This window comes from Suncus etruscus, chromosome 18 (genome assembly GCF_024139225.1).
Source record: "Suncus etruscus isolate mSunEtr1 chromosome 18, mSunEtr1.pri.cur, whole genome shotgun sequence".
Classification (NCBI taxonomy): Eukaryota; Metazoa; Chordata; class Mammalia; order Eulipotyphla; family Soricidae; genus Suncus; species Suncus etruscus.
In genome coordinates this window covers 55,416,449-55,470,614 of record NC_064865.1, presented here as the reverse complement: position 1 = coordinate 55,470,614, position 54,166 = coordinate 55,416,449, and the positions used below count along the sequence as shown (strand labels likewise).

Sequence of the window (54,166 nt, the reverse complement as noted above, 5' to 3'; positions counted from 1 at the left end):
CTAAGAGAAAAAAAAAGCATGTCAAGCATCTAGGGCAAAATCAAAAAGGAAAGAGAAAGGAAAAGAGAGGAGAGTGAAAGAGAGTGCACAGAGCCAAACTCTTTTCCATTCTAATGAGAAGCAATAATATTTTTAAAATATTATCTTATTTAAACACCTTGATTACAAACATGATTGTGGTTGGGTTTCAGTCATGCAAAGAACACCTCCCATTACCAGTGCAACATTCCTATCACCAATGACCCAAATCTCCCTCCTCCCCACCCCACCCCAGCCTGTACTCTAGACAGGCTTTCTATTTCCCTCATACATTCTCATTGTTAGGATAATTCACAATGTAGTTATTTCTCTAACTAAACTTATCACTCTTTGTGGTAAGGAGAAGCAATAATATTTAATTCTAGATTACTTCCTTGTAACTTATAATAATTTAGGTTGCCCTGGGAGAATTTCTCTTAGACTGTCATATTATTTGATCATTCTAGAAACCCTAATTCCAATTCATTCTACCACTAACTCTGCCTCCAAAGACCAATGGAGTACAGGTTAATCAAATCTCAGAGTGTATTTCTCCTGGATGGCAATAAATGTCAACAACACAGCCAGAAGAAGCAGTCTGTCCTTTCTAGCATGGCCATAAGAAGAGACTCAGGAAGAACTAGAAAGAGAAAGTTTTCCTGAGAGCAGAGCTTCTGGAAAATGAGGGGATGTCTCTTCTCCAGACTAGACTGGTCTTCCAAAAGTTCAAATGACAGAGACACTGAGAATTTACAGAACCCCAGATATTCAAGAGACAGAAAGGAGTGAGAAAGACAGTACTCTATGAGTTCTGAACTTCTATAGTGCCCACAGACAAGGCCTTGGAGCTCAGAGACAGGACTGGCACAGCACTGATTCTCCCCTTCAGTATGCTATAGCCACTTCTGGAGCCTGGCTCTCAGTCCCATTTTCCACTGTAGGTGGAAAATGCTTAGTAAAATTTTCTTTGAGTTGAAAATAGTAAGATTTGAATGAAGTAAGTAGAAAGATATTTTCCCTCTAATAACAAAGATGAGTTTCTAAAGTGTGGCACAAATTTCTTCCAGAGACTTCTATTCCTTGGCAGATTATATCTCCTAGGGGATATATTAGGTTCTCTTCTGTCAAGGAAAAGGATGAACCTACCCTCTCCACACCCATCGAGCCCTCAGGGGTCCTGCCCTGAGTTTTCACTCACCTCAGATCCCAGTTCTTCTGAGATGAGGCATTTCCAGAGTTTGGTAAAAGAAAAAGCAGGTAGGGAAGAACGAGGAAGCAAAGTCCTCAACACTTGCAGAGTTGATGGCACTCTCTCCCTCCCAATCTTCACCTCCACTCCTCTGAACCTTCAACAAGTCTTATAGGCCTCCACCTAGCAACCTTTGACCTGGATCTTATTCCACCTTCACCATGGAGCCAGCAGTCACACCTCAATGTCAGTCCTCTATGGAGGTGTTATTTACTGAAGCCTTGACAAGGAAGTTCACTCTGACTGGATTGAACTTAGAAGTGAAACTACTTTTAAGAGGATCAGAAACTACTATCATTGAGGGAACTTGTAAAATTTTTTTTATTTTTATTTTTGCAGAGTGTCCTGGAAGGAGAAAGATGCAGAGAGCACCATCATCTAATTTTTTTCCCCTCTGATTTTTTTTTTTCTAAACTGCCCCCAGATCTGAAAGTTGTGGACTCTTATCATTCCTAGTCAATGTTGTCCTGAAGGTTCCAGGAAGTGTGCTTACACAAGTCCAGAAGCATACACGTATTTGAAAGAAAGGACTACAACACTATTTTCTGCTATAAGTGGTAATGCAAAATCCAGTCACAGACTACATGCCAAGCAACTGAAGTGAAATGGATACTTTTCTCTTAGAAAAGTTCTATTTGTCCAGCAGAAATGAAGACATATTTGTATCTTACAACCTGCCCAGACTGAATTATTTTTTTCCTCAAGTTTCTCCTTCTTTAAGTTTCAACTGGTAGTTTCAACTTCTTTCAGTGTACTGGGGATTAATTTGCTTCACACTGTTTTACCTTTGTCAATAGTCAAATGGTTGGAATATAGAGGGAGAACAAAAGAAATGTCATTCACCCCACCACTCTGAGACCACATTTCTCTGGCAGGTGATGGAGTTCAGTATGGGGTTCTGAGAATGCTTAAATGAAGAAGAAAGGAAAAACAAATATTAAGGTTGCTCCATTTTTCTGAGAGTTGTAATAACTCACGTGTTTTCAACATATGCCAGGGCTTCTTGAGGAATGCCTGCATGTCCTTCTGCATGCCTTTGGACTGTGAGTTGCTCAGAGTCAGGTTAAGCTTAGCATATTAGAGAAAAACAGAGAATCAACATTCCTTTCATCTCAGTGGTCCCTCAAAATCTCTTCTTTCCCCTGCTATTTTGAAATTTCAGAATTTCCCAGAGTTTCTGTATGTAATCTTTACTAATGAAGTCAATGTATAGACTGCATGGAGCATGATTATTTAATTATTCTAGGGTTAGACTATCAGGGTTGTGGTCAGGCAGCGTTAATAAGTAGCATATTTATTGCATTTGTAAACCAGAACTATTATTATTATTATTATTATTATTATTGTTGTTGTTGTTATTTTGGTTTTTAGATCATACCTGGTGGTGCTCAGGGGTTACTTCTGGCTCTGCACTCAAAAATCAGTCATGGAAGGCACAGGGGACTATATGAGATGCTGGGATTGGAACCACCATCTATCCTGGATTGGCTGCATGCAAGGCATATACCCTACCATTGTGCTATCTCTCTAATCTCTGTAAACCAGAATTTTTTAAAAGGTGAATAAAACACATGTTATATTTTCAAAACTATTTTGGACAAGATGAAATTCCAAACTCTTCCACTCCAAAAACAAAGTTTTCTATTCCAAACATGAAAATATTTATATTCCAAATGTAAAATCTTGTTTTATGTTTCCATTTCAAACATAGAAAACAATATATAAGATATACAGAAGAAAAACAACGTAGAAGGAATATAAAATGATGTCAATATAGTATTAGATATAAGTGAGGATAGTGTCATGCAAGACTGTGGTTAAAGGTCTACTGTGTCCCAGAAGCAGAGTGGTATCTGTGAATCGGAGTCCTGCAAACATAAGGAAGGAGATAAGAGTGCTCTCTCTCCTTACACCCTGAACATTGACATAACGACCTGGCACAGGCCTCAGAAGAAAGGGCATTTTTCCATTCACCCCTGAACCAGGGAAGCCATCCACAAAACATCCAGGTTTGTCTATAATATCACCTGGAAGCAATCCTCTACCACGGAAGACCCTACCACTGCTCAGACATCGACCTGCTCAAAAGAGACTTCCCTTAACACTGAGAAGACTTAACAACAACAACGACCTGCTTACAGGACAGGGCTCTCTGCATTGCCCTTTAATGGTGAGGTGAAACGAGAAGACACCCCACATCCTGACTTCAATGTAGGATATGCAGATTCCAGGATATTTAATACAGAAACATGATACCAACAACAGAGACTGTGTGAAAAATAAAAGTGTGTTGGCACTACAGACAATGTCTTGGATTGGATGATCTAGCTTGCCTGGAGCCTAGAGTTGGCCTTATGCCAGGAAACTTCAGGGGTCTGGTCTCTATGTATTTAGGCAAAGGTTATTCCTTTCCATTCCCCTCATAATTTGGTGGGCCTATGCAAACAACAATTGCCACTCTAACACCGTTTTTACTGTGCTCCTTTGACTCTAATCCTTAAAAATAAAAAACACTTAAAATTTGAGGTTAACTTAAGCTAATATGCATGTTCATGAAAATGTAAAAAATACTATGCCTCTAATGTTTAAGGAGTTACATAAGTTTTATGGCTTTAGATTGCCTTGTGTGCTGTTAAGAAATATTATAATGTGTTACAATCTGGGGACTTGAGGGACAAAGTAATAGTACAAGGATTCTGTTTTATTTACCTTAATGTTCTTTGGCTGAAAGTTCAAAGTTAAGGGGACTTCTTCTGAGAATTATGTTACGGGTGATTGTCCTTCCACTGTAACTTTACCTTGTCCTCTTTCTTTGCATCTTTGTTCTCATAATTAAAAATAAAAATAAATTAAAAAAAAAAAAAGAGTGCTCTCTCTAAGACAGCGGTCTCAAACTCAATTTACCTGTGGGCCACAGGAGGCAAAATCGGGGTGAGGCAGGGCCGCATAAGAGATTTTGCTTACCAAATATAAAAAATTGCATTGGTAAGAAAAAAAATCGCAAAAAATCGCATTAAACATTTGCATACCCCAAATGGAACTGCTGGGGGTATGCAAATGTTTAATGTGATTTTTTTCTTACTAATGCGATTTTTATTGCAATTATTCGGTAAGCAAATAATCGCGAATACTGCGATATTTGAAGGCCGGATGCAGGCCACAAAATGTTGTACGGAGGGCCGCAAAGGGCCCGCGGGTTGTGAGTTTGAGACCCCTGCTCTAAGACATGGAGCCAGAGATAGGTTCACTGTTGGGAATGGCGAATGTTCGACCTTCCAGCTCATATGTACTATCTATTGCTGTTGCTAAATGAATTCTTAACAAGGTAGATCTTTGAATTAAACTCTTTCATTGCTGGGTCTGTAGATTAGAAATTCACAAGTGGCTTAGCAGGATCTCTATCTCAACTGGCTGCAGCCAAGTGTTTGAGTTTGAAGTTGCCTCTTTATGGGCCGTCAGAATTATCCACTTCAAACATTTCTGTGGATTCTCAGTAAAATCCAGTTCCCTGCAGCTACAAAGCTAGGCTGTGTCTGGGAGGCAAGAATTGGAAACTCTCTGGCCATGAACTTCTCTGAACTTTCTCCTAGAGAGGGAATAAGAAACACCAATATTTATTTATGTGCTTTTCTTTGGCCAAATAGAAGGTTGAGTGCTTCCATTGTTTCCTTTCGTTACACTCATGTCAATATATTTGTATGCCAAATGATATATCTGCTGGTGACAGGTTCTACTTGTCCAGCTTCTATGCATCTGACTGAAAATTTATGATGGCAAGTATGAGTGATAGTTTGACCTCCGCTATGATTTTCTTTAGGTGAAGCGCTGTCTCATCAAGATTCCAGCGTCCAAAGTAATTCTTGCTTTATGTCCCTTATCACTGGAAACAAAGTTATATGGGAGAAAAAAAACAGGCCACCCAAATTATGTCATTAGTGACAGGTTAATTTTAAGGGAGGGACTTTAAAGTTGAGTACTTAGACTTCTATAGAAGAAAACTTCTCTCTCTCTTTTATTTGTTTTTGTTTTCGGGTCACACCTGGCAGCGCTCAGGGGTTAAACCTGGCTCCACGCTCAGAAATCACCCCTGGCAGGCATGGGGGACCATATCGGATGCCAGGATTCGAACCACTGTTCTTCTGGAAGCAAGGTAAACGCCTTACCTCCAGGCTATCTCTCCGGCCCCAGAACTTCTATGAAATTTTCATACGTTAATTTTTCCCTTAACAGAGAATTTCTGTAAGACTCAATTACCTTGTCTTTTCACTGGAGAAAGCAGAACTTACATCTTTCTGCCCATCTTTTATGTGCCTCCCTGAAAACTTTCCTTTTGATCTCCCCTTTCTTCTATTTTTGTCTACTTTAAGCAGGCTATATAAATATGGCATCAGAAGCCATATAGAGGAAGGCACCTAGGCCCATTCTTCTGGGTGCCTCAAGGAGGGCTTATGGATAAAGTTGCAGGTGACGTGGATGAAGTGGGGAGGAAGGAAGGCAACTTTGAGAAGACTACTTCCACCTCACTGCTTGACCAGTCTGTCATAGGGCAAGTCTTGTGTGAATTAGGACTGATCAAGTCAGCACAGCACCTATGAGGCATGGATGTCAACATGTCACCAGTCCCCACAGAGCAGCTGTGCCTGAAGTCCACTTGAGCTACATGGCATGGGAAATGCCTCCCCATCTGGTTCTTGAGGCACTACAACCTCTGTCCAGAGGTCTAAATTGGTCTTTACAGTTCTAACCTCTGCTCATATTTTCCAGAAATATCTTCCCTCACAGAAAAAAATTTCAAGAAAAAGTGAGATCGGGAAGTAAAATATTTTTATTTAGAGAAAATTATGAAATAGATAGACAGAGGAAGAAAGAAATAGATGTTCAAGAGAGAATACAGGCTTCTTCAATAGGGGAAAAAGATCAAATGTATGTGTCAGGTTGAGATATGGGTGAATTGCCTTGGTGGATAATGCATATCACATGCCTGTATAAAGTTGATTTTACACTAGACCTTTTCTTAAACTGCTTCCCTGAGTAAGACTTTGTTACTAGTGAGCTGTCCAAAGAGACTTAGATTCTTGATCTTTGACATATACATACCATGACCTTTCAATTGTCTTTTTTTTTTCTGAGGAAGGTCAGATACCATCTGAGTGGTATCTTATTTTTTCCATATTTACATCCCAGAGGGATGTAGTCTTCATGTCTTTGGCTACTTGGGAATAGTAACTAGGTAAATTCTTCTTAGTTTGATTATTTCCTTAAAAACTTCATTATCAGGGGCCAGTGAGGTGGCGCTAGAGGTAAGGTGTCTGCCTTGCAAGCGCTAGCTAAGGATCAGGACCGCAGTTCGATCCCCCGGTGTCCCATATGGTCCCCCCAAGCCAGGGGCAATTTCTGAGCTCTTAGCCAGGAGTAACCCCTGAGCATCAAACAGGTGTGGCTGAAAAACAAAACAAAAAACAAAAAAAAAACAAAACAAAAAACTTCATTATCAGGGGCTAGAGCGATATAGCACAGTGAGTAGAGCATTTGCCTTGCAAGTGGCCGAAATGGGTTTGTTACCCAGCACCCCATCTGATACCCCCCAGTTTACCAGGAGCAATTTCTGAGTACAGAGCCAGGGGTAACCCCCCTGAACACTGCTGGTATTTTGGCACAAAAACCAAAATAAATCATTACCAGGGCCTGCCGCATCAATATGCCTGCAAATTTCATGAACATCTTAATACTTCCTTTGTTAATGTCTGACAGTACATTTATCAGCTTCATTAGTTATCCAGGCTCTGAAGAATCCAGAAGCTATAGAAGTATTTCTTTTAGGGGCCGGAGAGATAGCATGGAGGTAAGGCATTTGCCTTTCATGCAGGAGGTCATCGGTTCGAATCCCGGCGCCCCATATGGTCTCCTGTGCCTGCCAGGAGCAATTTCTGAGCCTGGAGCCAGGAATAACCCCTGAGCACTGCCGGGTGTGACCCAAAAACCAAAAAAAAAAAAAAAAAAAAAAAAGAAGTATTTCTTTTAAACGCTAACAATCTCAACCTGCAATTATATTAATACTTAGCAGTTGGGTGATCACCAACTTTTCTCTCATTAATGTTACTTGGGTTTTGACTAACTTCAGTATTGTGCTGTCTTTAGTCAACTCATGAATACTAATTTATGTTGGTATGGAAAGGACATTTCAAATGTATTTAATCTTAGCTGAATTGTATCTAAATCCTATTACAGACTGCCAACAATCTGCAAGATGCAGTGATTTATCTGATATTCAAGATAAATATTGGCAGTTTGGGGAGCTGCAGTACAGTGATAGTACAGTGAGCTGGGTGCTGGCCTTGCATGTGGCCAATTGGATTCAATCTCCAGCACCCATATGGTCCCTCAACCCTGCCAGGAGTAATCCCTGAGCACAGCTAGGCATGCCCAACCCCAAATGATCTGAAAATAGCGTTTAAATATATATTTAAATTTATTTTTACTCTGCATCTTCTTCTTATTTGACCTCTTACTGTGAATCAATTATAAATATTTCTTCTACTTTATCTGGTCATTGACCAACAAATTCTCTTGATCCGAAAACTCTCTACACTTATTACACCAGCCAGGTTTTTTTTTTTTTTTTTTTTTTTGGTTTTTGGGCCACACCCGGCAATGCTCAGGCGTTACTCCTGGCTGTCTGCTCAGAAGTAGCTCCTGGCAGGCACGGGGGACCATATGGGACACCGGGATTCGAACCAACCACCTTTGGTCCTAGATCGGCTGCTTGCAAGGCAAACGCTGCTGTGCTATCTCTCCGGGCCCACCAGCCAGGTTTTTAATCCAAGGATCACTGCCACTTGGATTTCCCTGGCATTTATGCAGCCAGGAGGAACAATTACTTTTTTTCCTATGCCACACAGAAATGAAAATGGTTTAAAGTGAACAGAGAACTCAGACTTCCTTCTCTCAGGGTCACTGTGCCCAGCAAAAAATTCATGGGAATTAAATATCTGAATGCACTGAGATCAGATGATGAGGAAATGACATCCTCAGTGCTAATTCCTTCCTTGTCCCCAATTCAGGTTCATCATAAGAATTATTTAGGGCTTTTTCATACTGAAGAGGGAGGCTGCAGCCGGACCCAGACGATCCCACATGCCAAGATTCCTGCTTCTCTCCTACTGGTATGGCTGGGAATCTGGACAGACAGCTGGCCAATGGTCTCCTGGGCTGACCACCTAGTCCAGGAGACTAGGGGAGTTCTCGGTCTCCTGGACTAGGTAAGGTATTCAGCCCAGGAGACCGAGAACTCCCCATGCCAAACTGGTCTTCAGGGCCAGGTTTGGCAACTGGGCTCTGGGGGGACAGGGGAGGAGGGAAACTCCAATCCCATGCTTTTTCAAACTGGAGAGGAAGGCTGCAGCTGGACCCAGAAGATCCCATATGCCCGATTACTGCTCCTCTTCTACTGGCATGGCTGGGAATCTGGACAGACAGCTGGCCAAAGGCCCCCAGGACTGACCAGTTAGTACTGGAGACTGAGAGCCCCCACGCCAAGCTGGCTTTCAAGGCCAGGTCTGGCATCTGAGCTCTGGGGGGATGGGGAGGAGTTTGCCTCCTTTTTCATACTGGAGAGAAAGGCTGCAGCTGGACCCAGACGATCCCACATGCCAGGATTCCTGCTCCTCTCCTACTGGTATGGCTGGAAATCTGGGCAGACAGCTGGCCAATGGTCTCCTGGGCTGACCATCTAGTCCAGGAGACTGAGACCCCCCCATGCCAAACTGGTCTTCAGGGCCAGGTTTGGCAACTGGGCTCTGGGGGGAGGGGAGAGGAGGGAAACTTCTCTTGTATTCATACTGGACCCCCTGCAGCGGTGTCTTTTCTTATTAATACTCATTTTTATAACCGCGCGGGAAGCATTATCTAAAAATGTTCATCATTCTAGATGGTTCCTAGGAAAGGAAACGGAATACTAAAGGTTTGGATGATAACACTCAAATAGATCTTTAAAGTCAGTCTTTACGGACATGACTTTCCATACTGACTCCAAATTGAAATCAGAAATAATTCATATATGTGTATTGTATACAGCCCCTGTCATGTATTGCCTCTCCCCTACCCCTGTGTCTCCTCTATCCCCTCATCTCCCAATCTGATTAGTTATCTTTCCCTAATTTAACCCTCTTTACCTTCAGTTCCTAACTCGGTAGGCACCAAGATTGACCTCCTGCCCCAACAGACCACCTTCCAGCTCTTCAGTGAAAGATACCCTCTGGGTCCCCGTTCTCATGCCTCGGCAGAGAACTACAACCAGCAGGCTTGCTGACTCATGCTTGATGGCCCCTCTCACCCCCACCAAATTGTGGACTGTTGCACGATACAGGAATCAGCCTCAGCAAAACTCCCAGGTCAAAGACACTATATGGTCTCGTAATGCAGCAAAGCGTCTCTCAAACTCAATTCCAAGGCCTATGAATCAAAAAGTACCTTGGCTTTTACTCCCCACAAGAATATATCAAAAGACTTAATTGGGAGTCTTATATTGCCTATGGAAGCTCAATAGCTGTATAACAATACATCTTAAGTGTTGGAGGCCCTTTAACTAAAGAGCAAAATGGAGTCTCTGATGCCTGGGCTAAAACTGTCTACATGACAAGCTGCATGTTGCAGCTGCTGGCATTTCCCCCCTGTACCTAAAGAAAAGAGGGTGTAAACTGCAAGCCACAAGCTGTTCCAATAAAGATAGGTACAAGATTAGATTTCCTGTGGCCATGATCCTTGAGAAAGGATGCTGTATGCCTGTAACTGTAAAATAAGTCTCCTGTAAAATATAACTTTGAAAAACAGAATGTTACTGAGAAAAATTACCACCCCCTACTCCTTTGTTTTGCCCATGCTATATAAAGCCTACTTCTCCCCCAATAAATTTGACTCTTGATCGGAATCTCGTCTTGAGTCCATCGTTTTCCCAGCCCTCTTTTATCTTTCAGGTCAAATCCTCTACGTGACTCACGAATAACTTTGCGACCCTCGACCACCCTGCTGGCCGGGGCTCCGGGGGTCGTACTTAAGATGTGTATTCCTAAATATAGAAGTAGCCTCCTCCACCACTTGTTTTATTCAAATATCTTTTCTTTTTAACTCAGTTTTATTTATTTGTTCTATTTTAATATATATATTTTTTCTCTATCCTTACCATTTTTGGTGCTGCTTGGTACAAAAAGCCTTGATTGGGATAATAGCTCAAAACAAAACCAGACGACAGAGACTGTGTGTGCAGCCTGTCATCCTTACCCAGAATAGCACCAGCAACACAGTATTACACCATATGTTTCTGTATGGGCACAGTAAAAAAAGGGGAAACCACAGACACAGAAACAAGATCTTATCTTCTAGGGATAAGAACTCACTTTTTATAGCAGTAGGGTGCCTCCCATCCTGAACATGTGTCATGTGGATACAACCAGTCCCCAGGAGATTGGACAGTGTTAGTCCAATCCGAAACCCCAGATCCCCGATGTAGAAATGATACAACTCTGGGCAACACCACCAGGAACTAACTCCATGGGGAGATTTATAACACTATTCTGGCACCAACTTGTGCTAGTTTTGATATGACAATGAGGAAAGGAAAACTTGACCTAAGACCAGGCTGTCCTATCACCTCACCTAACACTAAATGGGAATCAGAAGAGATATCATCCTTTGAACTGTGAAAAATAAGAACACCAACAACAGAAAACTGACTTGGACAACTGTGACTGAACAGAGCCTACCTTGAGACTAATAAGGAAAACCCTACCCTAGGCTGTAGTCCAGGACACATAAAAAACAACAAAAACAACAAGATGTCTTACTGAAGAGGTCCAACTTGGACAACAGAGACTGAGCAGAACCTTTGGATCCATAATATCCTAGGCTTCGGCTTAGGGACTGAACGAAAAGAGGGAGCAAGTGTACAGAAAACTGAACACCACACCAACGGTGGATAGGAATCTCTAGAACCTAGAGACTCTATCCTAGACCCTGACCTATAACCTGCGCAAATACCAAGATCGCTAGCTACAGTGGCTTGATTTTCTCACAAACAACTGAGAGGAAACTTTCCTGGCATCACAAAAAAGCCTTTGGGATGGGGGTAATGAGTGTATATGGAGCCAGGGATTGATCCCATGATGGTATGCTTCAAGGATGGAGAAACCCTGAATCTCTTAGGCCACGGGAATTCCCTTTCTTCCCCAATGCTTACTGTGCCTATGCAAAAAAAAAAAAAAGTGGGGGGAACGCCAAACCCTACCACTCCAGCACCCATACTTTTTCTTGTTTTGATTTGTTAGTTTTTGACTTTATTTTCCTTCTCTTTTTTTCTTCCACCTTTCTCTTTCTTTTTCATGCTTGTGGTTATTATTTAGAGATTTATTATTATTTTTATTTGCCGGGTCCATTTTTTTCTTTTTTCTTTCATCTTTCTTCTTTTTTCTCTCTCTTCTTTCTTTCTTTTTTTTTTTTGGTAGTTGTCACCAAATTTTTTTCTCCCCTTTTTCTTATCCTTTTTATCTCCAATGATGGTGGAATGGATGCTCAATCTACAACAAGCTGTAAAGTGGAGACCAGTTGCACTAGCATACTGAGGGGTAGAGGAGGGAGATATGGGATGCATACTGGGAACAAGGGCATAGGGAGGACAGCACTGGTGGTGGGAATGCCCCTCATTCATTGTCACTATGTACATAAATGATGCAGTGAAAGATTTGTAATGCACTTTGGTCACAATAAAAATTTAAAAAAAAGAATTATTTAGTCTTTTAATCTACTCTTTCAATGCTGGTTTATTTAAAAAAATCCACTGAAAAAAGCTCAGCATTTTATTAAGTAAGGCAAAAAAGCATTGAAGGAAACAAGATTCACAAGAGTTCTATTATCTTTCTGTTCAGGTTAAAACACGAAAATAAACTTCATTCCACTCCTTACTTATCTTTGAGGAGACACCACCAAAGGGGAATCTTGGACCACACTGAAAAAGGGCCTGAGTTTTTCAGAGAAGGAAGCCTTGGGAAAGGTGAAGATTTGAGAGCCAGTCTCTGAGTTGTAAAAAGAAACAAAGCCTGCCTCAAAGTCTAAAAACACCCCCACAACCTGGAGCTTCTTATCCAGCAGGAGACGTGTGGGTGGACAGGTAAGAGCCAAACAATCCGTTTGATTACGGAGTTTGATGGCCCAGAATCCAGACTGAGGCTGCATTTTTACATAAAAGTGATGCCCCGCATTTTCCAAACAAACTCCTATGCTGCACCCGGTTCCCTTTCCTACATCTACTTCAAAGTACTTTCTCCCTGAGGTGAAGAACAAACAGCCCAGCACAAACGGAAAGGGCCATAATCTCTCAGAAGAATTATTTATCTTCCGGGGACAGTAATGTTTGACTTGTCTCTTGTCCGTGGACAGATGCAGGTCTTTATGAGCTGTGTCAGGATCTAGAGTCAGTTTGACTGAAAAAGAAAAAAGAAAAAGAAAAAGATGAGGCTGATTTTTTTTTCATTCTGAACATGGTTTAGACTCTAAACAAAATGACCTATGTTCAAATTAGTTTTGTTTCTTACTAGCCATGTGAATCATTCTCTGAGCCTCATTTTGCTAACAAATTAAAAATCCAATGTGCCATCAAGAGTTGTGTGAATATTTAGGGCTTGGAGAAGTTGCTGGCATGTGGTCAGTGCCCCCCCCCCCCAATTGCAGCAATCATGATATGGTCATCAGCATCTTTGCCTCCATCTTATTCACTGAGAGAAAATAAAACATTGGCAATAACCGCAGTTGGCATTATTACTCCTCTCTCCAGTGCCCTTCTCCCGTGCAAGACTTCCAGAAATCATGAACTGTCTATTCAAATTCTTCCTATCTTTACTGATAATAACCATAACTGAGAATCAGAAAAGACAAAACAGTAGACTTGGTTAAACACTGACCAACCAGAGTAGCAATAGGGGAAACTGAGTCTGCAAAAATCCCTCCAGTGTTGGATGCACGTATTTGGGACTAGTTCACTCTCTACTTTGCTCCATCCACTCTGTTTCCAGAAAGACTGATTCTGTGGACACAGTAACCAAGTTCCCTTCCCGCTAACATCTATGTAGTTCAGCCAACAAGACACACTAGAGAACATGAGGCAGAAAGAACCCAAGTGAGAAGCACAGTAAAATTAGGTCTGAGTTGAATAAACTAAGAACCATAAAAATTAGGTCGCAGGCAATGGTCTAAACATTTTAAACAGGTTGGTGCACTTAATTTTCATGAAAATCCACCAGAGTGGTGAATAGTTAATATTTTGTTTTCAGCATGATATTGAAATAAAGACAGACCCTCAAATCAACGGAACAGACTTGAATATTTTGAAACTAAACCCCAGACATACAATCAATTAGTCTTTGATAAATGGTCAAGAAATACAAAGTAGAGTAAGGAAAGTCTCTTCAACAAATGGTGCTGGGACAACTACATGAAAAAAAGTAAACTCAGACCTCTCTTTAATACATGCACAAAGGTCAAATATCAGATCTGAAACCATAAGGTACATAGAGGAAAACAGACAAAACAGTCCATGACATTGAGACCAAAGTCATTTTTAAGAGAAAATTCTACTATCCAAGCAAGCAAATGGAAGTAAAGATAAACAAATGGAATTACATTAAACTGAGAATCTTTTGCACGTCAAAGGACATGGTGATTAGAATATAAATGCTACTCAAAGAATGGGAGAAACAATTCATCCATAACCCATTTGATAAGATACACAAGGTACTAACAGAAGTTAACAAGGAAAAAACCATCTAATCCCATCCAAAAAGGGGAAGAATAAATAGACAGATATTTTCTTTCCTCAAAGAAGAAATACAAATGGCCAAAAGGCACATGAAAAATGCTTCACAACACTAGGAGATGCAACTCAAAACAACAATGTGATACCATCTCACAACACAGAGTCTGGCACACATCACAAAGAACAAGAGCAATCAGTGCTGGTGGGGATGTGAGGAGAAAGGAACTCTCATTCACTGCTGTTGGGAATACCATCTAGTACAGCCTTTTGGGAAAACAATATGGATATTCCTCAAAAATAGGAAATTGAGCTTCCATATGATCCAGCATTATCACTCCTAAGGAACACAAAAACACAATACGAAAAGGCCCTCTGCACTCCTATATTCATTGTAGCACTATTTCCAAAATCTGGAAAGAACCCAGGTGCCAGACAACAGATGAAACTGTAGTACATCTACACAATGGAATACTAAGCATTCGCTAGAAAAAAAAATGAAGTCATTAAATTTTCTTATACATGGATGGGTATGTAGATTATTATGTTGAGTGAAATGAATCAGAGGGAAAGGGACAGACATAGAATAATCTCACTCATTTGTGGGTTATAAGAAAAATCAAAGACAGTATGGTAATATAATATCCAGAGACAATAAAGATAAGGGTCAAGGAGATCTATCCCAGTTTAGGAAGTTTGCCACAAAGAGCAGTGAGTGCAGTTAGAGTAGAGAAGGGGCTAATATGACAATGATAGTTGGAACTAATCACTCTGGACAAGGTTTGGGTGCTGAAAGAAGATAAAGTGATGAGTATGGCACCCTTTTATTAACAATAGTGTAAAATACAGGGTCAAAAAGAAAAGACTAAGTGTGTGTGTGTGTGTGTGTGTGTGTGTGTGTGTGTGTGTGTGTGTGTGTGTGTGAAAGAGAAGCAAAATTGCCTGCTCCAGAGACAGATGGGGGTGGCAGGGTGGGAGGGAAACAGGGGATACTGGTGGTGGGATAGGTGCACTGATGAAAGGTGGTGGACATTCTGTGACTGAAATCCAACTATGAACAATTTTGTAACCAAGGTGCTTAAATAAAATGATTCTATTTTTTTTTACAAAAAGGGAGTTGATAGTTGATTATGAGTCAATTTGTTTTTGTTTTTGTTTTTATTTTTGTTTTTTGGGTCACACTCGGCAGTGCTCAGGGTTTACTCCTGGCTCTAAGCTCAGAAATCGCTCCTGGCAGGCGCAGGGGACTATATGGGATGCTGGGATTCGAATCACCATCCTTCTGCATGCAAGGTAAACTCCTTACCTCCATGCTATCTCTCGGCCCTGAGTCAAGTATGTTATTGCTAATCTGAATGAGGTATTTATGAGTTATGTAAAAAACATTTAAATAAATAGCCTCCCAATGCTTACCACAGGCTGTGTTTTTGACACTGACTGTATAGAAAGAAGAGGTACAGTAAATGCAACCCCATATACACCCTTTGCCTGGTCTGTATTATGAACGTGGGGGACAAAAAACATTTAAATAAATAATATTTTACAAAAGTAAAAAAAATATATTTCCATTTTCAGGTGATCTGTCTAGGATGACAGCTAAAAACTGGAATAAAAGGAATGTGCAGAGCATGTCCAAATGGTCCAAAGACACTAAACCTCACCTCAAGTGAATAAAACACAATTGATGCAATAATAATAACAAAACAGGGACTGTGAGCCCTTACGGGGAACTAAGTTAGGAAGAGCTAAACATTCCTTTCTTTCACAACATCTAGCGAAGTCTTCAATCACATACCTTCATAGTACTTTAACGCTTTCTTCACACTGAGTTCAGAAACATTGCACTCTGTGTGAACCTCCAAGTCAACCTTCTCTGGTAACTGCAGCTTCACATCTGAAGTCCTACAAGAATCCAGAGATTTCCTCCATGAGACTTTCCACTCAGCTCCACATACCCACCCCCCTTTGTGTCCTGCATTCCTCTGTACTGACCTAATCAAGATGTCACTCACATCCTAAGGAGAAAGAAACAGAACAAGTAAGTATGCGATGACCAGTAGATCATGGTATTACATAACTCTCAACACTCTTTCCATTGGGAAAGAGAATGAGCCCATTCTCATTGCTACATAAAAACAACTTCCTGGAGGGGGCAGAGCGGTGATGCAAGCAGTAAGGTGTTTGCCTTGTGACCTAGGATGACAGAGGTTCGATCCCCAGGCGCCCCATATGGTCCCCCAAACCAGGAGCGATTTCTGAGCGCAGAGCCAGGGGTAACCCCTAAGCCTCACTGGGTGTGCCTCCCCCCCACCAAAAAAAAACTGTTTGAAAAATTCATCGAGCAATGCATAGGTTAACTTCAAAGTCTGTGGTCTTCCTTGCTGAGTTGGATTGTGACCACACCAGCCTGTGATCAGAAGCTTTCGGAAGGAAACCAGGAGTGTGTCCCTCCTGAAAGATTTGATTTTAGAGACTTAAGTTGTTCAGAGGAACCTGGAGTGGAGACTGAGTATCCCAGAGGTCTCAGAGGTGAATCTGTGTAGAGCCCCCTGGACAGGGCCAACAAAAGGGTGACAGCTATAGATTGTAGATCTATAGTGGTCTTCTTCAGATGGCTTATATGGGCTCAAACAGCATCGGGCATGTAAGCAAAAAGGCTGAATCTTTACTTCCAGTGAAAAAAGGTCCCCTAAAAATTAATTCTGAGAGGGAAAAATCCACAGGAAAAATCAAGGAAAAAGCTGTCATTCATTTTGAAAGCTTCATCACCCACCAGTCTTGCTGTGGGGTCTCCAAGGAAACAGATTGACAGCCAGAGATCTGTGCACAATAGGTAACACACAAGTGTCCAACAAATGGTGGCCAAAGTTAGGCTCTGGCTTCAATAGGCCAAGCACCCCCTCATTCCATAACCATCAGAGAGAATGTCTCTTTCAGATGCCTATAATGACACTCTATGGTTAGCAGTCACTGGTGTATCCAAAACACTGACTTCTTATTTCCCAGAGAATTGTTGAGCCTTCTTTCTTCCCTCCAAGTGCATACTCTTACCTCTAGCAAATCCTGGGCTGAGCCCTGGCATCTCTTTTGTAGCTCCAGGATGAGTCTCCAAATATCCTGGTTCTGCTTCAGCAGCCCAGCTTCATCTTTCTCCAGAGTCTGCAGGATCTGCTTTTCTTCTACCTCCAGCCTTAATAAATAAAATTTTTCTTCTTCTTTCAGAAATGTATAGAACATATTAAAGTCAAGCTGGATTTTTTCTTTTTGAGACTGTATCTTCTCCTAGAATTAAAAAGGCATTATCTAGAGGCTTAAAACCAAACCAAATGGGGGCTGGAGAGATAGCATGGAGGTAAGGCATTTGACTTGCATGCACAAGGAATTGGTTTGAATCCCTGCATCCCATATGGTCACCTGAGTCTGAAAGGAGTGATTTCTGAGTGTAGAGCCAGGAGTAACCCCTGAGCACTGCCAGGTATGACCAAAAAAACAAAACAAAACAAAACCAAAAAACAAATGTTCATCTATGAAGAAATGCACAAGTAAATGAGGTATATAAAACAATAGGATACTATTTAGCCTTTGTGGGGAGGGAACTAAAGTGAGGCCCTAAATTGAATTCTGAGCACCTCTAAAAATATGTATGGAAATAAGATGAGGAAGAAAAATGTTCATTGAAGATATTGCACTAGATGAAGCAATTCGGAAACAAGAGTATTTTATTATTCTCCTATAACATACATTTTATGAGTTTACTCATGTAAAGCTCCCATATATGAAGTTTATATAGAAACAAACACAAATTAAAGCTTGGTGTCACAACCTCTGTATAAGGAACCCTAGATTAGAGGCCATGACTAAGGGAGGGCACTAGGCTCAAAAAGCCTTTGGTCCCCTGTATCCACAATTGCCATGATATATTTAAGGTAAAAGGGGATATTGATAGAGGTCATGGCATAAATTCACCCCTCTCAATTGAAACAGTGTTACTAGCATCCTAAGGACATCTGAGTCCCTCTAAAGACTACCAAGATTTTTGTAAATCAAAACTGTATTTTAGTTACCAATTAAATGTGCTGAGGTCTGATTATTCCAGGCCTTCCTAATCATTATAGGAATGCTATAGGAGATAAGAACGTGAAAATTACTGAAGAATCAGAGCATTGGCCCTAAGCCATGGTCACTTGGTTTTAAAGATAATCTCTACATCAAAACAATACTCAATTTAGGCATGCAGTAAATTAACACAAAAGACCCCTCTGGAAGAGATGACCTGGGCATTCAAGCCACAAAGCTGGTTCAGCAGACTTAGGAAACTTTGGGAAGTTATTGTATTGTTAAATTGTAGGCCAAAAATAAGTGAGATCTCTGGTAAAGATCAATAAGTATTGTAATCATTGTCTTATGGATGTCTATTATGGATAGACATAATGGACATTATGGATGTCTTATGGATGTCAATGATTTCTATAGAATGTTTTGATGATTATCTATACCTCCCAGAAGCCATATGTTCTCCTTCTATGTTCACAACAAAATAAGACTAGAACTCCCATATGACCCAGCAAATTCTACTTCTTGACACAGATGTCAAAACATAGAACATTACTCTGAAAAGATACCTATGATCACTCTAGTGTTTAGTACATAAAGATACGGAAATGCCACAACCTGAGTGCAGAGACCCCGAGAGAGGGAATGAGAGCTGGACAACAGGCTAGAGAGGACTGTATAGAATATACAGCAAGTTTATTGAAGCAAGCTCTGCTAATTATCTCATAACATGGCAAGCAAATATTTGTTCATAAAGCAAAAATCTTGGCACAAGCCATCCTCAGCAATCCTAGTTCCTCATATGGTTCACTAGAACACAGAACTAAGAAGAGGATGTAGTCTTCTAGCTAAACCATGGCAGAACATGTGTAGTCTTCTTCTTGGCTTCCCAAAGGGTCAAGCCACCATGTCAGGCCTGGGTCACACCGAGACTCCCTGCAGAATCCTGTAGAGGTCTCAAAACAGGGGGCTGCCTTATCCGGTCCCCAACAATGGAAAGAACTAATATTCTAGGATATGTGAGAAAATAAGATGTAGCTTGAACACACATACACTCACACATACACACGAATTCTATGCAGCTATAAGAAAAGATGAAATCAAGTAGTCTGCTGCAAAGTGAATGGATTATGTTAAGCAAGATAAGTCAGAAGGAGAACTATTGTGAGATATCTCACTCATCTGCAGAATGAAGACTTAACAGGAGAATAGACAGCATCAAACAATAGCATATTAAAAATAACACAATAATATATCATTGGCCCTGGATCACAAAACTAATTAAAAATCAGTGGAGTGAAGTGTAAAGGGCTAATGATAATCTGATCAGATTCAGTATAAAGACAGTGATGGAGAGTCAAAGCCACTTAGGTGGTGGGTACAATAACTTTGTACAATAGAAAACTTGAACACACACACACAAAAAAAAGAAAAGAAAACTTGAACACTATTATAACCATGTTACCTAATCTATAAAAAAAGATTTTAATTAAAAAAATAAAAAAATTAAAGTGAGTATGAGAAAAATCTACCTCTATGAGGTTTTAGCTTTCATTCTGGGAGTACAGAATTGGAATTTCCAACTAAAGTTTTTCAAAAGTCCTTACAATGTGTCAGTAGCTGAGAAGCTGTGATAGAAGAATCCTAATTCACGATGAAATGGAACTTTTATGAAAGGAACATAGACAATTTTAACTCTGAGACTGATAGTTTTCTTTCTGTTAGTTAGAATCAAAGTCCTCTGACTCTCTAAGATACCAGATATAAAGGAGGTAAAAGGGGCTAGAGAGGACAGCAGATAGTGTGTTTGTATTGCCCACTAAATCATACCTGGATTTGATCCTCACCATCCCATATGATCCCCAGAAAACCACAAAAAGTGATTCCTGAGTGTAAAGCCAGGAGTAAGTCCTGAGCATTGCCAAAAAAAGTGACAACCCCCCAAAAGTATATTTTGAGAGCTCAAGTTTAATATCCATTTGTGAATAAAAGGAGCAGAGGTCAGAAGAAAACTTTTATAAGGGGAAAAATGGCTCACTAACCAGCAAAATCTAACTGCCAATGAAAGGAATACATCAATAATTCCATAAATAATTGAATATCCAGGGGTTGAAGAGACAGTACAGCAGGAGGTGTTTGTTTTGCAATGCAGTTGACAAAGATGCAATCTCTGGCACCTGAGTATAGAGCCAGGAATAAGTCCTAAGTTCCTCCAAATATGGTCCAAAAAATAACAATGTAAACTATTGCCATAATTACACATAATTTAAAAAGATATATAAACAAAAAATTCCAATTCCTACCTTCCATTCAGTTATATTGTTGTTTGTAATTGTCTTCCAACTCAGACATTGTTTTTCCAGCTGCTTTAGTTCTCTTATAACTTTCTGAAACTTTTCCTAAAGAAAAAAGTGACTAAGTTAGGTGCAGCCAATCTGATGAATCATCATTAGTCACTGATGAGGAATGCCAGTCCTCCAAGAGTAACACTGAATTACATTCTTGAACAATATAGAGTAATATCAAATATCTGTAGATTCCTTACAATTTAAGAGAAAACATGCTGAAGTTTGTGCAGAAATATAGTTGATAACACTGGGAAGGCAGCCTAATTGGTGGGATTTTTAATATTATTTTTGAACAACCAGAATTGAGATTTTGTTGTTGTTTTTTTTTAATTAGTAACTTTATTTAAACACCTTGACTACAAATACGATTGTAGTTGCGTTTCAGTCATGTAAAGAACACACCCCTTCACCAGTGCAACATTCCCACCACCAATGTTCCAAATTTCCCTCCTCCCCACACAACTCCCACCTGTACTCTAGACAGGCTTTCCACTTCCCTCATTCATTCAAATTGTTATGATAGTTTTCAGTGTAGTTGTTTCTCTAACTGTACTCACCACTTTCTGTGGTGAGCTAGCTTCATGTCGTGAGCTGGACCTTCCAGCCCTCCTCTCTTTGTCTCAGAGAATTATTGCAAAAATGTTTTTTATTTTTCTTACAAACCATAGATGAGTGAGACCATTCTCCGTCTTTCTCTCTCTCTGACTTATTTCACTCAGCATATTAGATTACAAGTACATTCATGTGTAGGAAAATTTCATGACTTTATCTCTCCTGACGACTGCATAATTTTCCATTGTGTATATGTACCCGTTTCTTTAGCCATTCATCTGTTGAAGGGCATCTTGGTTGTTTGCAGAGTCTGGCTATTGTACATAGCTCGGCAATAAATATAGGTGTGAGGAAGGGATTTTTGTATTGTATTTTTGTGTTCTTATAGTATATCCCTAGGAGTGGTATAGCTGGATCATTTGGGGGCTCAATTTCCAGATTTTGGAGGAATCTCCTTATCGCTATCCAGAAAGGTTGGACTAGAATGTATTCTCACCAGTAGTGAATAAGAGTTCCTTTTTCTTCACATCCCTGCCAGCACTGCTTGTTCTCATTCTTTGTGATGTGTGCCAATCTCTGTGGCTTGTGATGGTACCACATAGTTGTTTTGATTTGCATCTCCCTGATGATTAGTGATGTGGAGCATTTTTTCATGTGCCTTTTAGCCATTTGTATTTCTTCTTTATCAAAGTTTCTGTCCATTTTTTCTCCCCATTTTTGATGGGTGTAGATGTTTTTTTCTTGTAAAGTTCTGTCAGTGCCTTGTATATTTTGGATATTAGACCCTCTCCCACTCAGTGCTCTTGTATCCAGGGCACTATTTCCTTTGAGGTGCAGAAGCTTTTCAGCTTAATATAGTTCCATCTGTTTATCTCTGCTTCCACTTTTTTGGAGAGTGCTGTTTCCTCCTTAAAGATGCCTTTAGTCTCAATGTCATGGAGTGTTTTACCTACATGTTATCCTATATACCTTATGGTTTCAAGTCAGATATCAAGATATTTAATCCATTTGGATTATACCTTCTTACATGGTGTAAACTGAGAGTCTGAGTTCACTTTTTTGCAAATGGCTAACCAGTTGTGCAAACACCACCTATTGAAGAGGCTTTTCTTGGTCCATTTAGGATTATTTTGCTCCTTTATCAAAAATTACATGATTGTATGTCTGGGAAACATTATCTGAGTACTCAAGCCTATTCCACTGGTTTGAGGGTCTGTCTTTATTCCAATACCATGCTGTTTTGATAACTATTGCTTTGTAACAAAGTTTAAAGTTGGGGAAAGTAATGCCTCCCATATTTATTTTTTCAAGGAGTGCTTTCGCTATTTGATGGTGTTTATTGTTCCAAATAAATTTCAGAAGTGTTTGATCCACTTCTTTGAAGAATGTTATGGGTATCTTTAGAGGAATTGCATTATATCTGTATAATGCTTTGGAGAGTATTGCCATTTTAATGATGTTAATCCTGCCAATCCTTGAGCAGGGTATGTGATTCCATTTCTTAATGTCCTCTCTTATTTCTTGAAACAGTGTTTTATAGTTCTCTTTGTATAGGTCCTTCACATCTTTAGTCAAGTTGACTCCAAGATATTTGAGTTTGTGTGGCACTAATGTGAATGGGTTATTTTCTTCTTTTGGGGGGGGTCACACCTGCCTGGCAGTGCTCAGGGGTTACTCCTGGCTGTACACTCAGAAATCGCCCAGGCAGGCTCAGGGGACCATATGGGATGCCGGGATTTGAACCATAGTCCTTCTGCATGCAAGGCAAACACCTTACCTACAAGCTATCTCTCCAACCCCTGGGATTGTTTTCTTCATATCTATTTATTTCCTATCATTATTGGTGTATAAAAAGGCCATTGATTTTTGTGTGGTAATTTTGTAGCCTGCCACATTGCTATATGAATCTATTGTTTCTAGAAGCTTTTTGGTAGAGTCTTTAGGGTTTTCTAAGTAAAGTATCATGTCGTCTGCAAACAATGAGAGCTTGACTTCTTCCTTTCCTATCTGGATTCCCTTGATATCTTTTTCTTGCCTAATCACTATAGCAAGTACATCCAGTACTATGTTGAAGAGAAGTGGTGAGATCAGACAGCCTTGTCTTGTACCAGAATTTAGAGGGATGGGTTTTAGTTTTTCTCCACTGAGGATAATATTTGCCATTGGCTTGTGGTAGATGGCCTTAACTAGATTGAGAAAGGTTCCTTTCATTACCATCTTGCTGAGAGTTTGTATCAAGAATGGGTGTTGGACCTTATAAAATGCTTTCTCTGCATCTATTGATATGATCATGTGATTTTATTTTTATTGTTGTTGATGTTGTGTATTATGTTGATAGATTTACGGATGTTAAACCATCCTTGCATTCCTGGATGAAACCTATTTGATCGTAGTGAATGATCTTGATGAGGCATTGGATCCTAATTGCCAGGATTTTTTTGAGGACCTTTGCATCTGTGTTCATCAGGGATATTGGTCTGTAATTTTCATTTTTGGTAGCATCTCTGTCTGGTTTTGGTATCAAGATGATGTTGGCTTCATAAATGCTGTTTGGAAGTGTACCTGGTTCTTCAATTTCATGAAATAGCCTGGCTAGGATTGGTAGTAGTTCCTCTTGAAATGTTTGAAAGAATTTATAGGTGAATCCATGCGGGCCTGAGCTTTTGTTTTTGGGCAGATATTTGATTATCATTTAAATTTCCTCAATAGTGATGGGGTGTTTATATATGCTACATCTTCCTTTTTCAACATTGGAATGTTATAGGAGTCCAAAAATTTATCCATTTCTTCCAGATTCTCATATTGGTGGCATAGATTTCTCATATTAGTCTCTGATTACCCTTTGGATCTCTGCAATATCTGTAGTGATCTCCCCTTTTCAATTCTAATACGAGTTATCAAGTTTCTCTTTCTTTGTGAGTTTTACCAATGGTCTATCAATCTTATTTTTTCAAAGAACCAACTTCTGCTTTTGTTGATCTTTCAGATTGTTTTTGGGTTTCCATTTCATTGATTTCTTCTCTAAGCTTTGTTATTTCCTTCCTCCCTATTTTTGGTTCCTTTTGTTTATCGTTTTCTAATTTTATGAGTTGTGTCATTAGACTATTGAGGTATGCCCCTTCTTCCTTTTGCATGTGTGCTTGCAAAGCTATAAATTTTCCTCTCAGTACTGCTTTTGCTGTGTTCCATAGATTATGATAGTTTGTGTCTTCATTGTCATATGTTTCCAGGAAAGTTTTGACTTCTTCTTTGATTTCATCTTGGACCCACTGGTTGTTCAGTAGCAGGCTGTTTAATTTCCAGTTGTTAACATTCTTCTTCTGTGTCCCTTTGTAGTTCACATCTAATTTCAGAGCCTTGTGGTCAGCGGAGGTAGCCTGCAATATCTCAATCCTCTTGATTTTATGAAGGTATGTTTTATGTGCCAGGATGTAGTCTGTCCTGGAGAATGACTCATATACATTGGAGAAGAAAGTGTATCCAGGTTTCTGGGGATGGAGTGTTATATATATATATATATATATATATATATATATATATATATATATATATATATATATATATATATATATATATATAGCCTCTTTCTTCTATTTCTCTTTTCAGGGCTAGTATATTTTTATTGGGTTTCAGTCTGGTTAACCTATCAAACATTGATAGGGCCGTGTTGAGGTCTCCCACTATTATTGTGTTATTATTAATATCCTCTTTCAAATTTGTCAGTAATTGTATTAGATGATTTCCTGCTCTTTCATTGGGTGCGTATATGTTTAGTAGTGTGATTTCTTCCTGTTGCACATATCCCTTGATTTGTACGACGTGTCAATCTTTGTTCCTTACAACTTTTCTGAGTGTAAAGTTTGTATCGTCTGATATTAATATGGTCACCCCAGCTTTTTCAGGGTGTTGTTTGCTTGAGTAACTTTCCTCCAGCTTTTGATTTTGTGTCTATGTTTGTTCTGACTATTCAGGTGTGTTTCTTGTAGGCAGCAGAAGGTTGGATTTATTTTTTTGATCTATGTAGCCACTCTGTGTCTCTTAACTGGTGCATTTAGTCCATTGACATTGAGGGAGATGATTGTCATGGGATTTAATGTCATCTTTGTGTATAAGTTTGGCGTGTCTGTTGGTCTGTCTTGTCTTAAAGTAGATTATTCAATTTTTCCTTTAAGGCTGGTTTTGCATCTGTAAAGTTTCTAAGCTGTTGCTTATTTATGAAGCTATGTATTCTTCTTTCAAACCTGAATGTGAGTCGGGCTGAGTGCAGTATTCTAGTTGCAGCCTCCATTTCATTTATTCTTGTCACAATATCCCACCACTGTCTTCTGGCTTTGAGAGTTTCTTGTGGCATGTCTGCTGTAAATCTTATGGATCCTCCTTTGAATGTAATTTTCCTTTTTGATCTTGCTGCTTTCAGTATACTATCTCTATATGTAGGATTCGTCATTGTGACTAGGATGTGTATTGGGGTGTTTTTCTTTGGGTCTCTTTTAGCTGCTACTCTTCGGGCATGCAGGATTTGATTGCAGGCAGTCTTTAGCTCTGGGAATTTCTCTGTGATGATGTCTTTGACTGTTGATTCTTCCTGTGGATCCCCTTCCTGGGCCTCTGGGACTCCAATAATTTTTTTTTATATTTTATTTAAACATCTTGATTACATACATGATTGTGTTTGGGTTTCAGTCATGTAAAGAACACCACCCATCACCAGTGCAACATTCCCATCACCAATGTCCCAAATCTCCCTCCTCCCCACCTGACCCCTGCCTGTACTCTAGACAGGCTTTCCGTTTCCCTCATATATTCGACTCCAATGATTTTTATGTTGTTTCTGTTGAGTTTATCAAAGACTTCTATTTTCATTTATTCACATTCTTTTAGTACTTTTTCCATTGTATGATTGTTTGCCTTAAGGTTCTTTTCCAATCTCTTCTACTGTATGAAGTTGCTTTGCATTTCATCTTTCAGTTATCTGATTCTGTCCTTGGCTGCTGTTACCCTGCTACAGAGGCTTTCCATTGAGTTTTTCAGTTGAGTTACAGTGTTTTTCAGATCTGTTAGTTTGGTTTGGAGTTTTCTGATTTCTGTCTTTGTGTTCTGTTCAGATAGAGCTTTAATTTATTTGATTTCCATGAGGATCCTCCATATTTCTATTCTAAACTTCTTATCTGAGAGGTTAGTCAGATGGTTAGTATTTTTGGGGTCATCAGAGATATCTTCATTCTCTGTGCATGGTGTTTGCCTGCAAGGTTTCACCATTGTCACACTTGTAGTGTTATTTTTTTCCTGCGTGCTGTCTTGGGGTTCATTCTTTAGAAAGAGTGCATGGCCATGAAGCAAAGAGGAGCTAGTGCTCTTCTGGAGCCTCTAGGTGAGCAATTTTGCTGGGCCCTTCTCAGCCCACTCAGGAGAGGTTCAGGACACAGAACAGTAGAGAAACACGCACAGAATTGAGATGTTTAACTCCGTAAGCAAATACAGATTGAATTTTGTGAAAAAATACCTGCCCCTATCATGTTGTCCTCTGTGTGTGTGTGTGTGTGTGTGTGTGTGTGTGTGTGTGTGCATTAAACAGAAAAGTTAAGTATCATCTACAAGAAGATTTTATCACACTTCTATAGTAATTGATTTTTCTCCACACTTCCATAGATTGTTACTTGTCTATGTCTTTCAGGATCATTTCCAGGAAGTTTCTCTCAATACTCTGATACACATCATACTGACCTCCTTCCCATTACCCATGGACTTGAGGCAGAAATACTTCCCTGGTTTGTTCATCCTACTAGACACTAAATATCTAAAAGCCTTTGTGTCTTTGTCCCTGAGTTTACATGTTTATATTATGGGTTTTATTTTGTTTTATTTTATTTTTGTTTGGGGCCACATCAGCAGTGCTCAGGGGTTACTCCTGGCTCTTAGCTTAGGAATCACTTCTAGCAGGCTTGGGGACCATATGGGACATTGGGGATCAAATACAGGTCAGCTAAATGCTAGGCCAGTGGTGGGCAACCTTTTTCTCAACTGAGCCAAATCTTGCCAAAACCACGACGGAAATTTATTTTGAGTGTCACATTTTTAAAACCAAAAATACATTGTATGGTGCACTATTTTTAGTTTCAGTAAGTTTTTATTGAGAATATTCTGCATGCAAGTATCCCCATAGGTCGGGGGGATACAAATAACACAACTAATAAAACAAAAACTTTAGAACGATATATATATTGGTTTTTGGGCCATACCCAGCGGTACTCAGGGGTGACTCCTGGCTGTCTGCTCAGAAATAGCTCCTGGCAGGCACGGGAGACCATATGGGACACCGGGATTTGAACCAACCACCTTTGGTCCTGGATCAGCTGCTTGCAAGGCAAACGCCACTGTGCTAGCTCTCTGGGCCCCTGAATGATATATATATTTTTTTAAAAATATGGAATGCTTCACAAATTTGCGTGTCATTCTTGCGCAGGTATAATGATATTTTTTTATCGATAACATTAAATTCCGTAAAATTTGCCTTACAACGTAGAGAAAATTACATCCCAACAATGACTGACAAAGTCACAAACACTAATGTGAACATTGGCCTTGCATTTCCTTGGATAGTTTGAGTAAGTCAGGTTTTTATGTTATTGTTTTTAATTTTAGGCACGATTCCAGGTTCTCAGATGAGACGATTTCTCAATTTACTCTTGATAAGATTAATGCTTGAAAATAATTTTTCGAATAAATATGTAGACCTGAACAAGGAAAGAACAGCAAACTCTAGCTTTTTTAGTTGATTATATGAGTCAGGAATACTATTCCAGGTGTTAAAAATCAACATATCTTCCTTCTCCAGGTCTTTCAAAGCAGACCACTTGTGTTGTGAACTAAGTTCACATTTGTGTTTCTCCAATCTTTCTAAATTAGCACAAAGACGTTCAAATTTTGAGCTCCACAGTTCTTTGTTTTTTTTTTTAAATTCAGAAATTGCATTTCAAAGTTGCCAATGTTGATATTAAAGGGAGAAAAAATTAATTCCATTACAGTGGCATCCAGAGGTTTTTAACAAAGGCCAACGTCGCTTTGCTGTTTCTAAAATCCTGAAACCTCTTGAGAAAAGTGTCCCTCATATTTAAAAGTGCTGTTTTAAAATAGGTAATGTCAATATCTGAATTATTTTCTTGGCGGTGTTTCAACAGGCTTGGAAAGTGAATCAAAGTTTCTCTGTCAAAATCTTGAGCAAAAACAGATAATTTGTTTTCAAATGAAATAACTTCCTCTAATATCAAAAAAAGTGTGTTTCCTCTCCCCTGTAGTTTATGATTAAGCTGATTTAGATGTGAAGTAACATCCACTATGAAATACAGTTTTTGAATCCACTGATTGTTAATTCTGGATAGTGAACACCCTTCTCAAGGAAAAATGCTTTAATTTCTGATAATAAGGAATCAAAATGTTTCAAAACGTTTCCTCTTGATAACCAAAATGTGCTGAAAATTTGAAACCCTAAAATATGGAGATGAAACAGGTAAAAGAGAAAAACCTTTTAACAATCTTTAAAAGCAAGAGCAGTTTTCCAGAGAAAGGTAGTGATTTCACTGAAAGGAAAAAAAAAATCTATTGACACTTTAGCAGGGGTCCTCAAACTTTTTAAACAGGGGGCCAGTTCACTGTCCCTCAGACCATTGGAGGGTCTGACTATAGTAAAAACAAAACTTATGAACGAATTCTTATGCACACTTCATCTATCTTATTTTGCAATGAAGAAACAAAACAGATACAAATACAATATGTGGCCCGCGGGCCATAGTTTGAGGACCTCTGCTTTAATGTGTGCTGCAAGAAACCAAACTAAAATACACACAAAAACAAAAACAGCACTTTGTTAAAGGCATATGATATCATATCATAAAGAAATTATGATAGAGTGCCTGAAACATTTTAAAGATATTTTTATTTAAGCATATTTGTTAACAAAATTATTCATACTTGGGTTTCAATCACAGAATGTACACCACCCTTCACCAGTGCACTTTCCCCACCACCAATGTCTCTGTTTCCTTCCCCTTCACCCGCCTCTGCCTATATCAGGGGCAGGCATTTTGCTTTTTTCTCTCTATCTCTCTTTTCCTTTATGACACTGAGGTTTGCAAAATTTCCTTTATGATACCGTGGTTTGCAATATTGTTAATTAAAGGGTACCATGCATGTCACTTATCCATTTTCATCATCCAGTTCTTGTCCAGAATGATAAGTTCCAACTATCAATGTCATAATATACCTTCCTCTATTCTAACTGAACTCACCACTTTTTATGGCAAGCTTCCTATCATGGACTAGTCCTCCTGTCCCTCATCCCTATTTTCTCTAGATATTATTACCATATTGCCATTTATTATTCTTATATGCCACAAATGTTTATTCTGTGTCTACACCTCTCCTGACTCATTTCACTCAGAATAATAATCTGATGTGTTGATGTATGTACAGATGATGCACTGTGCATGGCTCAGTGTTTTTGTGAAGTTATAAAAACAGAAGTTGCACACCCGTACATTGTATCCACTCATTGTATGATAGACTGGATTCAAGAAAACTCCCTGCTGAACTAAACTCTGTGACAGATGACACAGTAAAGATAATTTGTGAAATTCACAATAGTGATCAAATCTAGGCTATTCACCACCCTGGGTAAGAGTATGGATGCCCATTACTAGCATTTTCTCCATGAGGAAGTAAAGTGACTGTTAAGGGGAAGGGTGCTCTCTCGCCTTATTGGCAAGAGGGAAGAAATAGTGCAGTTTCTGTGAGAGCAGAACTCTGACTTTGTACAGCCCCAGTTGGACAAGAAATGGGTAGCTAAGCTTGCGTATTTGGCAGACATTGTTCATTTTCTCTATGAACTTAATATTTCTCTGCAGGGGAGTTTCACAAGTAGTTTTTACAGTGAGACATAAGATGGATGTGTTCAAAAACGAATCTGATTCTGGGATAGCTGTGTCTGAGAAGGAGATATTGAAATGTTTCTACTCTTTCAAAAAATTTCTGATTGCCACTTATATTACACAGAAAGTCATAATCAATACGAAAAACAGCATTTAAGGGCATTAGCTCATAACTTTAATCATGAGTACTCTGCACATGAGAATCCACGGAAAAGAAAACTCTGGGTTGAGAATCCCTTATGGAAGATGGCCCACTCTTGTGCAAAATAAAATATGTGTTTTAAGATCACTCTAGGCACTGTATTTTTTGTTTTTGTTTTTGTTTTTTGTATTTGGGTCACACCCAGCAGCACTCAGAGGTTACTCCTGCCTCTATGCTCAGAAATCACTCCTGGCAGGCTCAGGGGACCATATGGGATGCCGGGATTCAAACAACCGACCTTCTGCAAGTAAGGCAAAAGCCTTACCCTCCATGCTATCTCTCCGGCCCCAGGCACTGTATTTCTAAACCCCACCCAACCTGGTCTGAAGAAGCAGGGTAGCAGGAAAGAAATAATAAACCAAGTTAGCCAGGAAAGGATGATCATGGAGTCCATGGCCTTTTACCTTGTACTCTCTGCCTCGAGCCCAAAAAGCTAGAACACCTCTTTCTTTATTAAAACCAATTCCCAATACCAAGAGGCTTCAGGTAGAGAGAGAGAGAGAGAGAGAGAGAGAGAGAGAGAGAGAGAGAGAGAGAGAGAGAGAGAGAGAGAGAGAGAGAGAGAGAGAGAGAAGTACATATTCAGTGGGCTTTTACATATCAAAGGAAGAGAGGTTTAAGAAAGGATGATGTTGGGGGGAACACCTTTGTTTGGGGGTGATACTGGGTATTATCTTACATTCTTGGAGCCAGCCATGGGGCTGCACACAGGGCACGAACTGACAGAGTCTAGGAGCAGAGTCCTGACTCCTGGAGTGGCCGCCAGGCACACAGATGAGTCACATTAAAAAGTGTAAAGAGCTGCAAGTGGCTTGCGAGCCTCGGCTTGCCAACCACTGTTCTAGGCAATCATCCTATGTGCTGTGCTATCACACTGGGTCCTGTTTTAAAAAGTACATATAATGCTACATCCACTCCTGTGTAAACTCTGACCTTGAGACCAACGTGGGGCACCATGTTTAAAAAAGCCCTAGCCGCCTGTACCTTTAAGGGAGAGCCCTTTTGAAAAAGCAGCCTCAAGGGAGGGTGCTTGCAAAAGCCGCCTGTACCCACAAAAAGGAGGGCTTTAAGGCACTAAAAGACCTTGGTCGCCTGTCCATGAAGCACTCGGGGAAAAAGGAGACAGAGCATAAATGTTATTCAAGACATAACTTCACTAACATCCTAAGGACTTTTCTTCAAGCCTCTCTTAAAGATCCACTCAGATTTCTATAAACATATCTTGTCATGAGCATTTGTGTAGATTCAAGTATTCTTTATTTAGTCTTACAGAATATTAACCGCTCTCAAATCTATCTTTGCTGTTAGCCTAAATGCAGTCATATTAAGTCATATTAATTAAATATTAATATTTGAGGACCCAGATCAGAATGCATGAACTGGAACAAAACTAAAACAATAAAAAAAATATCAGTCTTTGAAAAACTGACCTTGCTGCTTGACACTTCAGAGAGCAAAAACAGGACAGGAGTTTGAAACAACCCTAGGTCAGTAAAATATCAACATACATTTTTTTTTGGGGGGGAGGCATACCCAGCGATGCTCAGGGGTTACTCCTGGCTGTCTGTTCAGAAATGGCTCCTGGCAGGCACGGGGGACCCTATGGGACACCGGGATTCGAACCAACCACCTTTGGTCCTGGATCGGCTGCTTGCAAGGCAAATGCCGCTGTGCTATCTCTCCGGGCCCATCAACGTACATTTTCCCTGAACAATTTGGCCTGTGCGTGTAGCTTGAGAAATAGTTATGTCTGCAATTATACCTTGCCAAGAAATTGAGTGTATTTCAGCTTTAACATTTAATAAATAGGACAGAGCTTGAACCCAACTTCTGAATCTTTGACCTGTCTCCCTTCAACAAATTTTTTGCACCCACCTTTCCCAGGGAGTCTCCCCCGAGGATTCCCCTAGTTTCCGAACCAAGCAGGCTGTGACAATATATAATAGTTATTAAGAGAGTCTGAGAGGTTTAGCAATTTGTATTCTACAGCAGAAGTTCCTCAGAGAACTTTTGAGTTCTCAGTGGGCATAGCCTGACCATTCCATGGAACTCAACATGAACAATAAATTAGTGGACTCTTACCAATAATCTACTTTTCAGAAAAATGACTGCGATGAAAACCAAGGTTCCAGGTCAAATTCTGGGATTCACATTGGAGACAAAAGTCTCCTGTTTAAGGAGTCAGAGAAAGCAGTTGCCTATGACACTGAAGGGCCCCCACACACTCACCCTATAGCCTTGGCTGACATCTTCAACAAGAACTGTGGCATGTCCTTTGTACTGTGGTGACCGCTCACAGCGCCAGCAGAGGAGCTGGTAATCATCTTCACAGAAAAGGTGGAGCTTCTCTCCATGCTCCTTACAAAGCTTTTCACAACTCATTTCCTTGATGGTCTCAATGAGACTTTGAAACTGTTTGACATCACGGATATTATTCACTTGAAATGGTGAGGAACACAGGGGACAGCGGTAGGACCTATAGTTTAGTGGTGTCTCATTTTGTTTATCAATTAAAGTTGATATACATGTGTAGCAAAAAATGTGCCCACAGTCAATGCTCACGGGGTCAGTCATTATATCCAGGCAGATGGAACATGTGACTTTCTCCTCCAGTGTCTGGATAGTTGTGGCTGAGGCCATGGCCTTTCCTCTGGTCACAGTTTCCCTGGTTTTCTGTGCCTCCAATCTCGAAGCTTCTGAAGAAAAGAAACAGATTTGAGAATCTACCTTCAATACTATGTGTGGTGGAAGGTGGTTAACAGATAGGGCCATTTACATCAAAACTTATATAGTTGGGCTTGACTTCTCTTAGTGCCCCCAGCACCTTTTCAGGGCTGTATGTGGCGGTGTTATGTGACTACAAATGAGAGAGCATCCCATCGGTGGAGAAAGGCTGTTGGGACCAAGTGCTCAGAATAAGAAGCAGAATGGCTTCTTCTCAGAAACTGCAGCAAAGTGAGAGAGCTCGGGGAGAGTATCTTTTCCACTCCAGTGAGCATTAAAACTAATCTGTACATTATTATTTCTTTGTCGGGGGGAAATAATACTTGGGTAATTAACTGGGAGGTCTATCAAGGGATTTCACAGGAACAATCTCATTTGACTTTCCAGGAGATGGGGGTCCAAGGCTGGGCTCTGCACCTCTATTCCCAAGCCCAGGGGTTTGGCAGGCAGACCACAAACACCCTGAGGCCAGATGAGTTTTCATTTGACTTTGCACAACCTACTCACCCAATTCTCTCAACCTTGATGTTTATACCCTATAATGGCCCCAAAAGTCAGTATTCCTACCCAAGGAAAGGGGGTTTGAAGCAAGGGTTGCTTCAGGAAATTATCCAAACAAAACTGAGAGTGAAATAGGTGTGGCCAAGTAGCAATCTGTCTAGTGAAGGAGAGGGTGTGAGGAAAGGAGAGAGAGAGAGAGAGAGAGAGAGAGAGAGAGAGAGAGAGAGAGAGAGAGAGAGAGAGAGAGAGAGAGAGAGAGAGAGAGAGAGAAGGTTTGCATGATACATGCTATGTAGGGAAATCTCTGTTTTGGGTAAAACCAACTTATAAACTTAGAAACCAGAGATGATCTTTGTTTTGGGTGGAACCAAGTTTTAAGTTATAAACCAGTAATATTCAAAGGTCAAAGAAAACAGGTTAATTAAGTCTAGGTGCAGAGAATAATAGAAGTCAATAAAGTGAGCAGAAGAGCCTTCTCACAGACATCCACTCTGTCCTGGGGCAGAGAATTAAAGAGCTAAGAGAAGGGGGTAGTCTTGGGTCAAAGTCCCTAGAACCCAGGAAAGGGTCTCTTCACCGAATTGTGTAAGTTCAGGGTGATGGAACCCAGATAGAAGGGGAGGCAGGAAACAAATGGGGGAGGCCACATCCCTGTGAGAACCAAAAGGGTTGACCCCCTAGAATCTGCCAGTGGAAGACTTGAGAGTTAGCAACAGTTCAAAATGAGGACAGGCTATTGTTGACCCACTGGATGGTTAGTGATACAAAACAGTTAATTCCTGGAAAAATAAGATTTTGCCATACTGATAGTCTCAGGTAGAAGGGGCATTAGGTTAAGTATATAACGTATGATTTCAGAATTCATATTTAGAAAATAGTAAATCACTAATTTAATCATAATTCTATAGCTATAACAGATATTAATAATTAGTTATTGATATTGCTATATTAATTCTGATGTTGGTATAACTAATATAAGTGGCTTTGGCTTTTGGCAAAAGGTACAGGATGCTTGAACTCTACAAATATGTCTGGATAATAAACTTTTTTGTTGAGCAAAAAGTATAAAATGAAGTAGCACTCAGAGGTAGGGGAAAAAAGACATGAATTGATTGCTTATTGATAGCCTGAGAAGAGATATTAGTTACTCATAACAATGATAAAATAAGACTATTTGTACCTGTAGGCTTGAGAAACAACTGGTTCACTAAAGCCTACAGTAAACTAGCCTAGGTAAGTTTTAAAACCATCTAGAAAGAGTCACAGCTACTAAATATATGCCAGGATCTGAGACATCACTCCCAGGTAGTAATATAATCTTAAAAATGAAAATTCATTTTATTTATTTATTTTAATTAATATCTTTATTTAAACACCTTGATTAAAAAAAAAACACCTCGATTACAAACATGATTGTGGTTGGGTTTCAGTCATGTGAAGAACACCCTCCTTCACCAGTGTGACATTTCCATCACCAATGTCCCAAATCTCCCTCCTTCCCTTTTCACCTCCACCTGTATTCTAGACAGACTTTCTATTTCCCTCATTCATTCGCATTGTTATGATAGTTCTCAATGTAGTTATTTCTCTAATTGCACTCACCACTTTTTGTGGAGCGCTTCATGTCATGAGCTGGACCTCTCAGCCCTCCTCTCTTTTGTCTCTGAGAATTATTGCAAAAAATGTCTTTCATTTTTCTTAAAACCCATAGATGAGTGAGACTATTCTGCGTCTATCTCTCTCCCTCTGACATATTTCACTCAGCATAAGAGATTCCATGTACATCCACGTATAGGAAAATTTCAAAATGAAAATTCTTAAGTTTTAAATATAATAACTGAAATTTAAAAACCACACCCAGGGGCTCAAAAGCAAATTTTGCAGTAGTAGAATCAATGATTTCCAGGGTAGATCCATTGAGAAGGAAGGAAATTAGCAGAACTTCAGAGATGTGGAGCCCACATCAAATATTGTTTTTACAGCTCAATGGGACTCCCAGATGGGATAATAATTAAATAACACTATTCGATGGGTCAGGAGTAGAAGGACAAGACCACACAACTAGAATAAAATTTAATACTTTAATCCATCTGCCAGAAAGATCTCACATAGGCCAGCCAGGGATATCTTCCAAAGGAGATAATTGCCCCCCCCCCCAGATTATAATAGGGAAAGGATATAGGGAGGTCCCAGATTTCTGATGACCTTTAAAATGATTGGCTATTGTCTAGGACTACCTTCCTACTGCTTCCTTATCCTTCCTTGATAGGCTATCTGGTATGGTCAGGGAGCTTGGGGCGGTGGTTATGGAAATAGGCCTGTGAAGACCAAGCATGTGGCCTTTACAGAATGGTGTCCCTCCTTGTTCAGAACTCAAGTCCCAACATCACAATCCCAGATTGGAGTGGTGGCGCAGGGCCTAAGGTGTCTGCCTCGTGCGTGCTAGCCTAGGACAAACCACAGTTCGATTCCCTAGTGTCCCATATGGTCCCCAAAGCCAGGAGCGATTTCTGAGTGCATAGCCAGGAGTATCCAGAGCATCACTGGGTGTGGCCGAAAGAAAAAAAAACAGTATTTGTTGGGGCCGGATAGATAGCATGGAGGTAAAGCGTTTGCCTTGCATGCAGAAGGTCAGTGGTTTGAATCCCAGCATCCCATAAGGTCCCCGAGCCTGTCAGGAGCGATTTCTGAGCGCAGAGCCAGGAGTAACCCCTGAGCGCTGTCAGGTGTGACCCAAAAGAAACCCCAAAGAAACAAACAAACAAAAACCAACATCACCGTCCTTTTTGATATTTAATTTTCATTGCAAATATCATAAAAAAATTAAAAAAGAGTTTGAGATGAATAAAAGAAAAGTAAAATATACAAAAAGTTGTAAGATGAAGCAAAGTCTGGCTCATAAAAAAGAGAAGAATCCACCAAAATTTGCCCAGGATTCTCGCAAATATTAGGATTAGAAAATAAAGCTGTATAGATAGTTATTTCAAATTCATTCCTTATGTTCTCAAGATATCAAGCCAACAGATTTTTAAAGGCCCCAAATTAAACTTGCAGCTATGAAAACAATAGCAAATGAATTACCATAAATTGCCGATAAATCAGCAATTGCAAAAATAACACCATAAAATGGCATAAGCAACAAAAGCTATACACAACAAGCTGCAGAGAAAAAAGATTTAAAAAATAAATGAACAGGGAGGAACAGCTTCCTGCACCCTAAGACACATGTACTGGCCTCCCAGAACATGTGACGAGAAGAGAAATTGGGGAGTGATTGGGAGGAGGCCTAAATTTGGAAGAGGCCGGTATCTCAACCAACTAATTAGGAATCTCAAGGAATTTGTTTCAGAAGTACCGCTGCTGCATTTAGAAAAACAGGGTTTCAATGACCATTTCTTTATTTCTCATAGTCAATATAGTCAAATAGCAATTTCTTTTCCACCCCGGGGTTAAATGTGTATAATAATTTGGTGGGAAGGCATGGAGATCCCTGCGTGGACATGCAGAGCCTGTCTGAATCCCTGACACAACATATGGCCCCAGGGTGCCACCAGGAATGATCCCTCAGAAACAAACCTAGGAGTGACCCTAAAAGGGAGCTAGGAGGGAGCACGGAGCACAAAGAGTGTGGCCCCTAAACCAAACAGTACCACCATCACCAAGAACAATTGCTTACCCGTTTGTAATTTTTGCAAAAGAGCCTTTCACACTGTAAAGCCCAGTAACAGCAGTCACAAGCTTGGGGAGGGGTGTGGGGAGGGGGTTCTCAGGATTCGAGCTGATCTGCCACTCCTGCACCCCTCGTTTCCTTCCCCTCGTCCTCCAACCCCATTTCCTAGGCCCGCTCTCCTTGCACCCCTGCTGAGCTTCTTCCCTCCCTCCCTTTCGTTCATACCTGCAATCTCCAATTTAACTCCCTGAAGAAAGTTCAACAGGTTCTGTTCTTGGACCCCAAAGTTCAGATCTTTGTGAGAAACAAAAATAGTTGCAGAATCACCAAAGCGCGAGCAGAGTAACCAAAAGGAAAACTGGCCAATCAGAGGCCCCAGAAAGTAGTTGAGGACGGGAGAATAGAAACAGAAAGTGGGAGAGGATCAGATCTTGGTTCACCCAGAGAATCTGGACAATCCATCAGTAAGTTGAAGAAAACTTGGCAGGGGGCTCCTCCTTTCAGTTTCTGTGGGAACTGCAGCCCCCACAGGGTCCTAGCCACTTAACTCCTGCCTCTGCTCACTCCTTGGCTTCTTTCTGTGGGCCTGACTCGGAAATTACTGAATCTTAAATGTGCAAATCACAGGAAAAAGGAATGGGTTGTTCCCCTGAACAAATCAAACACAAAAGACTTGCAAGGAAAGACTGTTCAATAAATGGTGTTGAGAAGAGTGGATGATTTGTGAAAAATGAAAGGATCTGTAATTTCATATATATTTATATATATATATATATATATATATATATATATATATATATATATATATAAAGTGGATCAAAGGCCTAGCTAAAGATTAGACCAGAAACCATAAAATAAATTGAAAAGCACATTAGCAGAGCTCGCCAGGATCTGGATATTGAAAAGGTCTTCAGGAACCAGATTCCACAGGCAAAGACAACAAAAACAAAAGGAAGCAAGTGGGAAAATAGGAAATTGAAGTTCTAAATGGCAAAAGAAACTTGGGCTAATGTAAAAAGACACCCACATAAGTGGGAGAATTTCACATGTGATATTTCTTTTTTTTTTTTTTTTTTTGGTTTTTGGGCCACACCCGGTAACGCTCAGGGGTTACTCCTGGCTATGTGCTCAGAAGTTGCTCCTGGCTTGGGGGACCATATGGGACACCGGGGGATCGAACCACGGTCCGTCCAAGGCTAGCACAGGCAAGGCAGGCACCTTACCTTTAGCTCCACCGCCCAGCCCCACCTTTAGCTCCACCGCCCAGCCCCACATGTGATATTTCAAATGAAGGTCTAACATCAACATTCTATAAAGTACTCACAAAACAGCAACAACAGATAAGAAAGCTTACAGAAAGTGGGAAAAGAGAAATAGAAGAAGGAACCATGCAAATGGTCAATAAGTTATATAAAAAGTTATTCATTATAACTTATATCAAGGGAATACAAATCAGAACAATGAGGTATCAACACACGCCAATAAGAATGGCATATATTTAAATATATATATTTGGGGGGGTGGGCCATACCCGGTGATGCTGAGGGGCTACTCCTGGCTATGCGCTCCGAAGTCGCTCCTGGCTTGGGGGACCATATAGGATCGAACCGCAGTTTGTCCTAGGCTAGCGCAGGCAAGGCAGGCACCTTACCTCTAGCACCACCACGCCGGCCCCTAAAATATATATTTAAAAAAAATAAATAAAAACAACAAATGTTGATAAGGATATGGTGAAAAAGGAACTCTCTGTCATGGGCACTTTGTTATGGGCACTTTGTAATGGGGTGCACAGTAAGTTTGCACCTTAACACTTAACGCTATTGTAAACTCTAAACTATAATAATGTAAAGTTTTAAAATATAAACTTGTAGCTATTGTAGAATTACAGCCCTGGATGGGGATGGATGGGGATGGGGTGAAGAGATGGAGGGTGAGGAGTTTCTCTGCTGGTCCAGGCCACCTGTCTGCAACTCCCTCCAGTCAGCGAGTCTGAGGGTTCAGGATAGTGGTGGGGAGAAAACTCACAGGCAGTCAAGTTTCAGGAGACATCAGCTTTATTCATGGCCCTAGCCAACATGTGTGGCTCCTATCATCTTAAATCTATTTAAGCATGCTCTCTTCAGCTTGCCCTGCATCTTAGCTTCTTTCAGCCAGCTCCTCTTCTCTCCTTCTTCCTTGCTGAATCTCTCCCAAACAGCTATGTCCTTCCAGAACTTGAGCCTGTGGCCACATAGATATCACTGGTGACAGTAAGGAAAGATTTTTGCTACTTCAAATCCATGTTGCCTTTCTTGTGCATAACAAGCACCCTCACCCCCTTTCATTCATGGGTTCCAGAAATACTGATTTCAATTCTCTAAGAAAAGTCAGGGTCATCGAAGTTCATTTGCGGGTGTCCTGCTTCCCAACCTCTCTTGGGCCCCCTGTGCCTTTCAGCAGCAGGAGGTAGCCTTGGGAAAGGAGATCTTTGACTTACCCTGAGGCATCATGGGAAGGAAAGGGGGTGTTTGAAGAGATTGTGTGAGCTGAAATCAGCCTCCTGGAATTTTGGGGGGAGTACAGATAACTTGATTACAGCCTGGGGCAGAGAATTCATCCCTGGATTCTCCCTGATGAATAGTGGATCACTGTGTACCAGAGTACAGAGGGACCTCCTGTCTCTGTACCCCTCACCTTCTTCTATATTTAATTTGGAACAGCAATGAAGAGGAAGATGAAGGATGAGGATGAAGATCTCATTATCCTGCTTTCCTGTTGCCAAAAATGTACCCTAAAATCTGGGCCATCCCAACCCATAGTGAATGCTATCTTTGTACATTTTGGTTTTGGTATTGGTTTGCTTTGGTGCTGAGGGGTTACTCCTGGCTCTGTGCTCAGGAATAACTCCTGGGAAGAAAGGGGGCCATGTGAGACGCCAGGGCTAGAACTCAGTCAGCAGTGTGCAAGACAAATGCCCTCCCCATTTGGTTCATGATTGCTTTCTTTGTCATTTCTTATTCTTTCTCATATTCTTTGTCATATTCATTGTCATTGATAACATTGTCATTGTATAACTTCCTTATAATAATGAAGCCAGTGAAAGATTGGAGGATTTCACAAAGGATTCACAGGACATGTCTCATCCTAAAACTTTGAGTTGAAAGAATTGTTCATAACAAAAATCTTCCATTTGTTTTTGTGACATAGAGCCTCATAGTACATCTGCATCATCAGATCATTTCACCATATTTCAAGGTTTTATTATGAATCTTGATGGTCCATTTTAGAGCATAATAATGGTCTTGCATGAACGTGTTTCCTCAAGCCATGCACACACACACAAACACCACACAAAGAAGCAAACAATTGATATTGGGAGGAACAACTGAAAGATCTCTGCAAAGAAATCACAGATGTCCTAAGTATTAGGGTGGTCACAGGGAAAGTTCATATTTTATTGTATTTATTTTCCAATTGCATGTAAGAAGGTCTTTACATATTGTGAACAGTGGTATAAATGGTTAAGCTAGATAAACCTGACAAATTATATCAGAAATGTTGTGGGGGGAAAAACCCACAATAGTCAAAGCAAAAATACAATTGTTTGGGGGCTGGAGCCATAGTGCCAGGGAGGGAATTTGTCTTGCATGTAGCCTATTTGTATTCGATTCCTGGCATCCGAATATGGTCCCCAGAGCTCACCAGGAGTAATTCCTGAGTCAAGCACCAAGAGTAATCTCTCCGACTGTATTTTTGCATTGACTATTGTGATTTCTCTCACTTCATTGCTGATATGATTTATCAGACTTATGTCTCTTAACAACTACTCTAAACTTTAACATATGACTTGGATTCAGTTCCTAGAATCATTTGTAGCACAGCTTATAATACTTGAAGACCTTTCTTACATGTAATTGGGAAATGAATAAAATAGGAACAATAAAAATGATGCTATAGAGTGTGTTCTAAATATTTGCATGTGCTGATGCATTTGATTTTCAAAAACTCCCCTGAAGTGAGAAATATTCATTTTTATTTTTCACATGGAGAACTGAGCAGGTTATTTTGCCCGATGTGACATAATAAATGGGAGAGCAGGAAACTGAAGCATCTATACAAAAAATCAACATGCTATTATTCTTTTTCAGCACTGGAGCATACTGAGTGTAACAGCGCCATGAAAAGTAAGTAGTTTGTGAGGTTGTCCAGAAACAGGTGGCAGTCAGTAATTGGTCAGGATTATTTCCTACTTAGTACTTAGAGATTCTTTTGACTTTTTCTTCACATCAAAATAACGTTCTGAAACATCACACACGGTGTGAACCTTCGTAGAGATTTTCTCTGGTATAATCAGCTTCACAGCAGAGCTTCTGTTAATAAGCAGAAACCAGTGACCTCTTGTGGGACTGAAAGGAATATTCAGGTCTAAATAGTAATACCCCTTCCCTGTGTTCAGATAGCACTTACCTGCTCAAGGTATCCTTCACATCCTGCAGATAAGAAAGACAAACAGTTAGTATGGGAAGCATGAGTGTTTCATGGGGGGTTGTCACCTCATAAGTACTGCTAATCCACTCTCCTTCCAAAGTCAAATGATCCGATATTAGAAACGGATGAATTCTGAAGAACGATTTTATTCCAATCCCCTGGGCTATTTGGCATGGTAGGATGTTTATTTGTCTCTAAGTCCCTTGTCTTCTTCCTGAGACCCATGAGGAGCACTTGTGACTGTGGTCACATCAGCTTTGGACTACTTGGGGGAAAAAAAGGACAGGAAGATGTACAAGGTTCCCTTGATTCCAGTGACCTGTTTTCCTTTTCAATGAGCTCAGAATAGAGATCAAAAAGGTCCCTTGTGGCTAATCTTTACAGAGCCCCTGCTACTAATGTGATGAAAGCAGGTATCACATATTGTGTGAGCAGTTAGATGACATTCCCAACCCGAGTAACCTCCAGGTTACCATTACTATATACTATACTGTACTATATTATACTGTTCTATATACTATACCATACTATATTATGTCATACCATACTATCATATTATATACTATATTAAATCATACTATTATAGTATATAGTTATTATATAGCATTATACATTATATATTATATACAGGGTGCTGGAATAATTACCTCCAGCTATTTATCTCAGTAAGTTGGATTCTTCATGTAGTTGAAAGAAGGCCCTGTAGAGTTTGTAGAGCAAGTGTTTTTGATTTTGTGAGAAAAATCAATGAAAAGTTTCTCATTCATTCTGTCTACTTTGTTTCATCTCCAATATGGAGACAGCTATTGTTCTGTGTACATGGGACAGAGACAAATTAATGGTTGCAAAACTGTCCTCTGTCTTTACCTATTCTAGGAGTTCCCTATACTTACAAAGAAGTGGTAAAAGTTTATTTCACATAAGGATAATCTTGAGCTTAGTAGAAGTACACAGGAGATATTGACAGATTCATGAAAATGCTGCTTCCTGTTTCTTACACCAGTATTGAATGAAACACCAAGCTTAGTGTTGCTGTCCTAGGATTGGCATACTCTATTCTTTTTTTAAGCATTCTCCTCATAATCGATCAGAAGCAAACACCTCCATTCTTCCATCAAGTGCATAACCTCACCTGCAACAAATTCTGGGCTGAACCCTGACATTTCTTCTCTAGTTCCAAGATGTATTTCTTGAGTGCCTGGCTCTGCCTTAACAGCATGGCTTCATTGTACTGCAATCTCTTCTTAGTCTTTTCTTTTTCTTTGTCCAGTTTATTCATAAAAGACATCTCCTCTTTGTACAGGAAGGTATGGATATTTTCGAAGTCTGAGTGAATATTTTGTTTCTGAAATTCTATACTCTCCTAAAATGAAGAATATTTGTTTAAGTAAAGGTTATAAACAAAATGCCTAGGGATAATAAATCAATCAAATAGATATAATATATAATAAAATATGATTCAATCTTGTAAAAGAAGGGAAACTCTGATTCATGCTTCAGTGTAAATTCTGATATGTTCTGATATGTTGTGAAGAAAGCCAGAAACTTAAAAAAAAAAAAAGTTCACATGGGGCTGGAGAGATAGCATGGAGGTAAGGCATTTGCCTTACATGCAGAAGGTCATGGGTTCAAATCCCGGAGTCCCATATGGTCCCCCGTGCCTGCCAGGAGCAATTTCTGAGCATGGAGCCAGGAATAACCCCTGAGCACTACCGGATGTGACCCAAAAACCACACACAAAAAAAAAAGTTCGCATGATTTTTACATGTATGAGATACCTACTTATATTCAGAAAGAAAAATACTGGAACCAGGAGTTGAGAGGATGGAGTGATCTAAAATGATTTTTTAGGAGTTTTTATTTTGAGTGATTAAAAGTGCTACAGATAAATAACGCTGATGGCTGCACAACAAAGAGTGTTTAGTGCCTATAAATGCCCCTTTTAAAATGGTAAATTTGTTATAATATACATTTTAACACACATATAAAAAAGAAAGTTTGTTCAGCTATTTTTGTATTGCCTCCTAGTGATTCAGTTGAACTGGGAGAATTCCTTTTGGTGAGACATGCCTAACAGCAGGCACTTAGGTCCAAGAGAGGGTGTCACAAATCTCTCCAGTTTCCTCATTCACTTCCTTCTTCAGTAAAGAGATTAGAAAAAGAAGGAACAGGACAAATAAATATTCACTCACAAAACTTGACCAGGTCAGTTAAAAATGGTAGTGGGAGTATGTATGAAGATCTCTATACAGTCTAGTGTATAAATTCTATTTAGCAAATTCAAGCAGTTAGTCCAATTGACAAAGACTATAGGTTCTCTATGAGATTTTAATTCTAGACAATTAGTACCTAAACAATAAAGTAATGGATATAAATTACCATCATATAGGCAAGTAGGGGGCATTAAAATGATGATTGTCTATTTGGGGGGGGCACACCTGGTGGTGCTCAGGGGTTACTTCTGGCAATGTGCTCAGAAATCGCTCCTGGAAGGCTCAGGGGACCATTTGGGATGCTAGGGATTGAAATCAGGTCCATCTCTTGTTGGCTGCGTGCAAGGTAAAAGCTCTATTGCTGTGCTATTACTCTGGCCCTAATAATTGTCTTTTAAGTTTACCTACATACTCTATTTAAATGTGAGTAACCCATCATGGTGCTTTGTCCAATAATCCCCCATTTGGTGCAATTCTACACAAATTCCTACCTCCCAGGAAAGTATTTGCTCCCTTGTACACAACAACAGATTATTACAATGGTCTTCCAATTGTTTCAGTTTTGCCGTAGCTTTCTGAATCTCTTCCTAGTAGGGAAAAAGAACAAATAAAACTTATTCAATTTTATAATTCTCAATAAACAAATAAGGAGAATCCTAGTTCTTCACAACTAAAAACAACACTGAATATTTGTTGAGTCTTTATGCTTGATAGAAAAACATGAAGAGAGATGTATGTGCAGGAATATATTTGATTTTCTTGGACAACCCTGAGCAGTTAGCAGGATTTTACATATTATTTCTGTGCTATATAATACAGGAAGGGGTTAGGAAATTCACTTAAAGAGATAAATGGGGTAAACTATTGAGCTGGGATATGTAGCTTCATCTACTAACCCAGAAGCAGTACTAGCTGTCATCACATCTTGCCAGGAAATGTTGCAATATAACAAGATAATTATTGACAAAAGAAAATTTTATACAATAAAATTTCAAAGCAGTCAAACTAATCAAACTAAAACCAGAGTGTTTTATGCACAGGAATTTATCAATTTTATGGTGAGTTAAAAAGAAAATATTAGTATACCAGGAGAAATAATTAGAAATAGACAGTAGAAAAGGGAGCTTTCATAGTAAAAAAAAATATTACTAAAGTGATTTAAAATCTTTTAATATCTTTTTTCAAGCTTTTAGGTTTATCTTTTCAAAACTATACCTCATATTTTCATGGAATATAATATTTTGCTGAACCAAAAATAGTTCTGGCAATTGTCAATATGAAATGGATTAGCTCATGTCATCGGTAAACCCAGCAAACTAACTCATTGTATCACGAAGACTAAATTGTCCTTGCTATGTGTAAAAGCCAATTCAACTTACGTTTTACATTATTAATGCTCTGAACACTTCTAACCTCCTGAATATGTGTGTTGGGGAGTAAAATGGCACTGTTCTCCCTAATATCTAATATTTACTAAATATCTAGATACATATAGAAATATCTATCTTCATCTGTATTCCTAACTGTGGATCAAAATATGTCACTCCATCTATATTCGCATCTGTAAACGAAGATGAAAATGTTTAAAAAAAGTTGCTCACAGTTATACACACGATAAGTGGCAAAACTTTTATATTCTAAACATTGTGATTCCAGGTCCTACAAAAATTATCTTGCAATACTTCTTTTCTTTTCTGGTGAAAAGTAATTCTTTTTTTGTTTTGTTTTGTTTTGTTTTTTTGGGTCACACCCGCCAGCGCTCAGCGATCAGGGGTTACTCTTGGCTCTATGAAATCGCTCCTGGCATGCTCAGAGGACCATATGGGATGCCGGGATTTGAACCTTCGTCCCTCTGCATGCAAGGCAAACGCCCTACCTCCATGCTATCTGGCCGGCCATGGTGAAAAGTAATTCTGATGGGACCATCCCCATTGCAATTGCAGAGAGATTCTTGAGGAACTGCATGAGCTGAGTGGTAGTGGTCTGTATTGGCATGGCGGAAGGCCCAGAATCTTCAAAGAAGACAATATTGTATGCTTCATGGAAAAGGAAACTTAGAGCCCAAACTGAATACAACATATTTCTCAGACTTAACAAAGGCAGAGTAGGAATGAGGCAGAAAGACACCATCTATGTAGATTTCTTTCCATGCTTTGGGGAAAAAAATCAGGATCTGCCTAAAACTCTCCTTCAGCCTCATCATTCATTTTCAAATCCTTTATTACCTTTCTTTAATGTTACTTTAAAAAGAACCCTTCCCCTCTTCTTATGAGGAATATGAATATGAATATGAAACTTACTCCTTGATATTTCTTTTTTGTTTTATTTTGGGCCACACCTGACAGGACTCAGGGGTTACTCCTGGCTCTGCATTCAGAAATGTTTGCAACGCAAACACCCTACTGCTGTGCTATCTCTCTGGCCCCTCCTTGATAGTTCTTTTATTTTGTTTGTACCAGCATATTATTTTCAATGTCAACAGTCCTTTAGTTTACAAGAGAAAATCCCCAGTGGTCAATCAGATTCTTGGTTCAGATTTAAATTCTGATATAATGTTTTCTCTCCAATTTCTTTTCCTATAGTCATCTCTTGTCTTTCTCTCCACACTCATGCTAAGTCAGACAAGCTTCATATCTATGTGTATCTATCTGGTTCCTGTGTCAATAATTCCATACCTTTTCTTTCTACTTCATTTATCTTTTTTTTTTAATCCCCACCCCTGCTTCTTCATTTCCAAACACATGTGCTTTTAGAAATCACTTCACACCCCTTCATGTCTATTTCTCACCTCCCAAATCGAAGTATTCCAGGCAGTATCTGTTGGTTGTTTATCCTGCTAGAATGTAGAGCATTTTAAAATGTCTCTCCTGTGATTCCATTTCTGTCACGTGGTCTTGCCATTGTAATGCAATGCAATAGGGAACTGTTTCAGAGTAAAAACAGGCTTTCTAGAGAAGAACTCATTATAGCAAAACGAGTGGGCCAGGAAACATATTCCCACCCTGATAAAGTTACAGAGGTCCAGGGAAGACACAGGATAAATTCATTTTTGGGTGAATAACAGATGAGAACTGAGTTTCACAACTCTGAGCTTTGGAAAAAAAATAATCGGAGGCCTCAAGGAAACCATGAATGTGATACTTTGCTGAAGTCCTCTAGTGCGCGCACACACACAAATACACACACAAACACACACACATACATACACACACATACTGACCTTGTAGCTTTGGCGTACATCTTCAACATGAGCTGTGAGGTGCCCTTTGTGTTCCGGTTTTCGTTCACAGCGTGAGCAAATGAGCTGGCTGTCATCTTCACAGAATATGTTGAGAATCTCTTTATGGTCTTCACACAACCATTTGACATCTATGTCCTTGACGTAATCAATGACGCTTTGTAGCTGCTTGTTGGTCCGGATGCTTCCTCTGGTAAATGGAGCCTCACACTTAGGACAGTAGAATCTTCCCAACCATGCAGTCATATGCATCTGAGTTCCAAGCTGGCCCTCTATACAGGAGCGGCAGTAGCTGTGCTCACAGTTGATGCTCACAGGCTCTGTCATCAACTTCTGGCAAATGGAACAGGTGGCTTCCTCCCTCATCTTCTTGATAGCTGTGACCGAGGCCATGGCTTTTCCTTCAAGGCTCAAGTTTGGAACTAAAGGCAGAGTTGAAGCTGCTCGAATTTTTCACAGAGATGGGAATACACTTCATCCGAGCCTCTCTGCTTCGAAAGGTATTCTAGTCTTCTCTCTAAGAGAAGACATGGGTTCTAATTGAGACATACATAGAACATTGGAGAATATTGTTCAATGTTGTAAAGTGTAAAATGCCATTGCATAAACTGTTGTAGGATGGAACTGTCAGCATCCTGTGGTCATTTAAAATTCTTAATTAAATTTAAGTAAAATTAAAAATTCAGTATCTGTATATGACCCGCCACATTTAAATTGTTGATTTTTTGGGGGGGTTTAGGGGGTTTGTTTGTTGGTTTGACTTGGTTTTTGGACCACATACAGCAGCACTCAGGAGTTACTCCTGATTCTGTGCTCAGAAATCACTCTTGGCAGGCTCAGGAGACCATAAGGGATGCCGGGGATCAAACCGAGGTCTGTCCCTGGTCGGTGCATGCAAGCCAAATGCCCTACCTCTGTGCTATCACTCTGACCCCTAAATTATTTAATATTTGTAAGTGGATATATGATACATGACTACATGATAGCCCAGATAGACTGTTCAATATTTGTAAAAAGTTTCTTGGGCAAATAATAGAGAATAATTTAAGCTTTCTTACAGTGTTGAGAAGAACTTGGTTGTAAAGGCCCTAGCTGCCTGAGGGAGGTCTTTTCAAAAATCTCTCTACAATTGTAGGAGCCTTTCACTGCCTAAACTTGCAGAGAAGGCAACACCTGTAAGAAAAGCAACACCTGTAAGAAGGCTTGGAGAATAACCTGTACTCACAGGCATTAAGGCATTCAGAAAAAAAGGGGGATATAGCATAAATATTAATTGAGACATAACTGCAGCTGGCATTTTAAAGATTACTCATATTTAACATTTGTGTGGATTTAAATATTCTTTATCTAATAATTATTCATTTTTCTTAGAGCCTCTCTTAAAGATTACTCAGATACATAAACACACCTTATTAGAACTATTTGTATAGATTCAAGTATTCTCTAGTCTTACAGAATAATTATTCATTCTCAAATCTAGTTTTGTTAGCCTACCTGCAGTCATATCAATGGGTAAACATTTCAAGCCCCAGTTCAGAATGCATAAACTGGAATAAGGCCAAAACATAAATAACACGTCTCTGAGTACTGATCTTGCTAAGCTGAGAGACCTCAGATAACAAAAACAGCTCTAAAGCAAAACTACCTTGTATCAGAATATGCCTTAAACAATTTGACCCTGTGCCTTTTTTGGTAAATTAATTTTGTCTGAAAATTATGACTTGCCAAGAAATTGAGTATAAGTACTCCACCTTTTGCTTTGGATAAATGGAACAGAGTTTGAACCCAACTTCACTCCTTGACCTCTGTCTCCCTTAGCCAAACTCTGTGCACCCACCTTTCCCAGGGACTCCAGAAGATTCCTTAGTGTTAGGACTAATTAGTCCCTGACACTTGGTAAGACAATGTGAAATTCTTTTCTGTTCTATTGACCATCAAGAAAAACGAGTAGTTGAATTTCTTTGTTGTGGATAATAACGAAAAAGGCAAATGGAGGTTTATAAAGTGTTTCATGCAGACAATCACATTCAATTCACTTTGTATCTCTACCCCCAGATTTTTACACTCCCACCATCAACCAACAAAGGACAATTCACAATAACTTTTCAGAGGAAAAGAGAGTTAGAATTAAAGGGGTTTGATTAAGAGCACAATTCTTGAATTCCAGGGAAGTTGACTGTCTCTTCTCTAGGCCAGTCTGGTCTACCAGGAGTTCCGAAAAATTTGGAACAGGGAAAGTTTGTCAAATCCACGATGTGGGAAAAAATAGCTGGAGCAGGCCACCTACTGTGTCCTCAGTATCTACCAGGAGAACTTGAGGACCTAGTACAAAGAATGGGAAGTGGCCTTTGCCCTGCTGCTGCAGCTGTTTCTCTAAAGTTGATCTCTTCCTCATTCCCCAATGCCATTGGGTGAAGGGCTAAAACAAAGACAGGAGAATGTTAGAGAATGAACTTTCCTTTGAACTGACAATACCCTGATATTAAACCAGGGTTTCACATAAAGAATATTTGGATCAGACTATTTCCCTGTCATTGGACAGAGAATCTTCTTCTAATAAACAAAAAGAATCTCTAAAAGTCACAATATTAATGTTTTATTCCTCGACAGGTTATTTCCCTAAAGGGACACAATCCTCTTCTTTCTGCAGGGGATGCTATACTTCTGGGGAGAAAGACAAGGGCTCTTCTAAGTGGCCAGAGACCAGTGCTTGGACTTCGTTCACCTCTCATCCTGGATTGGCTGAGATAAGGCACAGAGTTTGGTGAGATTGAACACAGACACACAGATGCGCACGCACGCACGCACACACACACACACACACACACACACACACACACACACACTTTTCACTCACAACACTCACATTTTTGTTCACACACACACACACATCTTTTCACTCACAATACTCACATTTTTTGTTGTCAGTCCTCTGTGTCGCTGCCATTTTCTAAGACCTCCACAAGGAAGTCCGTTCTGTTTGGATTATCTCAAAAATGAAACTACAATGGGGGTGGAGCCCTGTCAGGAAGGGGTGAGGCCACTGAAATTTTGTAATGAACACAGACAGGAAAAGAACGGAAAACACACTCCAAACTATTGAGCTCAGATACACACACACACACACACACACACACACACACACACACACACACACACACACACACACACACTCCAAAGAACTGAAACACACACACACTCCACACTATTGAGCTCAGACACACACACACACACATTGCCTTTCTGGTTCGATTATCTCAGAAATAAAACTACAGTGGAGATGGAACTCTGTCAGGAAAGAGTGAGGTCACAGAAACTGTAGGTTTGGGTAATTGCACTCTATTTGCAAATAGCCCAAGTTGGAGGAACTATTTAAGGATGCATACTTTTACCAGTTCTTTTGTTGTTGTTTGTTTTTGAGGTTGGTGCTCAGGGACTACTCCTGGCTCTACACTCAAAATTATTCCTGGCACACCCTGGAAAACCAAACAGGATGCTGGGGATTGAATACAGCCTGCATCCAGCTTGTGTGCAAGACAAACACCCATCCTTCCTACAGTACAATCACTCTAACCTCATGTTTTTACCATTTCTATTCAGTGTTGGTTGATGCAAAATTTTTCTTTTTTTTTCTTTTCCTTTTCTCTTCATTTCCTTCAATAACCCAAGTATGGGAAATTTTGTGACAGACATGTCCATAAAAATGGCTCATGGTTACACCTTAACAGGTTTTTCTTCCTTTTGCTCTTTATCTTTTTTGTCTCTGTCTCCTGGGAAATGACCCCAAGGTCATAAGTGTCTCCTAGGTAAAACAATTTTGGCTAGTTTAGACTATCAAAGATGATCGATTACAGGGTAAGAGCTATAATAGGGATAAGATTTGTAAGTAGTTATTCTAAGAGGGCTGCAAATACCTAGAGATAGAATTGGAGGTTAACCTGACTCAATGCTATACAGTAAAGGTGCTTTGTAGAAAAACATATTAATTATAAAGTCCGGATGGTGGTGGAGGATGGTGAGATGGAGGGATGGAGAGAGAAGCCTTTCTATGCTGCCTCCATCCCCCTTCAGCTGGTGATCTCAAGATGGCTGTGAGGAAATCATTCACAGGCAGTCAGATTTCAGGAGACATCAGCTGTATTTAGGCACTAGCCACCATGTGTGGCTCCTAAGCTTTTAACCTTTTAAGCCTGCTCCATAAGTAGCCCCGCATTCAAACCTGTCTCTACCAGCCACCTCTCTTGCTGAATCCTCTCTCTCCCCAACTTCCCTCTGAATCTCCCCCAATCTATCCTCCTGGTGAGCAAACCAGGAAGCCAAAGACCCCTCCCAGATGTGGGCAGGTCTGCCTCTCAATGTGAGCAAAACAGGAAATTGGGGGTTGGTGGAGTCACAGTGCTTGGTGATTGTTGTTCACCCTATGGCCAGAGCTATGTAAGCTATGTCTAGCTTTTGTTTTAAAGTACCATTTGTCTCTTCTTTATGTACCTACTAAAAGAGACAATGTCCGGAGACAGGGAGCCTTGGTGACAGAGCAAACCTTGTGTTCAATAAATGGCCAGGTTTTGAGTTGACCAAATTGGAAAATACATAAGTATAATCTAGAATGTATGGGTGATTTTATGTGAAATAAACATGTTTATACACACAATGAGCATTTATTGAGCTGATTTTTCTATGGTATATTAGGCTCTACTCTAGGGATATACTGATTATATTAGAGGTCACTTATTTTGTATAAACTATACCAGGGAGCTAAAAAAAAAAATGCAATGTTTGCTGTATCCTGGAAGCTATAATATGGTTAAAAGAGAAGTGCTAAAACTGAGAGAAAAAAAAAAAGAAAGCACACAGTTGTTGGTGAAAAATGTATACGTCTGTAGTAATAATCTCGAGCCATATTCTGAAGGAGTAGGGAATAGTCCCCAGGAAACATCTCTCCCGGAACTAAAGACAAACTAAGCATATTTTTAAAAATGAAAAGAGACTAGGAAAAAGTATCAAGAGCCATTACAAATATTCCATGTAGTCAGTGAGATACCACACAAGGTACCTTGTAGGGAAACCATGTGACCAAAACCATTCAATACCCAGCACCTCTTATGTTCCCATGAACCCTGCCAGGCATGATTCTTGAACCCAGAATCAGGAGCAAACCAGGTGGCCCCAAAGCAAATACCCCCCCCCCAAGTCATGTAAATATGGTGTGATTCTAAGACCCAAACCAGGATTACTTGAGAACAAATAAAACTGGGAATGAAATAATAATAAGGCCTGTAGAATTAAGATAATGTGATTTTTTTTTTTGGTTTTTGGGCTACACCCAGTGGTGCTCAGGGGTTCCTCCTGGCTGTCTGCTCAGAAATAGCTCCTGGCAGGCACGGGGGGACCATATGGGACACCGGGATTCGAACCAACCACCTTTGGTCCTGGATCGGCTGCTTGCAAGGCAAACACCACTGTGCTATCTCTCCGGGCCCTTATAATGTGATTTTTTTTCCCAGCTTCAGGAATTTAAGGAACTCTTAGGTCTATCATCACCTGGGCCCAATGTCATTACCCTAGTAGTACCCTAATAAGTGAAGTGGCAGGTATAAAAACTAAACTAAATTTCTACTTGATACTAGAGTCTCCCACTCTGTTCTGACTTAGCCTGCTGTCCCGAAATTCATGAGATGATACAGCAATGCAAGTTGATGTCCAACTTTCCCTTTCCCTTATCTATGAGTAAGGATTCAATAGACTTAGCCACTCTTTTTCTATGTACCAAGACTCCCAATTCCTTACTGGAAGAAATTGACTATGACTTTTGGGCACCCTAGTCCAATTCACTGCCCTCTTGGAAAATAAAGAGGAAACTCAATGGTTGTACCTGTGATTCTCTTATTTCTACAAAAATGTTTCTTTTTAATTAGTACTTACTTTTCAGTAGGAGTGTACTCAAAATTTTTATTCATCAGTCATATCAACTAAACAACTAAATTTCTAAAAATATATATCTGAGCATATCCCATTACTTCCTAAAACATTATAATAATTCCCAGTTACTTTTTATTTCTTTTTGTTTGTTTTGGGGAACACATGGCAATTCTCAGGGCTCAGGGGTTACTCCTGGCTCTGTGCTCAGAAATCATTCATGGCAGGCTTGGGGGATCATAAGGGATACCGAGGATCAAACCCAGGTCAGCTGTGTACAAGGCAAATGATTTACCTACTGTGCCATCACTCTGACCCTACTTTTTATTTATTATATTATATTATATTTTTCTTAACTTAAGAGTGAATCTGACCATTTTGTTCTCCTAAATGATTTTTATTTTATGTTCCTATTAGCTCAGGCCTACCTGAAAATATTCTTATGATATTGAAAACATTCTTATGATACTAAATTCTCCCACAAACTAATATATGTCTTCCTTTAGGCTAGATCTTGCATTCTTGGCACGTTAATAAAATTTGGTTCTCTCCCTTTGAATTATACTTTTGTTGTTCCAATAATTCCTAACTATTTTTATTGTTTTTGTTCTAAAGAACATTGCCATTTTTTTTTCTATTTACTTTTCTGGCTATTTATTTCTACTACTGGGAGAAAACTTGATTTGAAAAATATTGTTTAGCGTGTATGAATCACTTCACCAATTTCCCTTTATGCTGAAAAGGGAAGCCAGCAACTAGTCACACCAGCCCCCACTATGCTTATACCTGCTTTTTATCTAACCCTTTTTGTCCTTAAGAGGAACTCGTATTACCTCAGCGGAAGTCTTCCATACCCCCTCCCCTTCTTATAGTATATACGGGTGAACAGAAGGGCCATGTGGTCCTTTGCCTCTGTTCGGTTCAGAATGAGCATTGAACCCTGTCCGGCCAGAATAAAGAATCCCACTTGAGCTTTTGCCTGAGTAACTGTCTCTTCATTTCTCCGCGTCGTCGGAGCAGTATCTGGACTACCAAGCCTTTCAATGCCTTTATCTTAAAACTCTAATCATGTTAAATATACCAAGCAATATGGCTTTGTTCTTTAAGGAAGGCCATTTTTGTGTTGCTCACTCATTAAAAAAAAAAAAAACAAAAAAACAAAAAAAAAACCACCTTAGGACTGACTATTTCTCTAACCTTCTTATGTTGTTAGAGGGCCTTATTTACCCTTTCCTAGAATTCTGTGCATACCTGTATTGTTTGGTTTATTCTCCTTCATGCTAGTGAACTGTTTT

At 39.8% G+C, this 54,166-nt stretch overlaps 1 protein-coding gene and 1 pseudogene across 1 annotated transcript; one reads left to right on the top strand and one right to left on the bottom strand.

The window, feature by feature from the left end:
* Positions 1-12,220: 12,220 nt before the first annotated feature.
* On the bottom strand, positions 12,221-47,466 carry LOC125995849 (E3 ubiquitin-protein ligase TRIM38-like). The gene is made up of 10 exons (XM_049764818.1): positions 46,938-47,466; positions 44,137-44,304; positions 42,637-42,867; positions 41,484-41,506; positions 41,274-41,386; positions 37,263-37,331; positions 32,372-32,838; positions 17,115-17,345; positions 15,859-16,078; positions 12,221-12,738 (listed from the first exon to the last, which is right to left on the bottom strand). Exons 1-10 carry the CDS (start codon positions 47,346-47,348, stop codon positions 12,221-12,223), a joined length of 2,451 nt encoding a protein of 816 aa, XP_049620775.1. The 5' UTR covers positions 47,349-47,466.
* On the top strand, positions 15,460-15,582 carry LOC125996940 (uncharacterized; annotated as a pseudogene).
* Positions 47,467-54,166: the final 6,700 nt, after the last annotated feature.

Coding starts and splice junctions, on each gene's coding strand:
- LOC125995849 (XM_049764818.1), bottom strand. CDS start 47,348: ATGGCCTCGGTCACAGCTATCAAGAAGATGAGGGAGGAAGCCACCTGT. Junction 17,346..32,371: donor ATGTCAGCCAAGGCTATAGG/GTGAGTGTGTGG, acceptor TTTTAATTCTAG/GAGAAGATACAGTCTCAAAA. Junction 16,079..17,114: donor CAGCCCAGGATTTGCTAGAG/GTAAGAGTATGC, acceptor CTTTCTCCTTAG/GATGTGAGTGACATCTTGAT.